Here is a 72089-nt window from a genome sequence, read left to right on the forward strand (position 1 = left end):
TACATAAACAAGGAAAAGAAGTTGAAAAAATAGAGGGAGATGATACATGTAAATGAATGATTTAATATATATTACAATACTTATATTGATTTTTTGAAAATGATTGTGAGGAAACACTTTCTTTAGTAGATTTTAAATCTGATTAATATCATTTTAGTTAGTGGTTGTGTTAATTACGTTCTCAAATTTGCAATATGCTTACGACATCCCTTTTCATAGTTCGAATTGTGAGAAATGACAAGAAACAATTTGAATGATTCAGGACTTATAGTTGTAAGTTTTGAAAGGGTTTAAATAGACACGAATGCTATCTAATGAAAAGTGTATAAGCTTGAGAAGTCTAGTGTAACACCGTAATTTTTTTCAAACAATTTTTCATATTTTTAAAAACATACTTTCATTCATAAATATTATAAAAATATCATTGTATCACATATCAATCCATAGAAACACAACCCAAGATCATAATGTAAAAAAACTCCTCATGTGTGTACTGATCATGCCGGTGCCTTCCTGCGATCCTCACTGGTACCTGAAACACATAACACAACACTATAAGCATAAATGCTTAGTGAGTTCCCCAAAATACCACCAGCTTAGTGACTTCCCCAAAATATTTGCAAGTCTTTTCATCAAACTTTTACAATGACACTAAAGTACTTATGAATTCACTAGCTTAAATGTTGATCTACGCTTTCAAAATAACTTGTATTCTCAAGTCACCACTAGGCAGGTGCGATGAACAGGTTTTGAGAAGACGGAGCATTCAAGACTCATCTTTTATTTTGATTACATATTTTAGTGTCTTATAACTATGAAAAGAACACACGTGTATTAAACTTTACTATTAATGCAATGGATGATGTTGTTGCTTGTTTTACTACTTTTCATTGTGATGATATTATACATGATGTCATCTGCCCCAGAATGTTTCCGCCATTCTTAGTTTTGGGGTGTGACAGCTTAGTGCCTCAAATGTTGCACCTCTAATGGAAACACAAACACCCAATGCAACAAGATGACTTAGGAGAGAGGAGGAGAGAGGAAGAAATCAGCTAGGGCAACTCCAAGAAGCATTGGCCGAATTCTACATGTTAAGGGGTCTATTTATAGTTGAGGATATTAGGGTTTTAAGGTGGAAACCCTAACCTCCTTACTTAGGCCTTAACCAATCTATGGAGCCCATCTAAAAAACCCTTGGGAGAAATCTTCTTTGACTCTCAATAGATTTTGTCCAATCCCTTTCTATTAGAAATCCATAGCCCAACTAGCAACTATAAGATAATTGCAATACCAGTCCCCTCTATTTATTCAGTCTCTTTTGATCACCAATTTAATTACAAATTAATTTCTGATCAATACTAATTAAATAATATGATTTCCCAATAATATATTAATCTTGTAAAATATTAATTAAACCATTTTTTGTACAAATTTATTATTCATATAATAAATTCTACTATCTCTCCTCATGTCATCCTATCAAGTTGCATAAGTGAAGGCAGCCCAAAAGGACCATGCTCATAATCGGGTTAAGTACATACCAGAATAGTTTCTAGCTTAGACACCTAATCCAACAATCTCCCACTTGGATAAGTCTAATAACTATTTTGCAAGTATGACTTTAGAACCTAATTAGCAATCATAGCTCAAAGCCGTTGTCGAACTATGATCTTATCAACAATGTGTCCTTTAGATAAGGTATCATATATTCCTCCATTCTATATATCGTATGAATTGAGACATGGATTTAAATCATACTCTATGTTCATGTGTTGTTTCTCGATTTCCGATTTATGACGACTGACAACAGACTACAATTGAACACATCAACTTATTCCAGGTTTGGCCAAGCGCTTCGGGTATCATCACTAAATCATCGAGGGGCCCACATATATCACTTTTATCCCACCTTGGGTAAAAGGAACAAATAAACTTCGACTCATATGCTTGCTCTATTTACTCATCAAATCACACACAACAATATGTTTTATAACACCATGTTATTGGTGTGTTTACATATTTTCAATGAGCAACCGAATCGTAAACTGTAACTATATGTCTCCGTTTGAAGAATATTATTATCGTCTCACTAATCATTCGTGATAAAATCGATGAAGCGATTCAAGTGAGCGTGAGTTTAATCCAATACTCAAATCTTATTTCAGGAGCACTCATGAACATTGCAGTAGACTTTGTTATGTCTAAAACGCTTCAGACAATCTAGAGTCAATTTCATGACAGTCTTGCCTCAATACCTACTTCCAAAGTATGATGGACTATTGATGGTTTGAATAATCTTATTATTCAGTAAGTCAAAACATGTGAAGTGAAACATAATAATAATCGAATCCAATATGGCCTCAAACTTGTGAGTATAAATAAAACATCTTTTATTTAGTCACCATATTGATTACACATCATTCATTGTATAATGTTTCGGATAATCAACTTATTACTTGAATTATAACAAGAGTTGTCCCACGTTCCAAGCATGAACACTATGTTTACCTATGGTCTAAACTTTGTGAAATATATCAACTGAACACATTTCCAACGATACTCATTTCACAACTCCTAATCCTTATCATAAGTGTAAGAATACCAAATTCTTGCCACTATTAGAATATGTTAGATTCTAACATTCTATGCAAAGATCATTTTGTAATGTTATAGCACCAAAGTCACAAATACTTTGTCAATGAAATTACAAAGTGCTCATTGGAGATTGCTACAAGACAACTCCACAGACATGAAGTCTCACATTCAAAGTACATTCCTTTGAACATCCTTCTTGCATAAAAGTTTCTAATCTAGACATAGATTATTTATATCCAACTCCCATATATGGGAACATTTCCATATTTTCCATATGAAAACTCATTCTTAATAGAGTCTTATCTGTAACAATGATTCCAATATGGTCCATTTGTTACTACACTTCCAAATTCCCACAAGTGACAAATCCTTAGATCATCCTTCACAGTTGTTTAATTATTTAGTCATATTCGGTTCTGGTCCTTTTTCCTTCTTAATGCCCTAGGAATTTGGAAAATTTAGAATGGTCGAATATTACAACATATGTAATTGATCCTATACCATAAGTGTATGGGACATGATTCATGAAAAACGTGATACTTTACTAGTTTCTTGCTATAATATTGCCACATATATAATTCTTTTAAGTTGAACCTTTTCAACATAACATCCATATATGTCCTTTGACTAAATTTATTAAATTTTCTTGATCTAAACTTTTATATTTGAAATGAAGTATAAGTTCCTCTCCCTTAATTATAGCAAAACAATCTTTCAACCCCTGCAACTTTGCAAAGTAAATTTTTTTTGTTTGCTACAATTAATATTGCTAACTTGCAACACTTAAAATAATAATCATGCTCCCAATAACATGATGATTATATCCTTACCAACATAACACTTATGCTTCCACTAGCTTTGACATGTATCCAGAAATCAGTTGAACATCTAGAAAACAATACTTATTGACTTTCATTACCAAAGTTCATATTTCTGATACGATATGCTTTGATAAACCTTTATCTAAGCTTCTCAAACTCATACACCTTTCCTTATATAGCTCATATGTGTATCTAAACAATTTCAGCACTTATAGTAATAAGTCTCAAATGTTTTAAACTAATAGCCAAATCTTACAATTCAAACTATGAAGAGGGATGTCGTAGTCATAATAGAATTTGAGAATTCAAATATCACAATTGCTATCTGCTTAAAATCTTTCTTAGTGAAAGCGTTTCCTCATAATCATTTTCATGAAGAAAAGAAACCTTATGACACTTAGATTTTATGGTGTATGTGTTCATATCCATGTGAATTTGTCATAACCATAATCATAAGACAAGGTTTGTGACAAATCCAAACTCATGTGGACTGAACTTGTTCAATCTTTATTTCTTGCCACCTGGCAGCACAAGGGCCAACCATCTCTTTCAATTAGTCAAGCAGCTTACCCATACAGATCAATGAACTTTCACCAATCAAGGTGCTTTGATTTATGCAATCAACTGAGAACTCGTAGAACTCACATGCATAGTCAACTTCTATTGGAATGGCACAGAAACAAGAATAAGTTAACACGATAGGTTGTAAACCTCAAGTCGTGTGCTAGTGATGAACAACTAGGTTTATTCTTGATTTGTTCTTAAAACTTTTTAGTATCATTAAGACTCCCACTAACCTCTTAACATTTAAGATTCTCTTGTCAAGAAACATTCTTTGACAACCAAATATTCAAGAGTTATTGCGGATTCTTATCAAGAAACACACTTCACACAATTGGTTCCAGTTGGTCTTTTTCATGTCCAAGACATCACAACTTACCAATTTTAATTGTGCAGGAGTAAGAAAATTTTCTACTTCACATTCGATGAGTGTTATAAACCTTCTTAATACTATGCCACTCAATTCACAATCTTGGAGTACGATTCTAAGACTTGATTTTGGAACGAAGTATGACTAACCTTTTGATATAACCATTTCAACAATTATTGATTCCTCATCTTAGCCATACAAATGCACTAAGGTGTCCTTAGAGGATTAATTGTGACATGGTTTCATAATCACTAGGTTAATCATAAAACACGATAATTCAGTACTCTGCCTTCTTCTCAGACTGGAGAAACCTTTTATATTTTTGCCTTATTGATTCTTCTAATTCGTTTTGTCATACATTGATACTTTTCAATGATTCAGAATTACATTTAATCTTGTATTTATAACCATATTTACTAAACTTTTAGCAAATCATGATGAATAGTCTTATCGTTCTTTGTGGTGGACTTGACTAGTGAATAACATTATGTATCAGACCCTCTAGTCCTTCACTTGACTCACATTCTTATATGAACAAGGAGTTGGTCTTAATTTCCCAAATACAAAAGTTTCCATTCATCACACAATACAAGTTGTATGATTCCAAGTTTATGTCTAATTGAGACTTGGGCGATGAAAATCTTTCCTTATTTGGTAAATATTTGACACTACCACAAATAAGATAACTAAGAATCACATCCATTTCAATATTGCTTATAATATAAACAAACAAACATCAATTTTCACAAATAACAATGCAAGGATAAATAAATAAGACAAAACTCAAATTTTCATTTATTTATAAAACGTGGAAAAAACTTGTCCTTACAGTGTAATTCAAACGAAAACTAAGCTATTACATATTCCTAAGCAAACTATCATAACTCTCTAAGTAGCAGTTTAAAAATCCGATCATAGAACCATGCGATTGAAATCCATTTCTTCACGATCAGACTCAGCTAACTTTTCCTTTAAGCTTCCTTTCTTTTCTTCGATCCTACAAAACATCAAAATGTAATCTTATCACATCATATATTTAGAATCTACAAATAGGAACTTAATAGAGTTAGATAGTGGAGTTTACATGAAGCAGAGTCAGACATCTTGACTCTCCCATCCTTGAGATCTCTCGGGTAAACATGGTAGTTTCGCATCCAATGCCCCTTCTATTGGCAGTAGAAACATATGGACTCTTCTGGAATGGTACACGGGACTATCTCAGACTTAGCCTTTCTCTTGCAAGAGAAAACTTTTCTAGACTTCCAATGTTGCCATTGTCTATAGAAGTTTGGGACATTAATTTAGCAGAAAAATTTGCTTGACCAGTCCGCCAAATCATTGTTGATTCAGCAGCAATAAGCAAATAGGTAAGATCAATGAAGTTCACATCGTGGTCCATCATATAGTACTCTCTAATGAACTTACTATATGATTCAGGAAGTGATTCAAGTCTTCTAACACGTGGGTCAGGGAGAACTATTGGAAGAGGTGGAGGAAGTGAATCATGATTTCCATTTTTACGATCCAACAGTGGAACATCATCTTCACGTGGAAAGCTTTTTCCAAAGGATTTGGGAAGACCACAGTTAGAACTAGACATCTACAAAATGGGAGAAAATTCAAGTTAGTTGATTGAGTCCTTGATACAACACCCAAATGAAATATCAAGGCTAGGACCCAACACGATATTCTGCAATTAGGAAGAGTGATGTCGTAATTCAATTGCAAAATATTTGAAGGTAGGTAAATGACGATTTACCAATTTCCACCATGAAAAACAAAAAGAAAATTAGGTTTTAAATGTTTTTGAAACTCCTAGATCTTTTGAGATTCATTGAACTTTTCAATGACATGTTTAATCTCGATTATTCCTTTCAAGATTGTGACTGGGATGTCGAGGATCACAAACAAGGTGTGCATAACCATGCAAATTAGCTTGGTACTCTCGATGTTGATCACCACCCAATCAATTGATAAATGATAATCTTACGAGAAACCCATTGGCATCCTTCATTGGTCCCATATTAGTGTGTTGGTTAACCACACAAGCTCCACTAACGACCAACAAGGTGCAATGTGCAATTTCATGGATTAGCACCAATTCCACATTTTTCCTAAAGTAACTAAGATTTGGGAATTTATAAAAGTGTTTAGTTACTTCGTATTTCATTATACTTATAATGGAGGGTTGTGTCCTATCATACCCGTTTGGCTAACGACCCTCCACTAGTCAAGAGTGTGGTGGGTAAGAGTAGATACCCAATGGCGGTCATTTTACAGGCCGCTTCCTTAAACACCCCTTATAGACCAGCTTCGTGAATGAGGCCTACTAACGATAAGACTGAATCTTTACTCATACATATATAATATTAGACTTTTAATTTTATATAGTTTAAGGATGTATTTTACACTTTTAAATACTAGGTAGTCTACTTTAATAACTTATACTTTTAATTTAATTAAACTTAAACCATATCATTATGGATTAATTAACTCTCTTTTAATTATACACTTAATTAATTTAATAAAAGCATAAGGACGTAATTTGAACTTTTCAAAATACTAGGGTTTTAAAATTTAATATTTCCAAATTAAACTTTTAATCAAAAATTCAAAATTCCAAAACTTGAGGGCAAGTTTTGAAACTTTTCAAAACCTTCTAGATCAAATTACAAATAATTTAATTAATCAAATAATTAGGAATTATCTAAATTTGACCTAAATCAATTTCCTTACAAGATAATTAAAATCAAAAATACAAGTAATTAATCTTTATATTATAAAACAAGTAATTATCTTAATTTTGACAATTATCTACTATTTGGATTAAGATAATCAATATCATAGTGAAAAAATTGGATTTTATCTCTTAAAACATTTTTGGTAATTATCCCAAGCCCAAATAGGTCAAAATCCCAAAAAATCTGGCATCTGACTCTCCGACTCGTCGAGCCAACTTTGGACTCGTCGAGTTGCCAGTGAAATCGGCGAGTTCACATTTGGACTCGGCGAGTCAAGCCACCAGAAAGGATTTTTCGTGATTTTCATCCTTGAATGATCAAACATAGCATCAAATACATTAGATAAACAGCCTAGGCTCTGATACCACTGATGGGTTTTGAGCATTACATCAATCTTATGGTGCACATGCAAACCCTAAAGCTTTGGATCTATTTTATCTAATCGTACATGAAATAATCATCCAAAGCTCACAAACCCTAGATCTAACATACTATTATTGAAATTGACATAAGATTGGGGTTAGAAACATTACATTGATTGTTGTGTAGCAATAACAATCAAAATCCTTGACCTTTGAAAGCTTAGTGCCTCAAATGTTGCACCTCTAATGGAATCATAAACACCCATGCAATTTAGGAGAGACGATGAAATCGGCCAGGGCAACTCCAAGAAGCATTAGCCGAATTGTACATGTTAAGGGTCTATTTATAGTTGAGGATATTAGGGTTTTAAGGTGGAAACCCTAACTTCTTTGCTTAGGCCTTAAGCAATCCATGGAGCCCATCTAAAAAACCCTTAAACAAAATCTTCTTGGACTCTCCATAGATTTCGTCCAATCCCTTTCTATTAGAAATCCATAGCCTAACTAGCAACTATCAGATAATTGCAATATCAGTCCCCTCTATTTTATCAGTCTCTTTTGATCACCAAATTAATTCTAAATTAATTTCTGATCAATACTTATTAAATAATATGATTTCCAAATAATATATTAATCTTGTAAAATATTAATAAAACCATTTTGAGTACGAATTTATTATTCATATAATAAATTCTACTTTCTCTCCTCTTGTTATCCTATCAAGTTTCATGAGTGAAGGCAACCCAAAAGGACCATGCTCATAATCGGGTCAAGTACATACCAGAATAGTTATGGGCTTAGACACCTAATCCAACAATATCATCCTTCAGACCAATGCTCCTAGCATTTTGAATGTGCTTGAACCTACTCAGACCCTTTGTGAGGGGATATGTAGGATTCTCTTCAGACAATACCCTCTTTACGATGAGGTGACCTTCTTCTACTCTATGTCTGATAAAATGGTATTTTTTATCGATGTGTTTTGATCTATCATGATCTCTTGGTTCCATTGTTAAGGCAACCGCCCCTTCATTATCACATAAAATTTTCATTGGCTCCTTGATGGCTGGAACAACTCCAAGGTCTCCAATGAAGTTCTTCAACCAAATAGCCTTCGTTGATGCTTTGCTTGCCTCTATGTACTCTATTTCACAAGTAGAATCATCCACCGTCTCCTATTTGGAACTTTACCATGTTACCAATCCTCCATTAAGGGTAAACACCAGGCCAAATTGAGAATGGAAGTTGTCTCTGTTTGTCTGAAAGTTGTCATAATACCCAGTTACTCTTAAGTTATCACTGCCACCAAGCACAACGACCCAGTCCTTAGTTCTTTGCAAATACTTAAGAATATTCTTAACTGCTATCCAATGAGCTCTACCTAGATTTCCCTGATAATTACTAACCATGCTCAAAGCAAAAGCCACATCATGTCGAGTACATGTCATAGTGTAGATGATAGATCCAACGACAGAAGCATATGGAACTCTACTCATTTATGCGATCTCTGCATCAATACCCGGGCTTTGAGACTTACTTAGTTTGGTATTACTCTGTATAGGCGGTTCTCCTTTCTTGGAATTTTGCATACTAAAAAGCTTTAGTACCTTTTCTAAGTATGTAGATTGGCTAAGTCCAATTAGCCTTTTACTCCTGTCCCTCAAAATCCTTATCCCCAGAATATAAGCACCCTCTCCTAGCTCCTTCATAGTGAAACACTTTCCAATCCAAGACTTAACCTCTTGCAAAGATGGAATTTCGTTTCCTATAAGAAGTATATCATCAACATACAAAACCAGGAAGGATACTATACTCCCACTAGCTTTGCATATACATAAGATTCATCTTCACTTCTAAAGAAACCAAACTCTTTGACTTTCTCGTCAAAACAAATATTCCATCTACGAGAAGCTTGTTTCATTCCATAGATTGATTTCTCAAGATTACACACTCTATTTGGATACTTTTCATCTATAAAAACCTTTGGCCAACACATGTAAACATCCTCAACCAACTTCTCATTAAGGAAAGCGGTTTTGACATTCATCTGCCAAATTTCATAATCATGAAACGTAGTTATGGCTAGCATTACCCTAATAGATTTATCTTAGCTACTGGTGAGAAGCTCTCATCATAGTCAACCCCTAGGGTTTGAGTAAAACCTTTTACAACAAATCGATCCTTGAAGGTGTGTACCTTTCCATCCATGGCGGTCTTCTTCTTGAAGATCCATTTACACCCAAATGTCTTGCGACCTAGTACATTTTCAAAGAAATTCCAAACTTGGTTGTCATACATGGACTTGATCTCACTGTCCATTGCCTCTTTCCATTTTGTTGAATTAGGGCATGTAATGGATTCCTTGAAATTAGTTGGTTCAACCAAATTTACCAGTGTATTATCATTGATAAATGTATCACCATCTGTAGTAATATAGAAACCATAAAACTCAGGTGGAAATTCTAACTCTACTAGAACACCTAAGAAGTAATGACTCATCAATTGATTCAACTGGAATTTCTTCCTCAGGTTGATCCCTAGCATTTTCAGAAGTTCCTTTATCGTTTGACTCTTGAATTTCTTCAAGATCAATGATACTCCGACTTTCCTCTTTGCGTATAAGCTTTCTTTCTTTCTTTCTTTCTTTCTCTCTCTCTCTCTCTCTCTTTGTATATATCTCTCTCTCTTAAAAGACTCCCTTGTATTCTACAAATACGATGTTCTCATTAGGTCTGTAGAACAAATATCCAAAGCACTTATGTGTGTAGCCAATGAAAATACATATCTCACTTTGAGGTTAAAGCTTTTCGTGAGTCTCTCGTCTAACAAAAGCTTCACAGCCCCAAACCTTGATATGTGCTAAATAGGGAACCTTCCTTGTCCACATCTCGTGAGGTGTTTTGGTAACTGTCTTTGTTGGGAAAAGATTAAGAATGTGGATGGCAGACTCTAAGGCATACCCCAAAACGAGATTGGAAGTGAATCTCGACTCATCATGGAACGAACCATCTCTAACAAGGTTTAATTACGCCTATCAGCCACATCATTAAGTTGTGGTGTCTTAGGAGTAGGAGGTGTCAATTGTGAAACTATTCCACATTACTTGATGTAGTCGTGGAACTCGATACTAAGATACCCACTGCCTCTATCGGATCTAAGCATATTTATCTCCCTACCCAATTGATTCTCGACTTCATGTTTAAACACTTTGAAGCTTATTCTTGATTAAGTAGATATAACCATATTTGCTATAATCATCAGCAAAGTCACAAAGAATCGATTTGCATCATTTATGGTAGATCTAAAGGGCCTACACACATCTATGTGTATAAGATCCAACAATTTTTCACCTCTTTCACAAGAACTAGTGAAAGGTGATTTTGTCATCTTTCCTAATAAACAAGACTCGCATGTATCATCAGACCTTAAGCCAAATGATTCCATCACTCCATCCTTTTGGAGTTGGGCCATGCGCTTCTTGTTAACATGTCCAAGATGACAATGCCACAAGCACACTTTGTCTATACCATTAGATGAATCAATTTGAAAAACATTATTTCCTAAATTGTCTACAATTATCATAGTTTCATACACATCATCACAAGGTAAAGCTTCAAAATAAAAAAACAAAAAAAAACACCATTTTTATAAGTAGAAATATAACCATTCTCATCATTAAAAGAATGTCTAAAACCTTGTTTAAATAAAGCATGAAATAAAATGATGTTTCGTGTCATCTCTGACGAGTAGCAACAATTTATTAAATCTAACCCTAACCCACTACTAAGCACTAAGCTATAAACTCCAATCTTGGTAACAAGTGAAGATCGCCTATTCCCCATGATCAAGTTCATCCTTCTATGCTCCACATGGTCGCTTCTTTTTATCCCATGCAAATCAGAACAAATGTGAAACCTACATCCTGTATCAAGGACCCAAGAATGAGAATATGATGATTTATTAGATAAGATAGTATAAATACATGTTGATGTTGGCTTCACCTTGCCATCCTTGATATCTTGCAAGTATTTTGGGCAGTTTTGTTTCTAATCCCCTTTGTCATAGCAATAGAAGCAAGTGGCCTCCTTGGATCAGAAACAGGGGAGCATCAGAACTGGATTTTCCTTTGGGTCCTGTACTTAACGCCCCAACATGGGACTTTCCCTTCCAGATTTTCTTTGGAGGACCTTTCCTCTTTTTCCCTTTTCCTTGACTTATGGCCAGAACAGGTACAATAGCAAGAGTGCAGGCAATACATTTTCCCTTCATTCCTGCTTCAGTTGTTCGCAAGAGGTTGTGCAATTACGACAAAGTAGTTTCATTGTTGTTCAAATGATAGCTCAGTATGAACTGATCATAACAACTTAGCTGAGATTTCAACACTATGTTGATAGCCAACTCTTCATCAAAATTCACGTTGAGCTTGATTAGTCTGTCCACGTATCGTTGCATTCTCTAGACATGGCTACTAACAGAATCACCATCCTTCATCTTGCTAGAAATGAAAGACTTTACCACCTCGTATGTTTCCCGATGAGATTTCTTATGGTATTTCGACATAAGCTCATTGTTCATCTAGTACATCCAGAAATCCTCATAGTGCCTTTGCAATTACGGAATCATTGTCGCCACCAAGATGCACGTAACTTTTGTAGCATCATTATAGTGTTTCTTATAGGCGACCATTTCTTCAGAAGTGGTCTTGTGTTCAGCGATCTCATTCAATGGTCTCTCGAGGACATATTCCTTATCCTCAAAATGAATGGGCCATCTTGATGTTGCGCATCTAATCGTTGTAGTTGGTGCCATCCAAATGTACCTTCGAGCAGATGTTCAATAGGGAGAAGTTGTTGTTGTTGTTGTCGGAGGAGGAACCAGAAGCATCAGTTGGAGTCCACTCTATGGAGTCAATCAACTTAATTATGCAACTATCAATGATTTGCATAACAGTCCCCCAACTACTTAATTAGTCTCTTTTGACCACAAAATTAATTCCAAATTAATTTCTGATCAACACTAATTAAATAATATGATTTCCAAATAATATATTAATCTTGTAATATATTAATAAAACCATTTTAAGTACTAATTTATTATTCATACAATAAATTCTACTCTCTATCCTCTTGTCATCTTATCAAGTTGCATGAGTGAAGGCAACCCAAAAAGACCATACTTATAATCAAATCAAGTACACAAAATAGTTATGGGCTTAGACACCTAATCCAATAGATCGTACACCTCCTCATGTTGTGTCTTGTGATTTTGGGAAAACTCTGATGTTAAACATATTTTGGAAACTACAATGTAAACAATTATGATTTTTGGTTGGTTTGAAAAAGTTTAATTTTTTATAAAATTTTATGAATGTTACAGATGAATTCCATCATTACCTTAAGAGATGATCTTATTTTATGTTGATCTTGGAAACATGAACAAAAGAGCATTTCCATTCGATCAATAAGTGTAGTTGACTTTTCTGAGTAAAACACGAAAAACTAAAACTGACCCATTAATTGATCTATGATAATCAGAGAAATTGGTGTTTAAATTTGCAAATAATGAAATGCAACACACACTTATCGTGTGTACAGTGTGTGTTCATGTATTTGTGTTTTTAATTTAAAGTGGGTTTACTTTGAGTTACACCTAAGTTAGGGAAGAAGACCGTGTGTGTGTGTGTGTGTGTGTATATATATATATATATATATATATATATATATATATATCTTAATTACCTTATAAAGCATTTTTGGTCAAATGCTGAATTTTAAGTCGTACAAACATACAATGCATTTGTACAATCAATTTATGCATTACAAAAAGAGTATAGTACATATGGTCAACAGTTGAAAAGGTCAAATCTCTTATCCCCTATTTTTAGGCTATTTTGACCCGGTTCATTCCTTATCTCTGTATTTCCTCAAATCTCGCAATTTATGTTCACAAATCTTTGATATATATATCGCTGACGTTTCCATTTCTAGGGTTTAAATCATCTTTCAGCATTCAACCACCATTATCACACCCATCGCTTGGCGCGGGAAACAACTAGTATATATATATATATATATATATATATATATATATATATATATAGAGAGAGAGAGAGAGAGAGAGAGAGTGTGTGTGTGTGTGTGTATGTGTGTGTGTGCATGTGGGGTGGGGTGGGTCAAATGCTTTTATTTTTATTGTAATAATTACTTATTAAAAGAAATATGAAAAAAATACAAAATAAAAAAACAATGTACAAAACTATCCTTTTAGGTTTTCAAAGGACCAAAATTGGAGGATTTTTTTAATTTTAAAACAAAAAATACAAAAAGTTCTTGATTTTGGATCATCCACAAAAATTGGAAACTTTTTAGACCTTATAATTTTTTTGCAAACCACAATGAACAAATTTGTTGTTTTGTAAATAAAAGAATATAAGTGCATAAATCTTTAAATCTTTCGTTCTCGTATGCAACTAAAATAGGACATCCAGATTTTCATATGTTTTATTTTTTTTATAATAATTTGTGAACTAGATGATTAAACTCGAAGCATTTGGATATTTAATAGATTGCACAAGTGCGAGTAGTAGGAACCAAACAAAACGTGAAGACTTATAAAGGCTTTTTGCTCCACCAAAAGGAGTACACCACCGATTGGGAATACTCGGTAAATGCTTTAACAAAGCATATGCAATACAAGAAATCCAAACTACAACAAATTAAAATGTTTGGTGATATTTTGTAGGGGTCACGTTTGTAATTTAATGATATTTGTGTGACCAATATGAAATATAAACGGAAGAACGAGTCACACAATGACACAAAAATAGAGACTATTTTACCAAGTAAAACAAGGGATGGCCAAAGCTAATTAGGAAAATTACGTCTACAGGCAGCGGCGAGGCTACCTAGGTCACTTGACCTAACCTTATTTTCTTTTTATTATAATACGTTATATATAATTAAAATTTAAAATCTTGTGACATACCTTAATCATTTTAAGTAAATTGTCTTAATTTTTTTTTAGTAAAAACAAAGAGTATAAATCATATTTTAAGGCCCATATTCTATATATTAATAGTCCAAATTTTTTAAAGGTATAATACAATATACATAACCCAATACAAACTAAATTAAAAAATAAAAAAGAAACAAAAGTGAATCAACCTCATAGCACAAGTTTGGCGCATTGATTCTTCAAAATCATTATTGTACCTATTTGATGTCATATATTAATAATGATACAATTATAAAAATATATCAAAATATAAAACATTATGAAGTGCAATTGTAAGCAATTTAAATCATTTTTTTTATTATATGACCCGATCCGATCCGGAACTACGAGTAGTATTTTTTTTTTTTCATTTTCTACCAGTTCTATTTAAATAGTGAACCATGTGGTTTTACGTTCTAAAGTCGTCACTATCTACAAGGTCTATAATGTTAATGTGTTCTTCTAAATTACAAGCAAAAGTTTTTGAATTTGTTTAAAGTTGGATTTATATTCGATATTTTCGTATGTATATTTCGAAATTATTATATAGAGTTGAATTTGTTTAAGTTTTTATATACTTTTGTAATACAATATTAAAATTTAGGCACAATCTTTTTGTAGCGGGACATGGCGTTTTAAAAGTTGCTACATGCAAAGTCACCAAACATAAGAAATCGTACACTAGAAAATCATACACGTGTTCATATTATTATATGGAATTTTAAGGTGTTTTAAGTTTTTATCAAGGTTCTAAATAAACGTAAGGCATGACTTGGCGGCAATGTCAAGCCTCAAGCTTTTCCGAGCCTTGACGAGCCATGTCGTTTGTAAGGCGTAACTTAAGACGGCAATTTTGTATATAATTAATATTTTCATATGTATTGTCAACTATTATTCTATTTTATACACATATATAAGTTAAGGCGGCGTTTTAGTAAAGCTTGGCGGCAGGTACAAGCCTTGGAGCCATGACGCGCCATGGCGGAGCTGTGTCGAGCTTTTTAGAACCTTGGTTTTTATATACTTTTGTAATACAATACTAAAATTTAAGCACAATCTTTTTGTAGCGGGACATGCTGTTTTAAAAGTTGCTACAGGCAAAGTCACCAAACATGAGAAATCGTACACGGAAAATTAACACATGTTCATACCATTTGCATTTGATACGTTTGGTTTCTTCGCGTTGGATGCAATGAAACTTCTTAATAGAGTATAACGGATCATGCATAACAATGTTATATATTCTAAATCTATGGATGTAGTTTTCACAAAAAATAACTTTACCATACAAAAAAGCTTAGCGGCGCAGCTTGTTGTCCGTTTGTCATCTCACTTATTGTAGATGATAACTAATTTAAAATTATTCTGTTTAATATATATATATATATATATATATATATATATATATATATATATATATATATATATATAACTTTTCCAAAAACAATCGGGTGCATAAAAAATTTCAAATTATAAAGATAGTTTTATTCTTTTGGTTCAGTTTTATTATATATAAAAATTGATTTTACGAATAAAAATTAAAAAGTTAAAATAGATATTTATATCGTTTTACGAAGAAAAATTAAAAAGTTAAAATAGATATTTATATCGGTTTGATCCGTTTATATATATTTTTGTTAATTTTTAATTTCATATATAATATATAAATAGTATATTAAGATTATGGTTACAAAAGTTATTAGTAAAAGAATCATATCCTTTTAATTAAAAAAAAAAATATGAGATATATATGCTTATATTATAAGCCTCTTTAGATGGCGTTAATCTACTAGAACTTGAAGGCAAAAAAGACGAAGTATAATAATTGAGGGACCAAAGATGTGACATATGTAAAGTAAAGCATTAATAAAGAAAGTAGTAATAAAAGAAGGTTTAAACTCTAAAAGTAACCTGAGCGAGTAGGCGAAGCTGGTACTCCATCCTCATCTATCTCCTATTTTTCCTCTTTATTTGCCATCTCTCTCTCTCTCTCTCCCTCTCTCTCTCTTCATTCCAACATTGCTTCTTCTCATAGCCCTTTACGCCTCTCTCTCTCTCTCTCTCTCTCTCTCTCTCTCTCTCTCTCTCCCATTTTTTTTATTTTTTATTTTGAATCCCAAATGTTGATGAAATCTGTATATATGTGTATGTATAAGTGTAATCCTTGAAAAATTCTATGATTGGATCCTCGGTCTTTTTCTTTACTGATCACGGCTAGGGTCTGAGAAACGAATTAATCCTTTATCCCTTTCCTCAAACCATTCACTTTGACATTGGAGTTCCTCTTGTTCTTCTTCTTATTTTTTTTCTTTTTTTTTTTTTATTTTTGATTTTCGATTGTCCCATTCCGTTTGCTTTTGATTTCAACTAGATCTGCGTATGGGTCTATTATTAGGAGATATATAGATTCTTTTTACGGTATTTTAGCTACTACCGGATTTGAAATCAGCAATCAAGTGTTGGAATTGAGGATTTTAGTTCGATATAGAATTCATCGTAATTCCAGCGAAGTTTGTGGCTTTAGCTGTTAGTTGCGTTTCTTTTTTTCTTTTTTTTTTGCTTATTAGATTGAATTCAATTTACAGTTTCTATCAGTGTGTCAACCATTTATTGTTTGTCCAATGACGAGGAATTGATATTTTCTTCAGCAATCTAGCGTTCTTCGTTAAGGTAAAACCCTCGCTTGCCTTCCAATTTCAGATTTTTTTTTTTCTTTCTTATGGATGTAAAACTGTGCGAGTGAGTTTATTCACTTATAGTAAGCTCGATTCTTCCTGTCTTTATTTATTTATTATGATATTAAATATCAGGAAGCGTATTAATGGAGACTAAGCAAAGTTATTATTAAAATTATTCATGTAGGTTTGATAGAGTAGTTTAATGCTTTATATGGTAAATTGGAAGTGATTATTCATGCTAGAAAAATGAATCTGTATGCTACTGTTTTTTGTGGGATTTGGGGTGAGGTGAAGAGCCTCTACATGATAGGTGATAGGTCCATTTCTTACTTGATGCTGGATTATTTCTTGCCAATTTTTATTCAGTTTTCAGAGGCAATTGTGGGTTTTAGATATTGTTTTACAGAAATCTGTTGAGTATTCAAATCCTGGCATGATGAATTCATATTCTACTACAATAGTTCCTTAGTATTAGAGGCTGTTTGGATGTGCTTTTTGAAAGTGCTTATTTAACTTCAATCGACAATGATGAGTTTCTAGTTTCATACCATTTAGCAAGTATCAGCAACAAAATTAATCATCAAATCAAAGGGTAGAGAAAAATTACTTATATACCCTCATTCTATCCATTACTTTGTTACTAATCAAGATTTTCCATGAAAAGTGATTATTATAACTTGCAGAAGAAGTTCTAAAATCACACCTTTTAAAAGTTTGTTAGTATTTGGAAAGATTTGTTCCACTCTGCTGATAGATAGCTATATGTTTGATTGTGTGTGTTATGAAGGAAGATGAGCAACATGACAAGTGAAAGTGAGGAGAGAATAATGTCCACAGATTGCATAAATTCACCAAATGATGAAGCCAGCAGTGAAAGAAACATGATAGGGAATGGGACACTGAAGAAAGGTCCATGGACATCTGCTGAAGATGCAATTTTGGTGGATTATGTGAACAAAAATGGGGAGGGGAATTGGAATGCTGTCCAGAAGCACTCTGGGCTTTCTCGTTGTGGTAAAAGCTGTCGTTTAAGGTGGGCAAATCACTTAAGACCTGATCTCAAAAAAGGTGCCTTTACACCAGAGGAGGAACGCAGGATCATTGAACTCCATGCTAAAATGGGGAACAAATGGGCACGCATGGCTATTGAGGTGCGTGCCTCTATTATAGTCCTCTACTTTGCTTCCCAATTACATTTTTTTTTTTTTTTTTAATTCCAGTCCTTCCTTACCTGCTATATCCAAGCAAGTTGCATACATTGATATTCTTTTGTGAATGTAAATTGATATTGTGATCATAAGTTTATGTTTATACATACATATATATATATATATATATATATATATATATATATGTGTGTGTGTGTGTGTGTGTGTGTGTGTGTGTGTTTGCATGTCCAAACTTATTCCTTGCTTTCTTTTGAATTATCTTCACAATAAGTCCACATTTGTAAGTATACATGCATACATACACACATTTAATATCATATCAGATACATACAAAGACATCCTACTAAGCATATGTCTTCAGCACTTGAGAAAAAGATTCTAAGAAAATCTGAGAAATAAGTTTGGCAATAGTAACTCTCATGTTTGATGGTTGATGTTTTGTTTTAGTTTTATTTCTTTCCACCATACAGATTCTGACCTGTTCCATGAGCTGAATGATTATATATGTATGTGCATACTTGGTGCATAATTTCAAGTGTTCCCCTTGAGTTAGTTTTGCTATATGATAAATCAAGGTTAATGGAAAACAGATTATGCATGGTTAGAACTTTGTTCTATGCTTCTTGATATTGCCATCTTTTCTTGGATATATTTTTTTTATTGTGTCTGACAATTGTTGAATTGTTCTAACTTATAGTGGAGTTGATTAGATGCTTATGAGTTATGACCTATGTTATATTATGCAAAGGTAAAATACCTAAGGAGATTCCATAAGTAAATTTTCTTCAAGGAGATCCTTGCACATACCCACATGGGGGGAAATCCGATAGAATTAGCAAAACGTATGTTGGAACTTTTACTTTTATGAGAAAGCAAAAGTGATGCTTTTGTTATATCATATTTGCTTTTATCAGTATGCTCTATTGTCTTGTATACAATAATGTCTAGGGATTTTAAGATCACTTATCATTATTTATATAAAGAAAGTATTGAAGTATTTTTATAAATTAATAATTTCTTTGTTGGTTACCAAGTAGACAATCATTTTTCATTGAGCAGTAATGCTGACTATTTATATTTTATGATAAAACATTTGTTCATTAAGCAGTTCCTCCAGAAAGAAGTAATTTATTTTGACAAACACTTCCTGTAGACAATTAGTGAAGTAGTAGGAGCAAATGAGTTTGTAAAACCTTGAAGGAAGTTAGTTGTAGATTGATAGAAACTTTATGAGGAAAAACTTGGAGAAAAAGGAAAAGATTAAGAAGAAGCTAGTATTTGGGCATGTTTAAAGCTAATTATGGATGGTGATAAAGACTTAAGTAGTTGCTGAACATTTAAATGAAAGCATGTTGCTATTTCTTGCATTAGGGGGACAAAAAAATGAAAGCAAGTTGTGTATATTTGTAGTTGAAGTGAAATTATGTAAGTTAATTCATAAATAATTATAGTAATAAAATGGTGATTGGTTTTTGTTATCAGTTACCCGGACGTACAGATAATGAAATCAAGAATTTCTGGAACACAAGAACCAAGAGACGACAGCGTGCAGGTTTACCGATTTACCCTCCAGACGTATGCCTCCAAACACTAAACGACAACACACAATCCCAAAACATGGGCACATTTGATACATCATCATCACACCCCGAAATCTTGCCAAATAACAACTTCCAAATCCCAGCAGTGGAGTTCAAGAATTTAGGATTATTAGGCCACGAGTTATTTGCCCCAAGCCTCCTGGATAATTTTCTTGATATTCCCGGAAATACCCTCCTCGGATCCAATTTCCTATTCCCGATTTCACATCCTCCCAAAAGAATCAGAAGATCCGATCCATCATATCCCATCTATGATGGTGATGGTGGTTTGAATGATATCTTTCTATATGAAGATTCGTCCTTTTCAGGCAGCCATGCCTTTTTAAATGGCAACACTTCTTCTTCTGATCCCATTTCATGGGCCACGAAGATGGAGCTCCCTTCACTCCAATATTCTTCTACCCAAATGGGTAGCTGTGGTTTTGCACCTTCTTCCCCGCTGCCTTCCCTTGAATCTGTTGATACTTTGATCCAATCTGCTCTGATTGGTCATCAAAACTCGGATAATAGGAACAGCGGTTTGTTGGAAGCGGTGCTTTACGAGTCACAAACTTTGAAAACCTCAAATTCAAAGAATTCCAATTCCAATTCAAATTCCAATTCCAATGATGCTGATGCTGCTGCTGCTGCCTGTTCCTCTGATGATCATCATCATGATGACTGGGAAGCTTATGGGGACCCCATGTCACCCTTGGGTCATTCTGCTGCATCTGTCTTCAGTGAATATACTCCTCATACCTCACTTGATGAACATCATGATCAATCCCTTGAGGCCATTTCAGGTGATATATTACCATCCTACCTTCATTTCTTTCTATATTACTACCTAGTTTTACCATATTCTACTTTCAGGACATTATAATTTGGTGGATTTTATCAAGTACAGTGAAAAAAAATGAAAGTATAATGGACAAATGAGGGAATATAGGTTGTATTTAGCCCTTTTTTGTGCAACACTTTGAAATAATTATATCGTTTAGAATAACAAATCAATATGGAATCGTTCAAGTCTAGCCTTATTCTTTTGATGAAATCCCCTTTTATTTATTTTTGCATCTGTGATGTGAAAGTAGGATGCTATATATAAATGGAAAGTAGGTTGCTATTTCTTGCATTTAGCCGATTTACGCCACTCAATAAGATACGAGTTAGTTATAATTAATATGATTGTTTGGTTGAGTTGGTTTGGTTTGGTTTGATGAAATTTGTTTTGTGTGTTGTGTTTTATGTGGTGTGAAGTGAAGCAGGAAGCAGCAGCAGCAGCAGCAGCAGCAGATGAATCTGGTGGTAAGCAATTGGAGCGAGAAGACAATGACAATGACAATGACATGATGATGAAGTATTGCAGGCCAGATTTGCTTCTGGATTCTCCCTGGTTCGGTGGTGGTGGTGGTGGTGGTGGTTCCACTTCCACTTCAAACAAAGACCATTGTGGGCTGCTAATCGACCCTCTCGGTGCACTTTTTCCTGATGATTTTTGCAATGCCTCCAACCACATGTCTATGCCTGGGCCTTCTTCACCCTTTGATGTTTGATGAAAGCTGTTAAATACTTTGAAAATTTTCTGGTATGGATTCATTGTGAGGATCTTATTTGGTTAAATGTTGATTAGACCTCAGATCCTTTCCTTTCCTTTGTTGTTTCTACTACTTTGGAGTTTCGACCTTTGATTTGACTTTCTCATGTTATAGACTTGTTTTGGCTATATTTCCCACTAAAAATGTTCATCAATAATGTGTTCCCTAACAATTTTACAACTGGATATTGGAAATATATTGTATTCACATCTACTTTAACATTGTGCTAACCAATCTTTATCATTGTGAGGAAAAGGAGTGAAATATCATCTTACTATCTTTATTTAGATTTTTGAATTGTAATTTTTTTTTTTTTTTTTTTTTTTTTATGTTCTGGAGTTGGAGATTAAAAAGAAAAAAAAATAGTTATTTGAAAATGTGGTCGATGGTTCTAAGGCTTGTGGTGGTTGATAAAGGTTTGTACTTAACTACTAATATAGTATAATTTAAAGAGTGTGCATGCAAATACATTTATTTGTTATGACATTTTATTTTCATTTCTTTCTATTGTAGGATTGTATTTTATTTTTAAAATAATTTTACTTTGAAAAATATGTCCATTATAACATCGTACCTTTTAATTTGTTATTATTTGAAAAAATCTAAGCAATATAATAGCAATAATTTCTTATTTGATTGGATGATATTGTTATAACTGGATAGAATGAAAAAGAATAAAAGTAAGTATTGGCTTCTTCATATGGGAGGTTCATTGTTCCAAGTCCAAGTTTCAATTAGAAGTTGGGAAGGAGACATTGGTCTTAGCATTTAAAAATACGATTTACTGGATCGGGGTTAAAGTGATAAGGAATTCACTCTTTCTGAAGAGTAGAAAAAGGAGAAAAAACAAATATATATATATAAAAATGGTAAACAGCACCCCAATTACCAACTCTAACATTAGAAAGGTAAATGACAATGTTGTAAAACAAAAAAGGTGAGAGTGAGACACTTATAAATTCCGAACTTCTTACCTTTGGAACAAACAACATACAGGTACAGGTACAGCTTACAAGAAAGAAAGGGGGAAAAAAATGTAAAAATATTCCTTACCAGAATACCAGTAAAAATTAAAATGAATAAAACAGAACATAACAAGAACAAAAATGTTGGTAAAAGATATAACAGCAATCAGATGCTGGCTTGATTCTTGAAAGGGGTGTAGTATTCTTATCAGTAGACCAAACACAGTACAATTCCTTCTATCCTATGTATGTAATTGCCATACATAATAAACAGAGCCCAAGTGTAGAGGATTTAGCAAATAGCATGCAAAACTCAACTAAACTAATAATCCCAAGTATTATAATCCCTTTTTCCAAAATTACTGGAATTCCCAAATCTTGATGCTGAATACCTGTGGCTGTGGGTGTGTTGATGATGATAAGATCCATTGGAAGTTTCATAATGAAGTTTTCGTCCATGACTGTTGCTGTTGCTATTGCTATGATAGCCTGAATTATAATCACTACCATTATTATTATAGGTATGGGATCTATCAGTCGACTTGTACCTATCTTGAAACTTAGGAGGTGTTCCCCATTCACCGGGGTCTTCAGTTGTCCAGCCACCCCTACTATTACTACTACTCCTTCGCTTGTTATTAACTTGAGAATGAGAATGAGATGAAGTTGATTGCCCAAATTGTGTTTTATTCTTTTTACGAGGATTACCTAAATCGTTAGAAACAGACCAGGCTCCTACATGGTTATCCCTCGACTGAGATCGACTCTTCCTAGGACTTGAGTATTCGTTTTTCCTCTTTTCCTTCTGAAAAAAAAAAAAACAACAACACGTAAATAAAGCAATTTCATGTTTGTTGCAACAAAACTATATTAATCCAAGAATCCAATCCAATGCAAAATATAGAGATTCGGATTATCTGAAAACTTAATTTAATACGTATTCATTTTATTATAATTAATTATACAGACGCAATGGAACAGTCGCAGACACTTTTTGAGTGTAAAAAGGATAACTTATTAAGATGTAACTTACTTATCCAAAATTGTCGAATGTTGGAAACTTGGCATCCGGTATTAAAATTAGAAAATTCAAATATCAAAATCCACTATCTTAAAACTTGGGATATCTGGTTTTGAACACACCTAAAAAATGGATAAGAAAAAAACAAATACCTTAGTAGAAGTAGTAGTGCATTTACGTGCCAAATGGCCTTCCTGACCGCACTTGTAGCAAGAACTAGGAGTCCCAGTCCCAGTCCCATTACTGGTTGTTTCTGCATGAACTCTTGCACATTCCTGTACAAATATTAATTACATGATGCAATGCAAGATTATATACAAAATTTTCAAGAAAACTTTGTTTTTACAAAAGTATTCTCAAGGACTTACCCAACCGTTATGGCCCAACTGACCACATCTATAACAAGAAACCTCTCTTGGCCCAGCATTTGTATTCTTCACACAACAAAGATGCCCAAAGCACTTGCAAACATAGCATTGTATTTCCTGATACAAACAACAGTGTCAAGAGAATATATATATATACACATAGTATGAAACATAACTGACCTTGAGGTCATCTGGAGAATATGCACTCCTGCATGAGAACATTTCATGCCCTGAATCACCACATTTCAAACATATTTTAGCATTTTGATATCCCCCAATGGATTTCTCAGGGCAATCTTTCGCACGGTGGCCACCTTTCTTGCAAATGAAGCAATCTTTTCCCTGAGAAAAAGAAAATAATAAGACCCAAATACAACATCATACACTTTAATTTAACTACACATCCTAACCTTGTTGCACTGCTTCACATTGTGGTCAAAACTCCCACAAACAAAACAAGGCTTCTTGCGTCTAGCTGATGTACAGTTTGCACTTATATGACCACCTTCACCACAATTATAGCAATTTCCCCAGTTGTTATCTGGAGGATCAAAATACCTTGGTCCCCTCTGAATATATATAAACAAATTATTAAAAAATATCAGAGCTTACAGTCATAATTGCAACAGAATTATTTGACTTTTTTTTAATGTATTCATTAGACCTACAAGAAGCTTTCGCAGCACGATATTATCAGATTTCTCTGCAGGGTTTGTCTCCAATGTTACATCACTATCTTTTGGTTCTTCCTCGTCTTCAACCTGTTACAATCAAAAATATGTTATAAAATTTCGACAACCACAATGGACATGAAATTTGTACAATTTTGCCTACTTTATCCGGTGAAGAAAAAAAAAATCATAATATTCAATTCAATTTAAACTGCTTACAGCATTGTCTTTCATCTTCTCCTTCTTTCTCTTCTTCCTCTTTTTCTTCGTTTCTGTGAGATTTTCTTCGGGCTTTGAAGAAGATGCTGAAGGATTAGTATTGGTTTCATTACTTAACATTGCTTTTTCAATGGCTTTCAAGCTTAGGTCATTATTGGCATCATCATTGCTGCTGAGGAATATTGGGGGAGAATCAGACTTTGGGTCTTCAACCTAATTACAATCAAAAGAAAGATTCAAATTTACATTGAGGCCACCACCATGCAGCTTTGTGAACAAACAAAAACTTTCAACTATGCTATCCACACTTGCCCAGTTGCTCCAGTGTAAATAACTAATTATTACTCAAAAAAAAGATACTTCCTACTATTAATAATCTTTAAGGCGGTGTCTGGAGACATCAATTCGTGTAAATTTTCAATTGGAATCGAGGCAGATGTTAGTTGAAACAAACCCATCATTCAAATCTCTTCGCTTCATGAAAGGAAACAAACAAAGTGGATTCCAAATGATCGAAATAAAGGAAGTCCGGCATTAAATTTATGCACAATAACATGTACATCGTTGCCTTTTCGCAAATTTATGGATGCTTTGACACAAATAGACGGCGAAAGCAAAATGGAAAAATAGCGAACACAGAAAAGCTCAAATTTTCAATTGAATTCGAACTGCTTACAGCATTGTCTCGCGACCTCATCTTCTCTTTCCTCTTCCTTATTCTTTTCTTCACTTCTGTGGTAATTTCTTCAGGCTTTGAAGAAGACGAAGGATTAGTATTGGTTTCATTACCACAGGCTCGTAACATTGCTTTTTCTACGATTTTCAAGCTTAGGTCATCATCGGCCTCGTCGTCGCTGCTGAGAATAACCGAGGCAGGATCAGACTTTGGTTGTTCATCGGCTTTAGGGTTTGCTTTTGGCAGTCTTGGCTTCTTCCTTGGCGATTTACCCATGGTTTAGAAGGCGAGTTAGAAGGTATGCTGCGATTGGAATTTTAGTGAAACCCTAACCCTCGTTGCCGCCTCGTATTCGTAGGTTTTGAACGTTCCTACCGAGTTTCTATACCATTTAAATTATCTGTATTTATATTTACGGAAAAAATAGTAGGGTGTATTGAATTTGGAATTATTAAAAATATATTTTTGATATAATTTCTTAAACTTTTTTGTATAGGGAATATTTAAATTTGTTATTAGATGGGGTAATTTTTTTTAGTTTTGTGAAATATAGGGATAATTTTTGTAGTTTTGATTTTTGCATGGATTATTTCTATAATTTTGTGAAAAATAAAGAGCATTTTTATATTTTGTGAAACATATGGATCATTTATGTAAATTTTCTAACAAACATGATGTGAATACGAATCGCAACCTTTCGCAGTCTAAATCAATTGTTGGATGCGACCGGAAGAGTCATTGCGAATGCGAAATTTGGGAAGGTGACTGCGAACTGTTAGTCTTGGTGTGTGGATGCGAAAATTCATAATGCAAAAAGTCACGTGTGCATGGAGTTTGCATGGTCTCATACGTCGGTTAGATGGAAGGTTCTACGGGTATGTTTGGTTTTTTTTAGTCTGAATAAGCCTTTCAAAGGTAGTTTCTTTTTATTTTTGAAGTTTTCTTTATTTTATAGTTGCCTTATTTTATTACATTTGTAAGGCTATATAAAGCCCTTAGTTGAACCTTTTCATAGATGTCTTTACGTACTGATTATTGAAATAAAGAACATTCTTCTTTGAGGTGCTTACTTGTCTTTATCAATTCTATATCGCATTTTCTAGGTTGATATGAACTCAAATCAATAGGTCTTGATTTGTTTTCATCGATACTGAATCTATAAGTATAGATTGTTTATCACTTCTATCTTTTCTTGATTTCTTATTGTGCAAGTTCTTTAATATTCTCGTGTTCTTGGTTTTAATCTTAGATATTCGGTTGCATTCTAAATTATTGAAATTATCCCTCCATACACGCATCATGAGTGGTATCAGAGCGTCAATTTTCGATTTTCTTGACGTGTGTGTTCGGTTGATAGATCTTGTTGTTGGTGTTTGGAAGTCGTTTCAAGAAACCATGAACGTTGATGATCCAAATTTCATTAACGCCTTGTGTGGTTTGCAAGAGGGTGGAGAAAGGTGGCAACTGTCACACCCCAAAACCATGAACAGCGGAAACGTTCTGGGGCGGAGGACGTCATGTACAGTATCACAACAATGAATAGTAGTAAACAAGCAACAACATCATCCATTGCATTAATAATATAATTTCATACAATTGTGTTCAGTCAAGTTATATAGACACCAAAATATACATATCAAAATAAAAGACGAGTCATGAACGAACTCCATCTTCTCAAAACCTGGCACCTGTACCTGTCTACTGGTGACCTGAGAATACAAGTTATTTTGAAAGGGAGTATCAGCTTAAAGCTGGTGAGATCATAAATATATTAGTATCTATGTTTGTATGAAAGCATTTGTAAAATGTTTGTATGATGTTTTGTAAGATGTTCTGTACTCTCCTAGAAAACCTTATGTTTCCTACTAATTGTAGTTTTTTACCAAGGCATCTAGTGTCTGTGCGTGTGTCTCTTGTAAGAGTGTGTGTTTTCCCAATTATGACTATCATTAACCAAAAATATAGTTTTTACATTACCGTGCATCGTGTGAATATTCACGAAGTGAATGTAATAGGAAAATACATAGTACTGTAGTATTTGTAATAAGTGACTACTATTGTACTAACTACCTTAAAACAACTGATATTTAAAGTAACATGTGATCGACCTGTATCCTGCTAGTGACTCTAGTAAAACGACGATGTAAGACGCCGTAAAAAATGACATTTAGCACCCGTAGACTTGCAAGTCCCACTTGTAACACCCTGTTTATAAAATAAATAAATAAATAAATACACACAAGCCCTAAAATCAATAATAGTTAAGCAAGGCGTTAGTTTCGAGGGTTAATTGTTACAATTTTAGAGGGTGGGGGTTAAAATTGTAAGTTCTGGATTTAATTTGGAAAGGATTTCAGAAGTCAGGGTGCGGTTGGTAGTTAATGGACTTAAATTGAAAAGATTTGAAGGTTTAAGGGGGCTGGTTGGTAATGTTGGGACTTATTATGAAAAGAAATTATGGGACCAAGGGCTAAAGGGTAATTTCTATACTTTAAGTTGAAAAGATTTCGAAGGGGAGGGGCTATTAGTGTCAAAAATGCATTAAGATTGGATGGGCACGGTATTAATCAGTGCCATCCTTTTTCCTCCCGTTGGAGCATCTAAACCCTAGACCGAGCAACGACTTCAGCCGCCATCGTTAAGAGCTTCCTCAATTGCCGCTTTCATCGCCAAGCCAGTGCACCGTCCCTGATGCCTCGCCATTTGTAGCGCCACCACCAGAAACTGTTGTCGGAGTCGATGTGTGCAATTGGAAGATCATCGAGATCGATGGAAGGAATTCGTAAGGCTGTGAACGGCGGGAAGGCCCTCGGTAAGGTTAACTGTGACTTATCTCTCCCCTCCTTCGTTCGTATTGCCAATTTGACGCTATGTGCGATGACTGTGGGTACCGGTGGCCCTTGCACCGCCATTTCTACTCGTTCCAGCAACCTTGGCCTTCTAGTCGGTGGCTAGGGATCCTTGGTCCTGTGTTGTTTATACGCTTGGGTTGCTGCCACGAGTTGAATGCACAAATATGGGTGTTATTTGACTAGAAACCCACCGCCACCACCTCATGGTGGTGGTTTCCATCGTTTTCTTCCGCCACAACCGTCGTGAAGGGTGGTTGTGTATGTGTTTGGGTGTATTGTGAGCCTAGTTGTGAGTTTAATGTGGTTTGGATATTCTTGGACAGGGGAAACAAAGAGAATTCGTCACTGCCGCCTTATGCCACCAGGTGGGTGGCTGGACTTCCTTCATGAATAGAAGGCGAGTGTGGATGTGTTATTTTATTGGCCGGAAACGCCACCACCACCGTAGGGTGGTGGCTGTCGCCAAGCACCGCTGCGCGGCCACCATGGTGTGGCTGTGTGTGTTAGTATGTGTGTGTGTGTTTATGTTTAGATTAAACATTGTAATTGTACTTAGCTTTGGTTAATAATAAAAATAATGATAACCACCACCGTAAAGTGGTGGCCACCGCCATAGACCACCACTACCCGAGGTGGTAGTGGATGGTGCCCCATTAGCGAACCCTAATGTGCTTAGAGATTGGTGTTGGGCCTATTGGGCCATGTTTGGGTGGAAGACCCTAATTGTTAGCATTTGGGCCCTGGACCTATTTGGACCTACTTTTGGGCCATTGGGATTGGATTGTGAATTAAGCTCAAACTATTCCATGCCATTTATCTAGTAAAGTAAAGGACTTAATGGACTAAGTCCTTAATGGGTAATTGAGAAAATCCTAATATTTGAGAAATTATCAGTACACACACGAGAACTATTTAATAAGTGAAATATCAAACTATTTCAGCACTTGAGAAAAAGATTCTAAGAAAATCTGAGAAATAAGTTTGGCAATAGTAACTCTCATGTTTGATGTTTGATGTTTTGTTTTAGTTTTATTTCTTTCCACCATACAGATTCTGACATGTTCCATGAGCTGAATGATTATATATGTATGTGCGTACTTGGTGCATAATTTCAAGTGTTCCCCTTGAGTTAGTTTTGCTATATGATAACTCAAGGTTAATGGAAAACAGATTATGCATAGTTAGAACTTTGTTCTATGCTTCTTGATGTTGCCATCTTTTCTTGGATATATTTTTTTTATTGACTTATAGTGGAGTTGATTAGATGCTTATGAGTTATGACCTATGTTATAATATGCAAAGGTAAAATACCTAAGGAGATTCCATAAGTAAATTTTCTTCAAGGAGATTCTTGCACATACCCACATGGGGGGAAATCCAATAGAATTAGCAAAATGTATGTTGGCACTTTTACTTTTATGAGAAAACAAAAGTGATGCTTTTGTTATATCATATTTGCTTTTATGCTTAGGAGCAGGTGCACAATGAAATATGTTACCTTTGCATATGAAGGTTCAATGCCCTTAACATATCAGTTCAAAAGACATGCTTGGAAATGAAAGGGAACAAGGAGAAGCAATTAGAGACCAAAGAATGAAGAATGAGGGACAAAAGCATGGCTACTTGGCGAGTTCTCGAGCTTACTCGGTGAGTACCCACGAATATTCCAGAAGATAAGTCAAGACTCCTGGTATAAGACGGATAACAAGCATCTACTCGACGAGTGGGGTCTGCTACTCGCCGAGTACACCCTCTTTTGTGATAATTATAAATATCAAACCATTATCCGAAGGAAATAGACTTCTGGCATTTTTGGAGCTGCACCTGCGATCGAAGAACCCTTGGAGGAGCTAAGGAACCCTAACCTTCAATCCTTTGAAGAATCAAGGCAATTAGGTTATTCATTCCACTTAGCTTTAGGAATTAAGTATGTTTAGCTTAGTTGAATTTGCTTTTGAGTTTGTTTCTGCTATGACTATGAACTAAATTCATTTTGTTTCTGTCGGGGAAGACCAAGTTACTCCTATGGTTTAATTATACTTTTTGATTGATTGTTATTTGGTGATTTTATTAAATTAAGTTTGTTAAAGAACCTTATGCATTAATGACAACTATTTTCTGTTAATTGGAAGACAATTAAGCTGCATGAACATCTCTTAGTTGTTAACCTCATATGTTATGTGAACACTTTATCATATGCCTAGGAATAATGAATATGAAACTAGGATTAATTAGAGAATGGGTAAATTAATGTATGAGCTTGTTTGAGAAACCAACAAACAAGAGGTTAATTGAAACACCAACTTGATTAACCAATTACCAATCTTATTTAATCCAAATAATTAAACTAGGGAATTAATTAGTTTAAACAATTGGTCACTGCTTGAATTGATTAATTGTCTAAGGGTTAGGAGTAATGAACATGAACCTAACCACTATAGTTGGTAACCAATAATAATTGATCTATCATTTAAATAACCATAGGAGTGAATTGGTTGAACCTAAACAGAAACCCTTATTTAAATTTGGTTAGTTTGTCATTTGCTTTAATTGTTTAGTTAGTTAAATGTTTAAGTGTTGTGTTTAAGTTTCTAGTCTTGTAAAACTAGAGAAAAACCCTTTTACTTTTATTACTTGCTTAGTTAAAATTAGTTATTAGATTAATTTCCGTTCCCTGAGTTCGACACCCTACTTATCCAACTATACCACTAAAAGATAGGTTCATTGCCTTTGTGTGCTTAATTTATTAACTAAAAGTAGGATTAAAACTAGCTCATTTGACACACATCAAGTTTTTGGCGCCGTTGTCGGGGAACGGTACTAAATAGTTAATCTAATTCCTAATTTTTTCGATCCTTTGTGTGAGTTTACCGGCACAAAGTTAATTTATTGCAGTTTTGTAGTTAGTAATTAGGTTTTAGCATCTGTTTTAGTTTATTATTAAGCTTAATTTTCTTTCAAAATTTCACAGCTACTCGCCGAGTGCATTCGCACCTACTCGGCGAGTACAACAGTATTTCGCAGTTAATTTTCGTTTTTTTAGTTGCATTTTTTTGTTCTTTTTACGTTTTTATCTTGTTTTATTTCAGTACTTTCATGACTAGGGGATCAAACACCCCGCTGGTACCCTCGTTTGAAGATCCCGAATCCGCATTGAAAAGGAACAAAGGAAAGGACGTGGAGAGCTCGAATACACCTAAGAAGTCACCTTTGTCTAATTTGAAGACTGTTTTTGGGAAGAAAAAGAGCAGCAAAGCAGGTGCATCCAACACATCTTTAGCAAGTGAAGAACCGATCAAGGAAGACACTGAGTACAACACCGAGGAGGAAGAAGAACTTACATACGGGCACGACTCCGATTCCAACGACGAGTTAGCTCTTACCATGGCTAACATTGATGAAATCCCCATGGGGGAATGGAAGAAGCGGATGCGCGACGACACTGGCCCGGGACTTGTGCAACCCGCAATTCCTGCAACTGCTACTTTTGAGCTCAAGGGTCATATCCTAGCTTTACTTAAAGAAATTCCTTTCTATGGAAAAGACCATGAAGATGCCTACAAGAATTTGGATGAAGTCAATGATGTAGCTGATTACTTTAATGTTCCAAATGTGCCTCGCGAGACTCAGCTACTTCGCATGCTTCCAGTAACATTCAAAGGTGCTGCAAAAGACTGGCTCAAGTCACTTCCCCCCGGATCAGTCACCACATGGGCCAAGATGAAAGAAGAATCCATTGATCACTTTTGCCCACCTTCTAAGATAGCCAAGTTGAAGAAGGCCATTGCTAACTTTGAACAACAAGCTGGAGAGTCGCTATATGAAGCTTGGGAGAGGTACAAGAGTTTGCTAAGAAATTGCCCACACCATGACCTCAATAGCCAGCAAGAAGTCTCCATCTTCTATGATGGAGTCAATGTCACAACCAGGCAGTTACTAGACTCGCAAGGCCCACTCACAAAGAAGCCACCCCCGGTGATCAAGGAATTGATTGAAGAATTCTCTAAACACTCTAGAGAATACCACAACCCAAGAAATGATGTTACTAGGGGAGCCGCATATGCAGCTACTGAAGACTTGTTCGCGATCATGGCTATGCTAAAAACCATGGATAGGAGGATGGATAAAATGGATCAAACGATCCATGCTATTCGGGTGGGTTGTGAAAACTGCAATGGGCCTCATCTTACTAGAGATTGCGACTTGGATGAAAATGGAAACAAGAAGGTGCAAGTTTGTTACTCAAATGGAGACCGATATGATGAAGATTGGCGAAAAACAAAGAAAGAGTGGCTCCCTTATGAAGAGTACAAGAAGGCTAAGGAGGAGAAGTTCAGGCAAAAAGGAAGAGGTTTTTACCAAAAGGAGGAGCCGACACAAGAAAGAAAACCAAGTTTGGAAGAAATGCTTACCAAATTTGTAGCTGCTTCGGAAAAGAGACATAGTGATCATGATGTTGCAATTCAAGAAACAAGGACCATGCTCAGAAACCAGCAAGCATCTATCCACAACATAGAAACGCAGCTAGGGCAACTTGCTCAACAAATAAACCAAAGATCACCGGGAGAACTTCCTAGTAAAACCGAAAATAACCCACGAGGCGCGTACATAAATATAGTTACAACAAGAAGTGGGAAAATAATCACTCCTATGGCCCCTATTCAGAATGAAGCACCCAAAGAATCACAGAAGGAGGGAGCAGAAAATCAAAATCTTCAATCTGACAACTCTACTCGCCGAGTACAAAATATGGACTCAGCGAGTCCACTGCCAAATCTGAAGGATCAGACCCCTGAAAAGCTTTACCAGCCTCCATTACCATACCCAGCCCGAGCTAAAAAAGAGAAGCAGGAAGAGGAGTACCACAAGTTTCTAGATTATATCAAGGCTCTTCAAATCAACATACCCTTCATCGAAGTTATCGTACAAATGCCCAAATATGCAAAGTTCCTAAAGGAACTTCTCACTAATAGAAGGAAGATGGAGGAAGTGAAGAAGGTAGTCCTCAATGAAAATTGCTCAGCTGTTATGCTAAATAAGCTACCAAAGAAGAAGGGTGACCCGGGGAGCTTAACTTTACCTTGCCAATTTGGCAACTTGGCTACCATTCATGCTTTGGCCGATTCGGGAGCAAGCGTAAACCTCATGCCATATTCATTTTTCAAGAATCTTGATCTCCCGGAACCAAGAACAATTCACATGGCGATTTACTTAGCAAACAAGACAGTCACTTTTCCAAGAGGCATATGCGAAGACTTATTGGTCAAAGTGGACAAGTTTGTATTTCTCGCTGATTTCATCATTCTAGACATGGAGGCAGATCCTCAAGTACCAATCATCCTTGGAAGACCCTTCCTCAACACGGCAAGTGCTATAATAGACATGAAGGACTCGAAGCTCACTTTGCGGGTAAGAGAAGATTCAGTCACGTTTGGGGTAGATCAAGCTATGAAGTATGCACGGAACAGTGACGACACGACATTCTCACTTGACATGCTTGATGAATTATTGGAGGAATGCATAAGTGAAGATTCCAACAAGTTCACAATTTTTGATGAAGAATTTGATGCAGAAAAAGACTTAATAGAGATCAAAAGGCTGCTGGAAGAAGCTAAGTTTGAAGAATTGGTGAAGCAATCTGACAGCTCTACTCGCCGAGTAGGGCCGAGCTACTCGCCGAGTTCATCCTTAGAAAAATCAGAATTCGTGAATGCAACTACCAACTCGACGAGTTCCTTACCTGCGCTCCGCGAGTACAACAATCAGAACCCACAAACTGAGCTCAAAAAGTTACCAGAACATTTGGAGTATGCCTTCCTTGAAGATGGCCATCAAAAGCCAGTCATTATAGCCTCTGACCTTTCAAAATCTGAAAAGGAAGAACTAGTGCAAGTTTTGAAGAAGCGAAAGCGGGCCATAGAATGGAGCATCACCGACATCAAGGGAATAAGCCCCTCTTATTGCTCTCAACAAGATTAATCTGGAAGAAGGAGCAAAGTCGGTTGTGCAGCATCAAAGAAGACTAAACCCAAATATGCAAGAGGTGGTCAAGAAAGAAATGGTCAAACTTTTAGATGCGGGGATTATATATTCCATTTCCGATAGTCCATGGGTGAGTTCGGTCCAAGTGGTGCCCAAGAAAGGAGGGATGACGGTCATAACCAATGATAAGAATGAGCTTATTCTGACACGAACGGTAACCGGTTGGAGAGTGTGCATCGATTATCGAAAGCTAAACGATGCCACTCGTAAAAACCATTTTCCCTTACCTTTTATTGATCAAATGTTAGAAAGATTATCTGACCATAGTTATTATTGCTTTCTAGATGGATTCTCGGATTATTTTCAAATACCCATAGACCCAATGGACCAAGAAAAGACCACATTTACTTGCCCAAGTGGGACTTTTGCTTATAGACGCATGCCCTTTAGGCTATGCAATGCACCCGCGACTTTTCAAAGGTGTATGACAACCATATTCCACGATATGGTGGAAAAATTCATGGAAATTTTTATGGATGATTTTTCTGTTTTTGGATCTTCCTTCCATGATTGTCTCACAAATCTTGACCTAATGCTTGCTAGGTGGGAAAAGATCGACTTAGTCCTTAACTGGAAGAAATGTCACTTTATGGTCAAGGAGGGTATAGTTTTGGGCCACAAAGTTTCCAAATTGGGAATTGAGGTGGATAGGGCAAAGATTGACACCATTGCCAAATTACCCCCACCAACTAATGTGAAGGGCATTAGAAGTTTTCTAGGTCACGCGGGTTTTTACCGGCGTTTTATAAAATATTTTTTTAAAACAACTAGACCTCTAACACAATTACTCTTAAAAGATGCACCATTTAATTTAACTAAAGAGTGTTTAGAGGCATTTGAATTTCTAAAGGAAAAATCAACTAATGCCCCGATCATTATTGCACGAAATTGGAATTTACCATTTGAAATCATGTGTGATGCTAGTGACTTTGCATTAGGAGTTGTCCTTGGTCAAAGGGTTGATAAGCACTTTCGACCCATATATTATGCTAGCAAGACTTTAAATCCAGCCCAAGAAAATTATACTACCACGGAAAAGGAATTATTAGCTGTGGTGTACGCTTTTGATAAATTCCGCCCTTATTTAGTTTTATCTAAAACAACAGTTTGTAATGACCACTCTGCTACCAAGTATTTATTTGCCAAACAGGATGCCAAGCCAAGATTGATACGATGGGTGCTACTTCTTCAAGAGTTTGACATAGAGATGCGAGATAAAAAGGAATGGAGAATGTAGCAGCTGACCACTTGTCAAGGCTTGAAAACCCGTGATTGCAAGAAGAAAGAGTTGGAGATGATTTTCCGGACGAGTACATTATGGTGACTGTGGGAGAAGAACCATGGTTTGCAAATATAGCTAATTACTTAGCTAGCAAATACATCCCAAAAGATCTCACAAGTCAACAAAAGAAGAAATTCTTTTCCAAGATAAAGTATTACTTTTAGGATGAACCATATCTTTTCTGAAGCTGCACGGATGGAATCATACGAAGATGCGTGTTCGGGAATGAAAGTCGGAAAATATTGGAGCATTGTCATAGTGGGCCCACGGGTGGACATCATGGAGCACATTACACTGCAAAAAAGATCTTTGACATTGGGTTTTACTGGCTCACGGTTTTTAAAGATGCAGCCCAATTTATCAAAGAGTGTGATGCATGTCAAAGAATGGGAAACATTTCATCTCAAAATGAAATGCCACAACATAGTATCCAAGTGTGCGAAGTATTTGATGTGTGGGGGATCGATTTCATGGGACCATTTCCCATGTCCAAAGATAACAAATACATATTGGTGGTTGTGGATTACGTATCCAAGTGGGCGGAGGCACAATCTTTGCCAACTAATGATGGTCGGGTGGTGGTGCGGTTTTTAAAGAAGTTATTTTCAAGATTTAGGGTCCCGAAAGCTCTCATAAGTGACTGAGGCACTCATTTTGCCAATGATCAACTAGAGAAGGTGTTAAGGAAATATGGGGTAACCCATAAATTTTCTACATCCTACCATCCACAAACTAGTGGACAAACCGAAGTGACAAATCGAGCTTTAAAGAAAATTTTGGAGAAATCGGTGGGGAGCAATCGAAAAGAATGGTCGGATAAGCTAGACGATGCACTTTGGGCTTCCGTACAGCTTTCAAAACACCTATTGGTACTACGCCATATAGGTTAGTTTATGGAAAGAAATGTCATTTACCGGTGGAGATAGAGCATAAAGCTTTTTGGGCTTTAAAGATGTGCAACTTTAACATGGAGGAGCTCAAGGATAACCGGTTAATGCAAATGAATGCTCTTGAGGAACTTAGAAATCATGCGTACACTAGTTCTTTAATCTATAAAGAGAAAACTAAGAATTGGCATGACAAGATAATCAAGGAAAATAAAGAATTTCATGAAGGCCAAAAGGTGTTGCTCTTTAATTCAAGGCTAAAACTCTTCTCGGGAAAACTCAAGTCAAGATGGGATGGTCCTTTTCTGGTAAAGACAGTGTTTCCACATGGTGCTATAGAGCTATTGTCAAAAGATGGAACACCTTTCAAGGTCAATGGACATAGGGTCAAAAAGTATGAAGAAGGAGTCCCAAGGAATGAAGGCATGGAAGAGTTGATGTTGCTGGAAGGGATTGCAGCCACGTAGAGGGGGAGGAGTCCAGCTAATGACTCCTTAAAAAGAAGCGCTTCCGGGAGGCAAACCGAGTTTAGAGTTTGCATTTTCTTTCCTTTACATTCTTTTTAATTATTTTAGGATCTTTTTTTTTTCATTCGTCTTCTTCTGCAAATATAATTGCTTGAGGGCAAGCAATGCCTAGAATCTGGGGTGGAGGGTTAAAAATGAGAAAAAATTCAATTTTTTTTTTTTCAAATTGCAAGGTTTACTCGCCGAGTAGGTACGAGTACTCGGCGAGTACTTGCCAAAATAACCCATAAAACGCGTAAATGCAGTTCTACTCGGCGAGTAGATCCTTTCTACTCAGCGAGTAGCCAACTTACACAAACGATATATAATCTAAGAAATAAGGGTTTTCACCCATTTTACCCACACACTCACCGTGCACAGCCTCCTTCAAGCGATTTCTGTGATTTCTTCGATTTTTGGCTTAATCCTCGACTTTCAAGGGAAAAGGTATGATCTTTACACTTAAAACTCATCAAAGGTTCAAGCTTTATCGCTGATTTGCCCCTATTTTGTCTAAATTCGGATTTGGGGGTTTCCTCAAATTCTAGGGTTTTAATTTTACCATGAATTAGGAGATGTTAGGAGAAATTTCTTTTGGATTAGTGGTTATTGGACTTAGTACAACAAACCCCTATGTAAAATTAGGTGTTTTTGACAACCCATATGTGTTCGACAGATTCTGGTCCCGATGTTCATCCTACTCGCTGAGTAGGACATGAACTCGGCAAGTAGGAGGCTATATAGATCTGCTTAATTCGATTTTAATTGATGGGTGTTGTTTGTTTGTGCTTTCTTAATGTTGTTATGCAGGTACCATGTCCAAAAGGGGTCAGTCTTCAAGAGGGGGAAGCTAAGGGGACATTCCGTGGCTCTCGTTCCGCCAAATCACATCCAAATCGTCTCAAGCCCATGCAAAAAACAAGTTGAAGGCTTTGAAACAGAAGGATATTCATTTACCCAATGCAGTGGATTGGGATTGGTTGGGTAAAGTTGGTTTGGAAGAAGAGTTGACACCATATTTGGTGAAAGAATGCACTTTGGGGGATTCAACTATCATATGTGATGGTTGGTTACAACTATTCAAAATTCAAGAACCGGTCTATGCTGAATTATGTTGGGAGTTTTTTGCTACCATCTCATTCCGAGGTGGTAGTGAGTACTACAATCCCAATGTAATTTCTTTTTCTCTGGGTGGGGAGTTGCGACAATGCAGCATGGCAGAATTTTCACGAAGGCTTGGAATCTATGAGCAAAGCACCATGTTGAATGAAGATTTTGAAGCTTTTTTAGAAAATTGCCACAAAGATCTTCTCGAGGAAGTGGTTGCTTCTACCTGGTGGAATACTATTTCTAACTGGGTGTACATCCCATCTACCGCACAGTAGGGTCATATACGTTCACCGGTCCACCATCTCATTCATCGGTTCGTTGCAAGCACGATCAATATGAGTAAGGACTGTGACAAGGTTCCGACCCTTGACATCTTTTATCTTTGGAGTATTATTACTCTCGATGTTTTCCAGCAACCTTCCCTATTGCATATCCAAGTATCTTGCAGAAGGGACTGTGAAGGAGAAGGTGAACTCCAAGATCAATGGAGGGATGTTTGTGACGAGGCTTGCTAGGTCATTTGGGGTATTAGATTTGCAAGAGTCAAGGGCGTTAACGGTCATTTATCCCCCTCCGTTCAACACCACATTATATAGAAGGGCAAGGATTATGGAAAAGTTTGGTGATTCTTTTTCTATTCCTCATGCGGATGAGCCGGCTATCCCCGAGGAGCCGGGAAGGCGAGTGAGACAAAGAAGCAAGCGGGTACGAGAAGACCCACCAGTTATTCCGATGGAAGAAAAGAATGATGGATGGAATCAACTTGAGTACCGACGCTACTTGGATGATATTAGAAGAGGGGTCAACTATAATAATCAATCTTTTGAATACCTCTTCCAACAAATGAACATCGCACCGAGACCCGGACCCGGCTATCGCCACATTATGAGTTGGGATGAAAGGATGAGGAGACGAAATGAAGGCGGAGGAAGTGGAGCTGGAGGAGCCGACATGGATGATGAAGAATGAAGAATGTTTCTTTTGTGTTTTAATTTATTTTCATGGTGTTTGATTTGGATAACTTGTTAAAACTTGGATGATTTTATTTCTTGTTAGGACTTTTGTTTGGTTGCTTTCACTTTTGTCTGCAATTTTTTTTCAAGATTGAAAGGTTAGGAAGCATATTAAAGTGTTAAGGGTCAAGGTTGAAATAGGAAAGTGAGGAACGTTCAAGTAAGAGTGTGAAGTTTTGTCCTTAGGATTGAGTCCGTTAGAGTTGAGACTAATGGAAGGTGTTGTTGTTGAAAGGTTTAGAGAAAGGGTCAATGAATTATTCAAATTCAAAACCTGAATCAAGAAGAACACAAGTTGGATCGATTTTGGCAATACAACGCCTACTCGCCGAGTGCACAACTTCTACTCGGCAAGTACATGGGTCATTACACGTAATAATTGCAAGTAAGAGATACTCCCCGAGTACACGGTACTACTCGCCGAGTAGATTGACATTTTTTCGAGTTCCAGAGCTGTGTTGAGTATTTTCACTGCAGTACTTGTCCATTTTTCGTGAAGAATTGTTACTGTAGATTTCTATGAAGCTTTTTCCTTGGTATTTTCGAGCTGTCAAACCACACGAGACGAATGACACCCAAGACATGGATGAGCGGTTCGCATGTCTAAAGTCAATTGAAGTTGGAGCTGAAGAAAAGAGTTATCAACCTATCGACTGCTACCCCAGGGGAGTTTGTTCCAATTCTCTCTATAGTTTGCATTTTTATTTTTTGTATGAAACCTTTGTCCAATAACTCCTGAAGTTGCATCATTAGCTCCTTCATCTCTGTGGTTTCTGATAGACAAGTGGAGTTCAGAATTGACTTGTTACCACGAACCACGCCAATAGCAAAAGCACCTTACCGACTAGCATCGACAGAGATGAAGGAGCTAATGATGCAACTTCAGGAGTTATTGGACAAAGGTTTCATTAGACCTAGTTCATCACCCTGGGGAGCTCCGGTGTTATTTGTGAAGAAGAAAGATGGAAGTATGACAATGTGCATCGATTACAGAGAGCTGAACAAGGCAACAATAAAGAATAGATATCCGTTGCCGAGGATTAATGACTTGTTTGATCAATTGCAAGGTTTGAGATATTTCTCGAAGATCGATCTAAGGTCAGGATATCATCAGCTAAAAGTAAGAGAGCAAGATATCGAGAAGACTGCATTCAGAACTAGATATGAACACTACGAGTTCTTGGTTATGTCGTTTGGACCAACCAATGCTCCAGCAGCATTCATGGATTTAATGAATAGGGTTTGTAACCCTTTCCTTGATAAATCCGTGATAGTGTTCATAGATGACATTCTGATTTATTCGAAGAGCCAAGAGGAGCATGACAAACACTTGCAAGAAGTGTTAGAAGTTTTGAAGAAGGAGAAGTTGTATACAAAGTTCTCCCATATTTTCTTATGTAAAGTTAGTTTAGTTATCACTTGTTACCAATTCATTTATGTGTTGTATTTTACCTTAGGAAAATCCCATATTTTCATAAATGTAAAACCGGTTGAATATTACAGAGTATAGTTTAATATATAAAACTATATATATTGAGGATCATGGGATTACTATCCCGCACTAGATGTGAATTAGTTTGAAATGTACGATCTATAGATAGAGAATAGTTTGAAAACCATGGGACTCACATCCCGTACTAAGTACAAGACAGTTTGATATACATGAAAATATAAATTGAAAACCATGGGACTACTGTCCCGTACTAGATACGATATAGTTTGATATTCATGGAAACATGGATTGAAAACCATGGGACTACCGTCCCGTACTAGATACAGTATAGTTTAATATTCATGGAAATATAGATTGGAAACCATGGGACTACCGTCCCGTACTAGATATAGATTCAAAACCATGAGATTATCATCTCGTATTAGATATAGTTTCAAAACAATGGGACTACAATCCCGTACAAGATATAGGTTGAAATCATGGGATTACTATCCTGTACTAGATATAAGTTAAAGACCATGGGACTACCATCCCGCAGAATATATATAACCGATAGACTGGAAACCATGGGACTATCATCCCGTACCGGACATGGAAACTATAGATAGAAAGTAGATATGGAATCGAAACAAATTCAAATCAAACCCCAAAGCAATAATGTGAATAACCTTATATTAATACGTATTGTGAGTCGGGTAACCATGCTGATACGACAATAAGACCTCCTTGACGTTTGTCAGACGTCGAACGATATCCAGAAATTTGTCACCCCAGGCGTGCCCGCCTAACTGTAGCTAGCAGTTAAGGTGTGGGATTTTCAGTCCCGAATAGATCTATTCACAAATTCCTCGCTCTCCCTCCAGCAGACTTTGGTTACACTTCAGGGGAGGATTTACTGATCATCCATAAAGGGTAGTGACGAACTCACAAGGTAGTACTAAACTATTCATAGGGTTCTCATATGATATCAAACATACAAAAGATTATGAAACATAATACAGTGAATACAACTATATACAATGAAATCATCTGGCAATACACTCAAAATGAAACGGAGATAAACTGAACCGGACATAGTTTATCTAATAACTTTGTATACATATCGGTACGTGATGAAACAAGAACTCAAGAACCCCAAATTATTCCCATAATAATTTGATTAGTTTGGTTATTTCCTTAACTGAAATTCATATAGTTGTAGTTGATAAATCATCCCTTATGCTCATCATAATACATAAGGGGTAAAGGTATTTATAGGTTTGCCAGATATTATTTGAAATACATCAATGTTATGTATTGAAAACGTTTGTAATTTGCTTGTATTCCCCCTGAAAACATTGAAAAACCATTGAAAAAGGGTAGGGGTATGAACTCACCGGACGAGAAATGTGATGATTTTGGATGCTAAACATTGGTTCGGGGCTTGCAAACGTATGAGATTCCTATGTATAATGAAAAGATACACATTTGTATCTAGCTTGGACTTAGTTTATTTATTTGTTAGTGACAAACACTTCTAGTTGCGGAAACACCTCATTTCAAGTGTTTGGAAGGACCCGGGCGACATCTACGGACGTGTAATGGCACTAGGGACTTGGAATTTGAGTTTACTCCCCAAGAGCAAACTCATACAAGAGTTTTCGGCCCATAACACCCATTCCCCATGAGTTTACGGCCGTAAACTCATGGTGGGGTGGTTTATGATGCAAAATGGCTTCCAACACTTGGGGATAATTGCTAGACTTGGGTTTTTGACTTTGGAATGGATTATAACACACATAGGGACCATTTATTGGAGTTTACGGCTGTAAACATGGAGTTTACGGCTGTAAACTCCCCCATACATAGAATCCTTAATGTTTTGGTCCTTAAACAATCACATGTGATTCCCATGATTTTTCCCAAGTCTTGTATGGATTTTTAGGGGACTTTTGACATAGTTTTAGGAGTTTACGGCCCATGAACCCCCTCATGGCCATGAACTCCTTAGATGGGGAAAATAATGTGTTTTAAGGTCCAATACTTGTTTGTAAACACTTCTAGAATTTATCCCAAGGCTTTAGGTGTGTTAAAGTGGCATTTTAACACCTTTAAAGGAGTTTACTCCCCAAGAACATTGAGTTTACAGCCCAATCATGTGCCTTGGCTATAAACTCCCATTTACCCCTCAAAATTTATGTTCAAGGTGTTCCAAGGCCAAAACCATAATTCTACAAGTCGTATCTAAGCCTCATTGGTGTTTTGGAAGAGTTTAAGGGCATAAAAACCCCATTTATATGTGTTTACGGCCTAGCACTGTTCTAGGGACGTAAACACATGAACAAGGCTCTAAGTCATGGTTTAAGGCATTGTAGGTCCATTCCATAAAGTCATCTAGCCATATCTAAGGTCGAATTGTGGTTTGGAAGGGTTTTGTTGCTCCAAAAACCCCATTTAGATGAGTTTATGGCCTAGGACTGTTCTAGGGCTGTAAACTCATGATAATGGTCCTAATCCATGGTTTAAACTCGAATTTGAAGGCTAGAGAGGTTGCTTAACAAGTTAGGGAAGGTACCTTAAAGATTTGGAGCCTTAAATTGATGATTTGGACCCTTAAACTTGGATTTAGGAGAGAGGTTAGAGAGAGAGAGTAGAGAGAGGAAGCAAAAGCTTCAAATGGATGTTTAAACATGTTTAAATAGGTCCTAAAACTTGAACATGGTGGAATTCTACCCGATACCGGTATTAAACGGGGCTTTAGGTCGCACCCGATTAAGTTTCCGTAACCCAGCGGGGACGTTTCTAACTTTTTGAAATAAACATTTTTGGGCTAATTTCATGAGTTCCAAAGGGGTTTGGACACTCATTAGATTATAATAAACATATAAGTTTAAATAATTTAACCCAAAACGGAAACAAAATGAATTGATTAACGACGAATTTTTACGGGTAGAATGGGTTTTCGACGATGGAAAACTTCGGGTTGTTACAAAAATCGAGCAGAACTTCAACTGGAGTAAGATGATTTCTCGGGATTCTTGGGAATCTCGGGAGCGTACAACTTCCTTCAGAACTTGGATATGAAAACTGGGGCTTCGGGATGGCTTCGAGGGGTTAAATGCAGAGCAAAAGCATGAGAAAGAGAAGAAGTGAGCAACTAAACTCGGACCCCCCTTGAGTTCTATTTATAGTCCATATTTTTAGGACTCGCGGCGTGAGAATATAGTTGCTCACGTCGTGAGGTTGATCCTTACCCTCTTCCATGGACAAGATGTCTGCTGCTGGTTCTGGAATCCATCAGTCATAGGCTCACATCGTGAGCTTCTGGCTCACGTTGTGAGCTGTCTAGAAGCTTCATTTTTCATGTCTCGAACTTTAGAAATTCATATATCTCGAAGCCTGCTGCAGCACACAATTCCAATAATCATAACCTGACACTGCAACCTCGGATCTCTACTGACCAGATCCTTCCAAACACCTATATCATCCCAAAAATGATCCAACTCCTTGCTAACTGATTTATATCAATTGTCTCAAGCCGACCACCGGCTCTTTCCTCAGATAGAGACACTTATCACTCTTGATCTCCATATAGACTTGCCTCTCGCAAGACTAGATAATACCTTGAACCATCGAGTTCTGACCGGGTATTCACTGCTACCAAATGGTATCCTTTGCCTCGATTAATACAACCTTATCGGGTTCACTGCTGGAACTTATCCCTCTTCCTTTCTGAATTCGACTCTACTCCTTTCATGCTGACAGGAGGATACATCCTTCAGCTCTTGAACAACTCTCCTGAGCTCTCCTCTGCAATCGCATACACATGCTGAGCCTGCTCTACATCCTCGGGTTGGAAAAACCCGACATACTGACGACACCATCAGACATCCCCAGGACGAATTACCACTATATACATAACCTCCTAATCACAACCATACTTAAATCCAAGGCTCTATCCTTGCATTTATTCCGAACTCCTCTGGTTCTAAATCACCGGAGATTCTTCCGCAACCTCAACATACACCCAACTCGGATGCGCTTCCATACCACTGGCACAGATACAGTGTTCAACCACCATACTCTTAATCATCCATTCTCACTACTGCTTTCACTTCCATGAAACAACACTTCTCCCGGAGTTACCTACCTTTCTCTTTCCTTACCCAAGGAAATCTACTTGTCAACCCTGCCGCTTCAGACAAGTGCCACGGTGCTCACACCCCACTCTACACTATCCCTAGTAGAGTAACCGCTACTCCATGTATCGCACATGCTTTGAATCTGCTCGCAAGGACTCTCGGGTCTATGCACCACCTCTTCCCAGCAAATGGGGGTCCGACACCTCCTCATATACAACAGCTCAAAGGGTGGCATACCAATGCTCGAATGATGGCTGTTGTATAGGAAAACTCATCCAATAGCAAAATGCGTGTCCCAACTCCCTCCGAAATCTAATACACATGCCTGAAGCATCTCCTCGAGCGTCCGAATCATTCGATCACCCTGAAGTGTCCTTAGACATCACCATGATAAACTCTAGCTCATTTCTCATATCCCACTTCGATATTGAGCACCAGGTTAGCTTTTGACTCCACAGCTGAACCTCCCAAGATCACCTATAACATGATCCAAAATATCTCACAAGCTTCCTCCTCGTGACCACTATCCCGGCTCAGTGACTCACAAGTCACGAAATTCTCTTTTCCTCATACGAAAAACACAATCCAAACGAGGATCGACTCCACTCTGACCTCCAGTTCCGCCCTTGGTTCAACCACTAGGCTCCAAAAAAAACTCTATGCTAAGGCTACTCAAGCATAAAACTCTTCTGCATCATACCCTGATCGGGGAACATTCCAACATCACACTCTCTTGCCGTCTAGTGAGTATTACGGCTCCCCACAATAATACGACAGCCTCTGACAAGTGAGTACTACAGCTTCCCATAGTACCACGACTCCCTCTCTCTGACTTGTGAGTACCACGGCTCCCCGTAGCATCATAACACCCTCTCACTAGTGAATACTATGGCTCCCCGTAGCTTCACCCCTACTCTCATTCTTATCCCAACGACACACTACGCCCACTAACTCATGCTACGTAGACTATCATAGATAGCTATACACACTTGCCCCACATATGCATCACAGACTCTAGCGGCAACCGCCATAACAAAATACCTACCTCTATGGAGATCCACTTTCTTAAATAATACCTCTTGATGCTAATACCTGAAGGGCTCCCACTAGAACTGAAAACACATGATACACCACTAGTCGTCCCAACTCAAGATTATAAATAACTCCGAAATCGGAATGTTAAACCCGGTCACCATGGAACACCGTTACAGAACATCGCGATGTCCTGCCTTAACCACTGATATCCTACTCCCAGCACAATATAAATACAATAACACATTTCCTCTGAACTCCATAAATAATTCCTCATTTTACCCAATGCGCAACTTCAGTGTATTCAAACACTCAACTGGAATACAAAGAAGGCGCTAACGCTTCAGAACACGCTGATGATCCTCCGAAACCCTTTCCCCTACTACTCAAAATCCAAGCAAGTATACACATATCGACCCAAGAGTTGGCTGCTTGATAATATTCTATCCACCCTAAAGAGGGCATAAATAATCCATACTTCGACCCATAAGTTCTCAACTGCCCATACCATCGTTACGAGTCTTCCTTTTGAAACGGCCCTGGCCACCACCGGATTCCTGACCATTGGCCAACTGCCGAGGAGACACCCCTCCTTTCTTAGACACATACCACATGAATTATCTCGCTTTGCACCTTTCCTTGATCACCAATGACCCTAGCATCACGAATTCGAGCCGCAGATTTCTGTATCCAACCCCTAACCTCTCTTACACCAATCTCTGGTTCCCTCAATAAAATACCCGGTTCTCCCCCACTTAGGGTTCGAACCATCACCAATTGACGCACACACCATCCCACAGACTCTTTCCACTAGCAATATCGCACCTGCCCTTGGAAGGTGCTACGCAACGCCCGATAATCTCCTTTAAAGAGATCACGCAACCTCAAATACCCTAAATCTCAAAAGAAATCCTTAGGAACTTCTCATCACGACTGACTCTAGTCGTTCAAAGTCTCATACCATCCTAATACCGAACATGTCAACTGTCCAGTAATATCACTGACTCTTAGACTGGAACAATAAATCATCACAAGAACAGGGTCTCCACTCCCATACTCAATATCCATCATAGACAAAAGAGTTGTCGCCCTAATATACTCGACTGGATTACCCGCTGATACCGCCACCACACGCCCTACGATACTCAATTAGGGTGTAATGTGGTCCTTGACCATCTTAGTCCCCAGTGACTACCTGCTCATGGTAGATCATTTCCACGCGGCGGACATGCTGCTTGATACTCTGGTGGAAAAATCGATATCAATGTCAACCCGCAGGGTTTTACTCCGATACTCCAAAACTGAAACTTCACGTTTCTCCTGTTTCCCATAGAAACATAAATAGCACCCATCAGGTTACAGAAGGTGACATCTCCTCCATTGACTGATCACTCACTCAGGCCGCAATCCCCCATAAATGCCTTCTCTACAAATCCCTGAGTCTTGCGACTACATCTGACATCTTACCAATAATACTATGAAATGCTCCCGACCTCCCTCTCAAGGGATGCCTCTACGGACTCAATCATGGCCCTCAGGACTAAAACCCCATCGCATCCAAACTCCACTAATCAATCCTGATTGGAAAACCGAAGAATCACAAGCATCAATTGCTAAGAACCATGGTACTCAACCCCTGACATCTCTTCTCAATCTGCTACAATGTATGGTACTCGAACCATGACATCACTCCTCAATCTGCTACGATGTATGGTACTCGAACCATGACATCACTCCTCAATATGCTATGATGTATGGTACTCGAACCATGACATCACTCCTCAATCTGCTATGATGTATGGTACTCGAACCATGACATCACTCCTTAATATGCTACTTAGAACCTTCAAATACTCCCTGTATCGAGTATGGGTCCTCTGCTTTCGGTAGTACGGGCCCATACTACCTGCCACATCTACCCATACTTTCCACACGGACCATTCCAGAGCTCCTAAGTAGCTGCTCAACCTTCTCGTTCACTAATTCCGTCATGTGTACTCGCTCCTCAGCGAAATGCTCCACTCCACCAGCGTACTCATCTGGCTAAGGTCACTCCCACTTCTCTGCCATCAGCTACTGAAGAGCTCCTAATGATGCCAGTCATCTACCTCCTGAATATCGTCATATTCACTTGGTAGCTGACTCCCATCATCGAGAGTTCCACAAAGCACGAAGCAAGCAGCATTCGGGCATCGAAGAATACATAGAGCTCACTCTTGATGATAACTCCGCTTGCTCTGCTCATTCTCAAGGTAATACCAAACTTTGCAACTCTGCCCCTCGCGGGTTCTAACTATTCTTCGATAAACACCACAATAGTCATCTAGGTGTCTCTCCTACATTACTCCTCTACTCAAATTCCCTAAAAGGATTCCAACTGAATACTCTCACTCATACTCAAAAGCACATCACATATAACAGCAACTCCTAGACTAAGGCATCACAAATTAGGCCAATCTTGTCCTAATATATGGAATACCTAGCCTGTCTCTAGCATGCATAATATCTTATAAAATGTATCATAAATATCTCATAACACAAAAATAAGAGTATTTTGGGAAATCACCGTTCGGGCTCTGGCTGATTGTACACACTGCTCTTTTTGCTTTCTCTTTGAAACTCTTATTCTCTTTATAAAAACACATTTCTTTTTGAAAAATTGTCTTAAATCCTCAGTTTGAGTCCAGATTTACCCGAAGGTGCATCCGAATCCCTCAAACCAAGGCTCTGATACCAACTTGTAACATCGAAAATTTTCAAACAAATTTTTGAAAATTAAAATAGTTTATCTCTTTAACGCTTTTCATAAAAATCTCATTTGTTTAAGTTACAATACATAACTCTTTTGTTTAATCAATTAATAAACCAGGATCCTCAAACAAACATTTCCCCCGGTGTGTACAATCGAGCTAGTGTCGTCCCATGAACCTGAGAAACCTGAAACACATAACACAAAACACTGTAAGCACGAAGCTTAGTGAGTTCCCCAAAATACCACTCTAACACATATTAGCCACTCGAGGCTATAACTCTGTGGGTCCGTGCACCCAAACTCTGTGAACCCTCAGGTTCTAACTCTATGGACCCAAAGGTCCTAACTCTAAAAACTCAAAATCATGCATATCACATACCACAATAAATCTCAGAAAATAAATAGCATACAATTACATTGGCACATAACTCTAAACCTAACTCTGTAGACTCTCTGGTCCTAGCTCTGTGGACCTTGCGGTCCTAACTCTGATATACACACAACATAAATCACATAGAAATAATGCAGTGCCACACATCGCATAGATATCATACGATAAATCTGTCACATAACTATATTACCACTCTAGGTAAAGTATAGTGAGAAGACTCACCTGTTACTGCCGACTGAAGAATAAGATCACGCTGCTCCGACCACCATCACGAACTCCACCACTGAATCACCGAAACCAATAAATACCAATAACAACCAAAACTCCCCTGGAAGTAAACTGGTCAACTCTTGGTCAAAGTCAAAGTCCTCAGTCAAAGCCAACCCTCCTGCCTGACTCTACTCGTCGAGTCAACCCGTTGACTCGTCGAGTCCCCATGCTCTGAAACTCCCATAACACGACTTAACTCGTCGAGTCTCCCCAAGACTCACTGAGTCTCACAACTCTGAGTCAAACCGTACTTAACTCACTGAGTCATCCCTCGACTCACCGATTCTTAGTTTAACCAGAAAAGGTTAGGACCTCAAGAACAGACTCGTTGAGTCCAAGAACAGACTCGCCGAGTTCAAGGCTATCTTCAACCAACTCGCCGAGTTGTTCTTCCAACATGTCGAGTTTCTTCCTATCTTCATGTAACTCGTCGAGTACACCCATGTGACTCACCGAGTACCACTAGCTCTTAACCCTTACAGAGTCTTTCCAAGCCATGCAGGGTCTCCAATCCATAGATCTACTCTTATACAAGCCATCTATCACGTAAAGTGGCAAACTTTACGTGAATCCAAGGAGATCAAAGCATAATACACTCTTGGGCTAAGGTTTGGGGCTAAAAGACTTCATCAACAACTCTTGAACAAGGACTTTATGCTCTTTTGGATCATCACTATTCTAGATCTGAGGTAGCAACCTCATATCTAACCTCCAAACTCAAGATAGCATTAGATATACACCCAAAAATCCCACAAATGATAGATCTAGATGGATAAAAGCTCAAGAACAGTTCTCTTACCTCCAATGCAAGCTCTTAGTGGAGAATGAACCAAATTTCAGTAAAGCCCCTTGCTCAAAATCCTCTTGATCTTTAATTCCCCTCCAAGATGTCCTCCTCCAAGGCTCTAATCACTCACAAAGGAAAGTTCACACGAAACTAGGGCCTCTGGAACTCAAAAGGAAGGTAAAGAGGCTAGGGAGTGGGTATTATGTTCTTTATATAGGGCTCAACCCCCGGGATTAAGGTTTTCTCCATACAGCACCAACTCGCCGAGCCCACCCATGCAACTCGCCGAGTTGGTCACTTATCACGCGACCTGAAACGCGACTCGACTCGCCGAGTCTATCCATAAAATCGCCGAGTCAACCTTCTTATTTACACTTTTAGCCCATCAACTTTACTTCTGAATTTCCTGGATGTTACATTGAAAAGTATTTTGTTGAAATTTCTCGTTTTCTGCTTAACAGTGTTTTACCGGATTTGCTACGGATCTTAAATTGGTAATAACTTCTTCGTTATAACTCAGATTTTAGTGTTCTTTATACTTTTGGAAACCTTATTACAATATCAACCACTTAGTACACTCAAACTGAGATTTTTGAACATTTCATTTTTGATGTTATTTTTATTAATTCAAAAAGGGATTACCATATTTGACTTTTACTCATTACATTGACCTAAAATATTGGGTTGCTACATCATCCCCCCGTTAGAGGGAATTTCATCCCGAAATTAATTACAAAGCAAAAGTTTATGAACTAGGGAAAAGATGTGGGTACTTTTGTTGCATCTGATCTTCTCGCTCCCAAGTGAATTCAGGTCCTCGCTTAGCATTCCAGCAAACCTTCACTATTCGTATGCGACTCTGCTTAGTTCGTTTGATTTCCCTATCCATGATTTTGATGGGTTCTTCCACAAAGTTAAGATTTTCATGTAGTTCGATTTCCTCGAGTGGAATTACAAGAGTCACGTCGGATAGACACTTTTTCAAGTTAGACACGTGAAACACTTGATGCACTATGTTAAGTTCGATTGGAAGTTGAAGTCTATAAGCTACTGGACCAATCCTTGCAGTAATTTCAAAGGGTCCAATGTACCTTGGGTTTAGCTTTCCACACTTCCCGAAGCGTATCATGCCCTTCCAGGGTGGGACCTTCAGTAGAACGTGGTCACCAACTTGAAATTCCAAGGGTTTTCGTATTTTATCTGCATAGCTCTTTTGTCTATCTCTTGAGGCTTTCAGTCGTTTCCCTTATGATTTTCGGACCAGTGAGAGTGCTATCAGGGACTAGACCTTTTGCCAACTGCGTGTCGCCCACTTCCGCCCAACACATAGGTGATATGCACTTACGGCCGTAAAGGGCTTCGAATGGAGCAGTCTTGATGCTAGTGTGATAATTGTTGTTATAAGAGAACTAAACCAATGGCAAGTAGATGTCCCATGCTTTACCAAAGTCGATTACACATGCTCGCAACATGTATTCTAGGGTTTGGATCGTTCTCTCACTCTGCCCATCAGTTTGTAGGTGATAGGTTGTACTCATATCTAGCTTAGTACCTAAGGCCTTCTATAGCGTTTGCCAGAACCTTAAAGTGAATCTACTATATCGGTCCGAGATGATAGATATCGGCAGTCCATGAAGTCGTATGATGTCTCGGATGTAGGTTCTTGTTAGTTTCTTCATCTTATCGGTCTCTTTGATTAACAAGAATTAGGTAGATATGGTTAACCTATCGACGATCACCCAAATGGTATCGTGACCACCCTGTGTCTTGGGTAGTTTGGTTATGAAATCTATGGAAATTTGTTCCCACTTCCACTCAGGTATTTCGGGCTGATGGAGTAGACCTGAGGGCTTTTGATGTTCTACTTTGATCTTGGCGCAAGTCAAGTACTTGTCTACATAGGTAGCAATTTCTGCTTTCATGTTTGGCCACCAGTAGAGTTGCTTGAGATCCAGATACATCTTATCTGAACCTGGGTGCACGGAGTATGAGGTCTTGTGTGCTTCGTTCATAACCATTTCTCTGAACCCACCGAACTTCGGTGTCCATATTCGGTTCATGAGGTAACAAACTCCGTCATTCTTGATTTCAAGATTCTTGTCCATCCCTCTAAGTGCTTCACCTTCCATGTTTTTGGGTTTCAATGCTTCAAATTAAGTTTCCTTGATTTGTGTTGATAGGTGTGAATGGATTGTCAGGGTTAATGATTTCACTCTTCGACCAGAGTACTCCTTACGACTAAGAGCATCTGCCACCACACTGGCGTTGCCTGGATGATAATGCATCTCACACTCATAGTCGTTTAGTAGTTCGACCCAATGTCGTTGTCTCATATTTAATTATTTTTGATCAAATATGTGTTGAAGGCTTTTATGGTATGTGAATATGGTGCACTTTGTACCGTATATGTACTACTCCTGCTCCCCCCATCTCCATTAGAGTTTTTTTGGGATATCGCAGATGCTACTGCTGCTGTGATGGCAGCCTGTACCATAGGGGGATCGTAAGTTGTTGGTGGTGGTGGTGGTGTTGGTGTCGTATTTCGGCGTGTTGACCTACGAGGAGGCATCGTGCTGTCAAAGAAATAATGAAAGACAATAAGTCTCAAATGATTGAAAGTCGTGTGTTAATGAGTTAACTATTTTCAACATTTCATGAATTAGGTTCGACCTAAACAAGGTTTTCGAGTTTGATTCATAATAAGAGTTTATAGATAAACTTATGAATTCGAGTGGTATGCAAGGAATTAACACACAAAAGAAATACTTCATTATATTAAACATATATTGAGTTACATTCTAGAGTCAGGAAAATTTGACCTTTCTAACGGTCTCCGATTACAAAAGTTAGAGAAAAGTAAGAATTTTAGCCGAGATCCTATTCTATAACAAAATTTGGGGAGTCGGGCAAGTACTACTTGCGATGCGGGTTGCGCTTGGAGCTAGACTTCGCATCTGATTGATTGGTTCTTATTAGACGCGTTTCAAAGGTGGCTTGCTGCTCCCTCATTTCTCTTACCTTGGTGAGGGCTGTACTCATTTGATCCTGGAGTGTTGTAACGCCCGTAGATCCGGGCTAGTCAATTTAGAGACGATAAGCGTCAAAAATCACTTTTTGATGGAAGATTATTTAGAAAGAGTAATCTTAACTAAGTTGTAGTATATGTTACAAGGATTTCATACATATAAAGAACGCCGAAATCCGAGTTATAACGAAGAAGTTATGACCTGTCGAAGTTTCGCGATAGAATCGGCACGACATAGCGCAGCGTAAATTGTGAATTTACGTTAGAGCGATATTTGGCCTTAGTGATCTAAATTAAAGTCGTAGAATACATTAAACCGAGAGTGTGCATAAAAAGAACGTCCAAATCTGACTTCGTATGAGGAAGTTATGATTTTTCGAAGTTTTGACTTAGCGGTATGCAGCCCAAAGTTCGAATATGAGATCGAGTGGTTTCTAGCCGAAACGATCTAAACGAGAATTAAATATCTCATTGATAGTAGTCCAACGGTAAAAAGACAGACGAAAATGGAGTTAAGATGAAAGAGTTATGAATTTCTAGCGGAGTTCTCGGCCTACTAAAAATAATATAATAAAAATAAAATCAAAATTAGCCGACGGAGTCTAAATGAAAGTTGTAGATCTTGTTTTTACCTACGCGTCGATATAAAGAACGTCGAAAACGGAGTTCGTATGCGAAAGTTATGAACTTCTGAAGTTCGGGGCGCGAAACCCCAAAACTATCAGAGACCACGACGTGAAAACAGTGTCCATGACGTGGACTGGCTGCTGACGCCTGGCAGAGCAAGTAGACGATGACGCATGCAACGACCTTCAAGCCCACGATGTGAAAACACTATTCACGACGTGAAAAATCGAAAAATCAGCCCTATAAATAGAATCGAAAGGAAGTCGGGTTTTGGTTGCTAATTCCTTCACTCTCTCACTCCCGATACCATCTCTAGTTGTATTGAAGTACCCCAGAAGCCTCGGTATCATTACTGAGACTCGAAGCAAGTCCCGAAGCCCGAAGATCCCGAGAAGAAAAGAGTTTCTGAGCCGAAGCTCTACCTGCGAGAAGCCCGGTGTGTGAATATCTACTAGTTTCACCGAAGAAATATTACTTCTACAAGCAGTAGTGTTGTCCGATCATCTTCTGATCAAGTGAGTGTACAGTCCCTTTCATAAACACGATTTTAATAGAAGTATTGGTTGAATGTATTACATCTATGTTATGAGTGAGTGTATAGTTACTTTCTTTTAACACATAAGTATTAAGTATTTGCTACGAAATACGTGTTATGTGTTTATATATTGTTGTTTATTTGAGATAAACATGGAATGGATGTTTTACATAGGTTTTAAATGAGTTAAAATGTATATGTATGTTATATCTACAAATATGTTGGGTAGAACGTGGGTAGACGAATTACTTGGTGTGTGATGACGGATGAGTTTGAGGATTAGACGAAAGACAAACCTTGGTAGCTATGGATTTAGTACCGTATAGATGAACGTTGGTAGCTATGGATTTAGTACTGTTAGATAGACGATGGTAGCTATGGATTTAGTACCCAATGAATGAACCATAGTAGCTATGGAATTAGTGCTTTACGAAAGAACCTTGGTAACTATTGTCTTAGTGCCTAACAAAGAACCCTGGCAGCTATTGTCTTAGTGCCTAACAAAGAACCTTGGTAGCTATGGATTTAGTACCGTATAGATAAACCTTGGTGACTATGGATTTAGCGCCTATTGTATAAACCTTGGTGACTATGGAGTTAGCGCCTATTATATAAACCTTGGTGACTATGGAGTTAGCGCTTGTTAAGTGAACCTTGGTGACTATGGAGTTAGCTCCTGATAACTATGGACTTAGTACCTGAAAGATAAACTTTGGCTGCAATGGACTTCATGCCAATCCCTTAGGTTAATCCTTAGGAATGAATGAATGAAAGATAGTTGATTCTTAGGATAAAACCTTAAGAGTAAAGAAGATAATGGGGATGGGTAATTTGGTTGATTGTTTGATAATGGAATATAATAATTATATTATTGTGGGTTGAAAACCCTATATGCTCACCAAGCTCCCAAGCCTGACCCTCTCAGTTTTTTTTTTTTTGTATTACAGGTTATGGCACGAGAGCATAAGTTGGCTGACATAACGAGAGATTTTGGATTATAGGCCAGTAGTTATAAATAACTGTTGTAAGGTCTATTTTATATTGTTTATGCTTTTGGTTTGTATCGAGTGATTTCTAGCCAAAACGATCTAAATGAGAATTGAAGATCTCGTCGATAGTAGTCCAACGGTAAAAAGACAGACAAAAACGAAGTTCAGATGAAACAATTATGAATTTCTAGCGGAGTTTTCTTGTCTCGGCCTACTAAAAATAATATAAAAATAATATAATAAAAATAAAGTCAAAATTAGCCAACGGAGTCTAAATAAAAGTTGTATATCTTATTTTTACCTACTCATCGATATAAAGAACGTTGAAAACGGAGTTCGTATGCGAAAGTTATGAATTTTTGAAGTTCGGGGCGCGAAACCCCAAAACTGTCAGAGACCACAACGTGAAAACAGTGTTCAGGACGTGGACTGGCTTCTGACACCTTCTGGAGCATGACAGAGCAAGTGGACGATGACCTATGCAATGACGTTCAAGCCCACGATGTTAAAACACTGTTCACGATGTGAAAAATCGAAAAATCAGCCCTATAAATAGAATCGAAGGGCGGTCGGGTTTTGGTTGCTAATTCCTTCACTCTCTCACTCCTGATACCCTCTCTAGCTGTCTTGAAGTACCCCTGAAGCCCCGGTATCATTCTCACTCAGAGTTTTTTTGCCCAGTTGTATTTATAGTTGTATATCAAAAATGGTTTTGACATACTTAGTTCTCTATAAACAAAGCTCTAAAACCAATTTGTCACACCCCTAAACCAGAACGGCGGAAACATTGGGGGGCAGAGGACGTCATGTACAATATCATAACAATTAAATAGTAAAGAAAGTACACACCACCATAGTATAAATATATTTGAAAATTTTACATGATTGTATGTGTTACATGTTTGGATATCAAATACTATATGGTGATCTAAAATATGTTTCTAACGCCAGCGCGTTAGTCTTCAAAAGTAGTTGCTACCTGGTTTAGCGTTTTCCTGAGAACATAAGTTATTTCAAAGAAAAAGTGTCAACAATAAATTTGGTGAGTTCATAAGTAGTGTTTTGAGAAAATGTATGCCATTCGAAAGTTCACGTTCGTTTTCCAGAAAATCCGATATTTTCTTATGAGTGTATGAAACGAGTATGAATGATTGTTGTATAAATTGTATGTATTTGAACCAGGAAATCCTATATTTTCCTAAAAGTGAAATGCAGTCTCAAATGACCAAGATCGTAACCTGTAAGAAACTATGACATGCTCAAAATAATGATGTATATATAGTCTTATTATAAAACAAAACTATAAGAAGATTTGTATTTGAATGTGAAACGAACTGTATTTGTTACTTTTCCCGTGAAAACGTAATACCATAATAATTGTCTATCCAGTGAGTTTTTATAACCGTACTATCATAATTTGCCTGTAGTGACGTTCTTCATGCGTCGAAATGAGATGACACTTGCCACCTGGGGACTGTAGCTAACAGTCAGGGCGCGGGATCATTAGTCCCATATAGATCTATACACACTTGTCACGTTCTTCGGACGGGAGATTCTGGTTATAAACAGGACTTCTAGTGGTCCCTTAAAAGGTATATTGAAGATGAATTACTCACGAATTCTCAATTAAGTCTCGTATTAAAATGAATGCACTTATTTCTGAAATGATTATCCTTTTCAATGATATTAACAAAGGCATAATAGATATTGATATGTATTTGTGAAATTACAATGTGGTAGTTGAAATGTTTACTCTATAATATGCAAACTTATAAACAAAACCTATTTCATTCATAAAGCATGTTGTTTTTCCCAAGAGAGTAAAGTTGTGTTATGAGATATTTTGCATGAAGATAACTTCAGAAGATAGTTAAAACAACAGTATGAAAAGTGTATCCAAGATTGATGTTTCACACGGTTTTAGCCGTGTGTTTACTTGTATTCCCCCCCCTCCTAAAAGCATTTAAAAAGGTATTTAAAAAAATGTAGTGATAGGGGTATGAACTCACCTGGTAGTTTGAAGAATGTGAGACAAAAATCGAGCACGACTTCGACTAGAGAAAGCTGATTTCTCAGGATTCTCAGGAATCTCGGGAGCATAAAACTTCCTTCAGAACTTGGATATGAAAACTGGGGCTTCGGAATGGTTTCGAGGGGTTAAACGCAGAGCAAAAGCACGTGAAAGAGAAGAAGTGAGCAACTAAACCCGGAACCCCCTTGAGTTCTATTTATAGTTCATCTGTTTGGGTCTCACGACGTGAGAATAGAGTTGCTCACGTCGTGAGGTCGATCCTTACCCTCCTCAATGGATGAGACGTCTGCTGCTGTTTCTGGAACCCATCAGTCACAGGCTCATGTCGTAAGCTTCTGGCTCACGTTGTGAGCTGTCTGACAGCTTCGTTTTTCGTGTCTCGAAATTCAAAAATTCATATCTCTCGCATACGAGCTCCGATTTTTACGTTCTTTATATGCACGCATAGGTGAGATTATGATCTATAACTCTCGTTTAGACTTCGTTGGCTAATTTGGACTTTATTTTTAATATTACATTTTTAACAGGCTGGGACAGGAAAAATCCGTTTAAAATCTATAACTTCTTCATCTAATGTCAGTTTTTGTCAGTCTTTTTGTCGTTGTACTACTATTGTTGAGATCTTCGGTTCTCGTTTAGGTTGTGTTGGCTAAAAGTCGCTCGATCTCTATTTCGAGTTTTTAGCTGTCTACTGCTATGATTGAAACTTCAAAAAATCGTAACTTCTTCATACGAAGTCAGATTTGGGTGTTCTTTTTGTGTAAGCTTATGATTTAATGATATTTACAACTTTCATTTAGACACCTAAGGTTGAAAAGTATTTTGTTGAAATTTATGGTTTCTGCTTAACAGTGATTTACCGGATTTGCTACGGATCTTAAATTGGTCATAACTTCTTCGTTATAACTCAGATTTTAGTGTTCTTTATACTTTTGGAAACCCTATTACGATATCAACCACTTAATACACTCAAACTGAGATTTTTGAACATTTCATTTTTTATGGTATTTTTATTAATTCAAAAAGGGATTACCATATTTGACTTTTAGTCATTACATTGACCTGAAATATCAGGTTGTTACAACACAACATGCTAAGTGGGTGGACTTTTTGCAATCTTTTCACTTTTTGTCCAAGTATAAAGATAGTAAAAGCAATGTGGTGGTTGATGCACCGTCGAGGCGATATTCTTTATTAGTGACTTTGGATGCTCGATTCTTGGGGTTCGAGGCATTGAAAAGTTATTATGCAACTGGCACATATTTTGGAGATTTGGTTTTAAAATGTGCAGGTGGACGTGAAGGTGAATTCATTTTGCAAGAAGGTTTTCTTTTCAAAGGCAATATACTTTGCGTCGTAAAGCATGTGATTCATGAGTTGTTGGTGCGAAAAGATCGTGGTGGATGGATAGTTGGACACTTCGGTATTACAAAGACTTTTGAGATACTAAAGGAACATTTTTATTAGCCAAAGATGTTAAGGTACATGACCAATATTGTGAACAAGTGTGTGACGTGCCAAATGTCCAAGACTTCATTCAAGTCGGGGTTGTACTCTCCTTTTTCAGTTCCTAATCATCCTAAGGAAGATGTATCTATGGATTTTTTGGTTGCTTTATCTCGTACGCAAAAGGGTAAGGATGCAATTATGGTGGTGGTGGATCGTTTTTCCAAGATGTCTCATTTTGTTGCTTGCAACAAAATTGATGATGCTAGTAGCGTGACTGATTTATACTTCAAGGAGATTGTTCGTTTGCATGGCATTCCAAATACTATTATTCTGGATCGAGATTCGAAAATTTTTGAGTATTTTTTGGAATATTCTATGGAGGAAAGTGGGTACGAAACTACTGTTTAGTATTTTGCATCACGCACAGACAGATGGATAGGCAAAGGTTACAAATAGGACCTTGGGAACATTGTTTTGAGGGTTTGTAAGTAAAACTCAGAAAGGTTGGGATGTAAAGCTGGCACATGATGAGTTCACGTATAATCGATCTCTTATGTTCGCAACTGGATACTCTCCATTCGAGGTTGTCTACGGTGTTAATCTATATCATCCATTAGATCTAATTCTATTGCCAAAAGAAGAATTAGTTCATAAGGATGTTGAAGCAAAGTTGAAGTCAATGATGAAATTGCATGGGAAGATTTATAATCACATTGAAACTGTGAATGGGAACTATAAGCAGAATTTGAATGAGAACAATAAGCCTCGAGTATTTGTTGATGGATACTTAGTGTGGGAACACTTGAGGAAGGAACGTTTTCCAAGTAAAAGAAAGAACTAGTTGATGCCAAGAGTTGAGGGTCTTTACAAGGTAATGAGATGAGTTAATGATAATGCCTACAAAGTTGAGCTTCCGGGTTGAAAGATCTTGTATGTTCAAGAATCATATTAAAGTGATATTGCTAATTAACATATGACACTAATGGGCCACACTAACAACTACTTGATATAATTGATTATTTATTAAAAATTGGTTTTAATAAATATTTAACAAACTCTTATAATTAAATTGAAAATTATTTATTTCTAGGAAATAATAATTTTCATTAGCAAGTAACATTATATATAATTCATATGGTATGGATTAATAAGTCACGCACAACATTTTGGACTAGATAAATTCTTTTGTCTTTTACCAAATAGTTAAAGTTTATATTTCATAAACTTGGTTTATAAAATATAAAGCTTTTGTCTTCTTCCTTTTATTATTTTCATAAAATAAGAGTCAAAAGACAAGAGTATGGTTTTCATGTTAATTTATTCAAAAGTAATAGGTATGGGAGAAAGCATGGGGGACAAGCCTGTCTAAAGGGATTAATGGTTAAGGACCTTTAGATTGAGTCTTCACTATAACTAGCTTAGAGGCTTTCATGTTGTGTGTCCCTTTTTACATGCAAATTTCGAAATTCCTAAGTTCTCCCTCATTCTCTCTTGTTTTGTTAAGAACACTTGAATATTACTTGCATCTTTTGCTCTCTTTATGTTCATATTTTGATGAGAACATAAAGCTTAAGAGTCTTAACAGTTTTATACAAAAGAACTAGCATTCTACATCAAGTTGAGTCATTGTTGGTGCCTCAAAGGTTCCACATTTTTCATCAACTTCCAAGCTTCCCAAGAGGACACAAAGAACAACAAAGGTTGTTATTTCTTCATCCTTTCTATGGTTGGTGTTTAAACATTCTATAACTTGCAAGATGATCCTTGGTGGGTATAAAATGTTTATGTTATGTTCTAAAATAAAGTCTTCCGTTTGCCAATCTTGCAGTTTTTGAAACTAAGTTTGAACTAAAACCCAACACAGGTGACTATGGAGTTCATAACACATTCAACGTTGGAGACCTTTTTCCTTATCTTGATGATGATGGATTAGAAGAATCGAGGACAATTCCTTTGAAAGGGGGAGGAGACGATGCGGATGTGAATCGCAACCTTTCGCAGTCGAAGTCACTTGTTGGATGCGACCGAAGAGTCATTGCGAATGCGAAGTTTAGGAAGGTGACTGTGAAAGGCTAGTCTTGGTGTGTGGATGCGAAATTTCAAAATGCGAAAAGTAACGTGTGCATAGAGTTTGCATGGTCTCATACGTCGGTTTACTCGAAAGGTTCTAGGGCATGTTTGGTTTGTTTTTAGCATGCATAAGCCTTTGCAAGGCAGTTTCTTTTTATTTTTGAAGTTTTTCTTTATTTTATAGTTACCTTATTTTAATACGTTTGTAAGGCTATATAAAACCATTAGTTGAACCTTTTCATAGATGTCTTTGCTTACTGATTATCGAAACAAAGGACCTTGTCTTTTGAGTTTCTTACTCATCTTTGTCAATTCTAGATCGTGTTTTCTAGGTTGATACGAACTCAAATCAATAGGTCTTGATTTGTTTTCACTGATACTTAATATATAGGTCTAGATTGTTTATCACTTCTATCTTTTGTTGATTTCTTGTTGCGTAAGTTATTTAATATTCTCGTGTTCTTGGTTTTAATCTTAGATATTCCGCTTCATTCTACTTTATTGAAATTAATCCCTCCATGCACGCATCATAAGTAGTATTGGAGTGTCAAATTTCAATTTTTCTGATGTGTGTGTTCGGTTTTTGTTTGATTGATAGATCTTGCTATTTGTGTTTGGTAGTCTCTTCAAGAAACCATGAATGTTGATGATCCAAATTTCATTAATGACTTGCGTGGTTTGCAAGAGGGTGGAGAAAGGTGGCAACCTAGGCATGAAATGTTTAGGGTGGGTGAATAATACAAGGTGAATAAGTTGCATGAGTTCGTTGGTGGTGTTGATCCCGAAGTTTACTTGGATTGGGAAAGGAAGATCGATCGGATCTTTGAGTTTAAGGAGTTGGATGATGATAAGTGTTGTAAGTATGTGGTTCTTAAGTTGAGTGGAGGAGCATCACTATGGTATAAAGGCTTGAAGAATAGAAGAGATCTTGAGGGTAAAGAAAAATCACTTCTTGGGAATATTTGAAGCAGAAACTTCGAAAAAGATTTGTTGTTACTCATCATAGATCGACCACCTATAAGAAGATGATGTATTTAAAGCAAGGAAGGCTAAGCGTGGGCGAATACATCAATGAGTTCAAGAAGTCGACATTGTTGGGGGATGTTGAGGAGTCTGAAGAGCAAAAGATAGCATGCTTTACTAGTGGGTTGAATTACAACATAGCAGGTGTTGTGGAACTTTATCCTTGTTTTGATTTTGACGCGCTTTTAGTCTTAATTTGAAGGCAGAATTGCAAGGGAATACAAAGTTTGTTAGAAGTTCTAGTGGAGTGACGGATAAAACCAGACCTTGGGTGAAGTCAAAAGCGAATGCGAAAGCAATATCTAGTCCTACTGTTGTGAACAACCCCATTATGAATCTAAAAACAAGCAATGGGAATAAAGAAACAAGTATGTCTAGGGTTCGTTACGTTAAGTATCAAGGGTTTGAGCACTACAAGAACGTGTGTCCAGACAGAAGGATAGTGACGCTTAGAGAGGCTATTGTGATCCGGGATGAGTTATTGGAAGAAGAATCAGTTTTGGATGACACTTTTGTTTCTGAGGAAGTTTGTGAAGGAGAAGAGGAAGAAGAGAAGTATGAAGCCCCAAAGTGCGATACGATGTTGGTACTTAGGGATTTAAAAACTCAAGTGGTACATGTTAATAGAGATTAGAGGGATCAACTTTTTCATACTAAATGTCATGTGAATGATCGATGGTGTAGCTTGATCATCGATGGTGGTAGTTGTACAAACGTGGCTTCAAGTGAGATAGTTGCGAAGTTGGGTTTATTTACAACAACCCATCCCAAACCATACTCACTTCATTGGCTAGACGATGGGAATAAGTAAAGGTGACAAAACAAGTTTGATTTGGTTTAACAATGGGATCATACAAGGATGAGATTTTATTTGATGTTATTCCAATGGATGCTTGCCATATTCTGTTGGGATGTACGTGACAGTTTGATAAGGATATGGTGCATAAAGGGAGGAGTAATGAGTGTGATCTGAAAGACAATAGCAAGAATATCATGATATCACCTATGTCCTCAACTGAAGTGCGATCAATGAATAATAAGAAACCAAGTTTTACTATGTTGGCTAGCGAAAAGGAGGTAAAAAAGGTTCTCAACAAGGGGAAGGAGATTTACATCCTTTTTGGGAAAGAAGACCCAAAGATAGAGGTTGGGAATGAAGACCAAAAAGAGGAAGTGAATGCGAAAGTAGAAGGCCCGATCACATAATTGCTCGTGGAGTTTTGTGATGTTTTCCCGACTGATTTACCACCAGGTTGGCCACCAATCCACGGTATTGAACGTCATATCGACCTCGTTCTAGGTGTTTCTTTACCAAATAAGGAGACTTATCATTGCGATATGAAGGAAACAGAGTATTTGAAAAAGCAAATCAATGAATTAATGAACAAAGGCTATGTTCATGATAGCCTTAGTCCATGTGTTATTCCGGTCTTACTCGTGCCTAAAAAGGATGGAACATGGCGAATGTGTGTGGATAGCAAAGCAATGAATAATATAATGATCAAGTATAGGTTTCCCATTCCTATAGTTGACGATATGTTGGATGAATTGCATGGGTTGGTGGTGTTTTCGAAGATTGACTTGCGAAGTGGTTATCATTAGATTCACATGAGAAAAGGTGATGAATGGAAGAACCTTTCAAGACCAAGCATAGGTTGTACGAATAGATGGTGATGCTATTTGGTCTTACAAATGCTCCTAGTACTTTTATTAGGTTGATAAACGAAGTATCACAGTCTTTTCTTGGGAGATTTGTAGTTGTATATCTTGATGGTGTCTTGGTATATAACAAAAGCAAATAAGATCATATGGTGCATTTACAAATGGTGTTTGAGACTCTTAGAACACAAAATATTTATGAGAAAAGGGAAAAATGTTCATTCCTGGTGGAAAAGGTGATTTTCTTGGGTTATGTTGTTTCCAAAGACAACATTTCGGTAGATCAATCCAAGATCGAAGCAATAAAGTCATGGCCTACTCCTACTATTATTTAAGAACTCTAATCATTTCATGGGCTTGTTTCGTTTTATAGGAGGTTCATTCACGACTTTAGCACCATTATGAGTCCGAACAAAGGTTATTTGAAGAAGGAAACTTTCACATAGGAGAGGATGCTCAAAAGACCTTTGCAAAAGTGAAGGAGTTATTGTGTGATGATTCGATTTTAGCACTTCTGGACTTTTCACAACCATTTGAGGTAGAGTGTGATGTGAGTGGCATTGGAATATGAGTTGTTCTCATTCAAGGTAAGCGAGTTATCGCTTATTTTTTGGAAAATCTTGGAGGTGCTCGATTAAATTATTGTACGTATGATAAGGAGTTTTACACCATTATTCGAGTGTTGGATCATTGGAGCCATTACTTACGTGCAAATCATTTTATTTTGCACCCGGATCATGAGTCGTTGAGGTATATTAATGGTCAACATAATTTGAGTACACGCCATGATAAGTAGGTGGAGTCTTTGCAATCTTCTCACTTTTCGTCCAAGTATAAAGATAGAAAAGGCAATGTGGTCGTTGATGCATTGTTGAGGCGATATTCTTTGCTAGTAACTTTGGATGCTCGATTCTTGGGGTTCGAGGCCTTGAAAAGTTATTATGTAACCGACATAGGTTGTTGAGATTTGTTTTTAAAATCTACAAGTGGACCTGAAGGTGAATTCGTTTTACAAGAAGGTTTTATTTTCAAATGCAATAGACTTTGCATTCCAAAGCATGAAATTCGTGAGATGTTGGTGCGAGAAGCTCATGGTGGAGGGATGGCTGGACACTTTGATGTTACCAAGACTTTGGATATATTAAAGGAACATTTTTATTGTCCAAATATGTTAGGAGACGTGACCAATGTCGTGAACAAGTATGTGACGTGTCAAATGTCCATGAGTTCGTTCAAGTCGGGGTTGTACTCTCCTTTTTCGGTTCCTAATCATCCTTGGGAAGATGTATATATGGATTTTGTGGTTGCTTTGCCTTGTACTCAAAGGGATAAGGATGAAATTTTGGTGGTGGTGGATCATTTTTCCAAGATGGCTCATTTTTTTGCTTGCAACAAAACTGATGATGCTAGTAGCATGGCTGATTTATACTTCAAGGAGATTGTTCATTTGCATGGCATTCCAAAGACTATTGTTTCAGATTGAGATTCAAAAAATTTTAGTTATTTTTAGAATACTCTATGGAGGAAAGTGGGTACGAAACCTCTTTTTAGTACTTCGCATCACCCACAGACGGATGGACAGACAAAGGTTACGAATAGGACATTGGGAACATTGTTGTGAGGGTTAGTGAGTAAAACTCAGAAAGATTGGGATGTGAAGCCAAAACATGTTGAGTTCGCTTATAATCGATCTCCTACATTCGCAAATGGATACCCGTCATTCAAGGTTGTCTATCGTGTTAATCCATATCTCCCCTTAGATCTAATTCCATTGCCAAAAGAAGAATTAGTTCATAAGGATGTTGAAGCGACGTCTCTTCATAATCTATTTCTTCTTATTGGTAGTAACTTTTGACCATAAGTTGTGCTATATTTCGAGCCACATTCCTTATCCATCTTATTCTGAAAAACCCACTTAATACCAACAACTGAAGCATATTTCAGAGTTGGAATTAATCTCCAAACTTTGTTTCTCTCAAATTCGTGCAACTTGTCTTGCGTTGCTTTTACCCAATCTGCATGATCAAGAGCAATCTCAACAGTTTTGGGTTCAATTTTAGAAATAAAAGAATTGAATATGCAAAATTGTAATTTTGTTTTAAATAAAGCAGCTTGTTTTTCTTTTTGTTGTGCACGAGTTAAGACTCTTGAGAAAGTATCTCCTATGACTTGAGTGTTCGGATGATCTTTTGTCCATTTTGTCAAGAGTAAATTTCACGAATGGTCCCTATGGTTTGCAGTAATTTGCGAGTTTGGTCCCTAATTTTTTTTTTTAACTCGGAAGGTCCATACTATTAGTTTTTGTTATGCGCTTGGTCCCTAATGTTTATTTTTATTACGCGTTTGGTCCCGATCTTACCTACAAAAACTATTATTTAAATAAGGAAAAATTATGGGGTAGGTAAGGTAAGGTGAAGAGAGTAAGGTTGGGTGTGTTTATTTAAATAAAGAGTAAATTACACGAATGGTCCTTATGATTTAGGGTAATTTGCGCATTTGGTCCCTAACTTATTTTTTTTAACTCAGAAGGTCCCTAATGTTTGTTTTTGTTACACGCTTGGTCCCTGTTTTACCTAAAAAATCTATTTTGCCCTTGATTTTTTAATTTATTTAAATAAACACAACACCAACCTCATCTCCCTCACCTTACCTTACTTACCCCACCATTTTTCTCTATTTAAATAATACTATTTTTAGGTAAGATAGGGACCAAGCGCGTAACAAAAACAAATAGTAGGGACCAACGACGTAACAAAAACAAATAATAGCAACTTTCCGAGTTAAAAAAATAAGTTAGGGACCAAACGCACAAATTACCCCAAACCATAGGGACCATGCATGTAATTTACTCTTAAATAAATTAAAAAAATCAAGGGAAAAATAATATTTTTAAGTAAGATAGGGACCAAGCGCGTAACAAAAACAAACAGTAGGGACCTTCCGAGTTAAAAAAATAAGTTAGGGACCAAATATGCAAATTACCTTAACTATAGGGACCAAACGTGCAAATTATCTTTTGTCAAAGCTGGATAATTCAGATCATATTCATGATCTATTTCAACATTTATTTCTTTAAATTCCAATTGCTCATCAGTGCCATCATTTAAAGAACTCTGCCCCTGGACATTTGCATTCGGATTTGAACTCTCCCCTAGAAACAGTCATGATTATTTAAATTCTTCTCCCTGTATAAGATCATCATTATGTAAATCAGAATCAGAATTAGAAATTGAAGTAACAAATTCTTCATTCAAAATTGGAACAAAATTTTCTCCATTATCCCCCTCAAAAGTACAATTCTTATTTTCTTCATGAATTTCAATGTTTTCAATTGCATTGTAGACTAGTTTAACCAACTCATTTTCTTTGTTGTCTTTAGCTTTCTCTTCGGAAGAGATTGCTTTTTCTGGCTCATCAAAAAGTCTTAAAAAATCTTTATAAAGAGTAATGAGAGGACATGATTTAGAGTTTAATGAAGGAAAAGTCTCGTCAATCTGAACATATGGATTTTGTTGCAAATTCTTAACGAATTTATCATCGAAAGAGAGACATAATAGCTTTCTTCAATTTATTGTTAAGAACACGAAAAGCTTTAGACGTCAAAGAATATCCCAGAAAAATTCATTCATCAGCTTTAACATCAAACTTGTTGCAATGTTCCTTGGAATTGTAAATAAAGCACCTAGAACCAAAAATATGAAAGAATTTAACGTTAGGTTTCCGATTATTCAAAATTTTATATGCAGTAACTGAATATATTTTATGGATAAATGAACTATTTTGAGTAAAACATGCAACTCCAATTGCTTCAGCCCATAAATATAAAGGAAGATTGACAAAAGATAACATTGTCCTAACAGTTTCATATAATGAACAATTTCGTCTTTCAACTACACCATTCTTATGTGGAGTATAAGGAGATGAAAAGTCATGACTTATCCCTTTGTTTATCAAGAATTCTTCAAATACATGATTTTTGAATTCCGATCAATTATCACTTCTGATCCTCCAAACTGGTTTTCGCAATTGTAACTCAATTTGCTTCATGAAATTGATCATTCTTTGTGTAGTTTCATATTTCTGTTTAAGAAAGAAAATCCATGTAAATCGTGAAAAATCATCAACAGTTACAAGAATATATTTTTTACCCCCAATACTTTCAATTGATGAAGGACCACACTTTGACCGGCTTAATAATTTTAGTATTTATGATTGAAGAAAGACTTTTTTCTGCTTTGTTTTGCCATTTTGCAAGTTGTACACAAATGTTCTTTTTTAAATTTGAGAAGTGGAAGACCTCGCACATGATCACCAATAACAAGTTTGTTAATGTCTTTGAAATTGAGATGTGATAGCCTCCTGTGTCATAACCAACTATCATTTGAACATGATTTCGTAAGCAAAAAATTGAAGGTTTTCCTTAAATAGGTTTTAAATTGAGTGGATACATTTCTCCTTTTCTTTTTGATTTCAGAATAACTTTCTTTGATTCTCTATGAATGATTTCAGATCCTTCTTCATCAAACGAGACTTTAAGACCAGAACCTACAACAAGTTGAGAAATACTTATTATATTGTGTTGCAATCCTTCAACATAAGCTACCTTATGAATCGTGAATTCGCCATTTGTAATCATACCATATCATTTGATTTCTATGGTTGCATTGTTTCCATATATCACTCTCCCACCATCTTTCAAACTTCTGAACTCTTTTAATTCCGATTTCCTTTCTAGTCATATGACGAGAACAACCACTATCAATATACCATTCCGAATCAAACTATTCGTCACATATAACCTGCAAAATTAAACCAATTTAGGAACCCAAACCATCTTGACCCTTGTGAGATTTTAGATTTTGAGTTTGAGATAAGAAATTTTTTGGTTTTATCAGTCCACAATGATTTCTTAATCAAAATATTATTCATTCCCTTTTACATTTTGAAAACTTAAGTTTTAATATCACAAATATTAACTTCAACAAATGAAGTTTTTTGATTAATAAAACCCTTTCTTTGTTGTGCCATCTTTTCTAAAAATTCTTCTGCTTCTTGTTTAATTTGGCTCCATATGCTTTTATAGTAGTATTTTGTTCCAAAGTATTTTCTTTGAAATTTGTTCATATCTTGAATTCACCAAATTGGGTTTTCTTCATTTTGAGTAATAAGATTTTGGTGAATATTTTGATATTGTTTTTGGAAAAAGTGATTAATGAATATTTTGATTAAAAGGCCTTGATGTATCAACAAACTTTTGATTTGAATTTTGAGAATTAGAATCAACTTTCTGATCATTAGTCATATTTTTCTTTTTCTTCCAAAATTGTTTCCTTTCATTTAAATTCTTTTTATATCTAGCATTCATTGCTCTTTTCTTTGCTTTGATTTCTTCAATTGATTTTTGATTATTTGTATTTGTTTTTCCTTTGGAATTATTTTTTACAACCTCGTTCTTTGTAACACCAATTGGAACATGTTTAGTGCAAAGATTCAGTAACATATTTCCCTTTTGACTTCTAAGAAGTCTTTTCTGAAAGACCTTTTGTCTCATCACCATTATCAGTTGGTGCAGACCAAAAATAATCTTCACAACCCTTGGCGTTATCATCATTCACGACTCATGTTAATTCCGATGTATCATTAATTATTGTTAAACCTTTTTTTCACAAAAACTTGATTAGGTGTTTTCTGAGCTTTTAGAAAAACAAATGCTTCTTCTTTCAGATTTTCAAAACCATTATTCACAACATGATTTTCAAATTCAATTGAATCTTCAAAAATTAAATTCTTTTTCGGTTCCTCAATATTTTTCATAAAAGAACAATCAACTCTGTCTTGAACAAAAGTCTCAATATTATATTCTTCTTCTTTCAGATTTTCAAAACCATTATTCACAACATGATTTTCAAATTCATTGAATTTTGTTTGACTTGTTGTTTATCTTCTTCGGTTAGAATTTTGTTCAACATCAATTTCTTTTCTTTGGATTTAATTAATTCCTCAATATTTTCAAGTCCAATTCTGTATGAATCATGCAAAGATTCATCTGAAGATATCACAGATTTACATTTATAACAATATACATCAATTTCCTCGCAACTGAAAGAGTTTTTGCTAAGACTATCACTAAGATCATAATTCTTAATACGAGATCATTTAAGACATCCACCAAAATTAGAAACCGTGTCACGCAATTAAGTTAGCTTGGAATCATAACGAGAAAAAATAATATTAATGGATTTAAGAATGGAATGTACCTTGTTGATCACCTTCTCTTTAGCATACTCCTTTATGCTCTTTGTAGATAAACAAACATCTGATTTCGTACCTTCATTTGTAAAGTATTCTTGGATTTCTGAATTTGTGCTACTAACCATCAAACATTTTCCTTCATAATTCTTCTTCTCTTCTTTCATAACCAGACATTCTCCATGAGTAGGTCTCTTCACTTCCTCATCTCACGAATCAGTTGACCATACATCAACCTGCCCATCACTATCATCTGTAGCAACAATCAGTGCTTGTCTAGAACTCTTAGATTTTAGAAGCTCTTCTATATTATAAGTGTTGTAATCTTCATCTTTTGTCTTCTCCTTATTTTCATTCATTTTTCTTAACATACACTCCTTTGTGAAATGATTTTTGCCATGACAATAATTGCAATCATAACCTGAATCACCAAGTAACTTTTTCTCTTCTTTTTCCTCATCTTTCTGAAACTTTCTGTAGCCTTCTCCTTTTTCTTTCTCTGAAATAGAGTTTTGATTAATGAAACTTCCTTCTTTATTGTTTCCTTTATTGAACCCGTTTCCTTTGAATTTTAAGTAGTTTTTCTTGAAAAACTTTTTGGGATTGCTAACCATAAGTGCCTTGATTTCGGTTGTAAACTCTTCATTTGTTCCATCTGAATCAGAATCATCTTGAATTTTCTTGGATGATTTCCTTATGATCCTTTTTTTTTGTGCCACAATTGCTAATGGTCTAGCATTCGAGACATTTTTTTCTTCTTTCAGATTTTCTTTCTCATGAGATTTGAGATTTCAGACCATTTTAGCAAGTGAATAGTTTGTAAATTGTTCATGATCTTTAATGGTTGAAACAATGAGTTTACATTCAGGTCTTAGGCAATATAGAAACATAACCTTCTCCTCAATTACTTTCCTTCTCAAATCATGCTTAAGAATTCTGCTTAACAAATGGTTAAAATGAGTAACGGTTTGATCAATGGTCTCATTTGATTTTTGTTCAAAAGAACCAAATTCAAATAAGAGAGTTGTTTAAATTGAATGAGTCATCATCACTAGAGTTCTTTCAATCTTACCCAAATTACATTAGTTGTAAGAAGAGAGCTTACCAAATGAAAAGTATATAAAGGAAGAGCAAACCTCAAACTCGTTGATTCTTTTAATTTGTTCATGAACAATTCTTTTTCTTCAGAATTAACATCTTTATTAGCAACAAGATTATCCAGCTCCTTTTGAGTATACACAATCTCATTTGTCTTAGTTGCCTTGAATGGTCATTCTTTGATGACTTTCCAAATACTTGAACCATGAGTTTCGATACCAAGCACATAGTCTTCGAAATGAAGTGCCCAGACTTCATAATCTTCAGGAATTGGAATTCTGTTTGTAGAACCAATAGAACCATGAAGATTAAATAAAATTGAATGAGAATCTTATTCTAACATTTTGAACAAATTTCAACAAAACAAAATTTAAAATCAAATATGTAAATAAAAATTGCAAATCGAACTTAGAATTTTGGATCAAATTGCCACAAAACAAATTTCAAATCAACAAAGTGAAAACCGAACTTAAAATTTTGGATCAAATTGCAAACAAGAATTGCAAAATGCGAAATCGATAAAAAATGAAAAGTCAAAATCGAAAGAACACAAAGAACTTTACACACAATTTGATTTGAAAACAATTTACAAAATCTCCCGCTCTGATACCACTTGTGAAGAATTATAGGAATGAAAGATTCTAAAATGTAAACATCATAATAAGATTTGACATAAATGTATGAACACGAAGAGGTAAATGAGATTTGTTTACATTAATGGATAAAAAGAACAAGTCGTTACAAGAAGTTGTGCGGAACTATTCTGTGCCAAAAGCTATCTATTCTTCCGACCAATACTCCTATATATAGTCGTTAAAGGAGCACTAGAAAGGAAATTCTAAGTTGATAGTTAAGAACTGAAAACCTAAGATTAAATACATTTCAAAATCTGAACAATACATTTCGTAATTAAGAAAAGACACTAGATATTACAAACTCATTACGAACAACTCATACAACTAGACACAATACAATTTTTCCGAAATCTGAATAGTACATTTCGAAATTAAGAAAAGACACTAGACATTACAAAATCATTACGAACACCTCATACAACCAGACACAATATAATTTCTAAACCCTAAGAGGGCGGTCAAACTTTATGCTGAAAGCCAAGAGGCAGTTAAGTTTTTTGCTGAAGGCCAAGGGACAGACCAATATTCTGTTGAAGGTCATTACTTGTATGCATAATATATATGTTGTTGTATATGATATTTTGAGGAACTCACTAAGCTTCATACTTACAAACGTTGATTAAATGTTTTTCAGGTAATGCCTCTGATTGCAGGAAGGCTCTAACGTGACCGTATTCACATTGGAGAAATGATCACGTTTTAAGACTTACGCTAAAACTTTGTATTATGTTTTCATGATGTTTAAAATGAATGTATGACTATGATTTTTTAATAAAAAAAGGGTTTTCAGTTGTTCTATTTATGTTTTA

General features: G+C 36.5%; 2 protein-coding genes and 1 non-coding gene across 4 annotated transcripts; 1 reads left to right on the plus strand and 2 right to left on the minus strand.

The window, feature by feature from the left end:
• Positions 1–16357: 16357 nt before the first annotated feature.
• On the plus strand, positions 16358–21601 carry LOC145031104 (transcription factor GAMYB-like). Of its 2 annotated transcripts, none has more exons than XM_078979601.1 (4): positions 16358–17116; positions 17912–18275; positions 19776–20676; positions 21134–21601. In XM_078979601.1, the coding sequence occupies exons 2-4, from the start codon at positions 17916–17918 to the stop codon at positions 21427–21429; spliced, it is 1557 nt and encodes a 518-aa protein (XP_078835727.1). In that variant the 5' UTR covers positions 16358–17116; positions 17912–17915; the 3' UTR covers positions 21430–21601. The 2 variants fall into 2 exon arrangements, with proteins under 2 accessions (XP_078835727.1, XP_078835728.1); XM_078979602.1 differs by having other exon boundaries at positions 17916–18275.
• A 979-nt stretch (positions 21602–22580) lies between these two features.
• LOC145031103 (uncharacterized) lies at positions 22581–25769 on the minus strand. Its single transcript, XM_078979600.1, has 8 exons — positions 25392–25769; positions 24716–24928; positions 24494–24586; positions 24236–24394; positions 24006–24167; positions 23826–23942; positions 23610–23732; positions 22581–23241 (listed from the first exon to the last, which is right to left on the minus strand). The coding sequence occupies exons 1-8, from the start codon at positions 25665–25667 to the stop codon at positions 22759–22761; spliced, it is 1626 nt and encodes a 541-aa protein (XP_078835726.1). The 5' UTR covers positions 25668–25769; the 3' UTR covers positions 22581–22758.
• Positions 25770–32011: 6242 nt separating this feature from the next.
• On the minus strand, positions 32012–32118 carry LOC145033146 (small nucleolar RNA R71). Its single transcript, XR_013677385.1, has one exon. It is a non-coding gene; the product is annotated as a small nucleolar RNA R71 (small nucleolar RNA).
• Positions 32119–72089: the final 39971 nt, after the last annotated feature.

The sequence above is a fragment of the Lactuca saligna genome, chromosome 2, assembly GCF_052625555.1.
Source record: "Lactuca saligna cultivar CGN05327 chromosome 2, ASM5262555v1, whole genome shotgun sequence".
NCBI lineage: Eukaryota > Viridiplantae > Streptophyta > Magnoliopsida > Asterales > Asteraceae > Lactuca > Lactuca saligna.

What these genes read in the sequence shown, in the direction of transcription:
- LOC145031104 (XM_078979601.1), top strand. Translation starts at nt 17,916, where the DNA reads ATGAGCAACATGACAAGTGAAAGTGAGGAGAGAATAATGTCCACAGAT. An exon ending in GGGCACGCATGGCTATTGAG is followed by an intron (nt 18,276 to 19,775) that starts GTGCGTGCCTCT and finishes TTTTGTTATCAG; the next exon opens with TTACCCGGACGTACAGATAA. An exon ending in ATCCCTTGAGGCCATTTCAG is followed by an intron (nt 20,677 to 21,133) that starts GTGATATATTAC and finishes TGTGGTGTGAAG; the next exon opens with TGAAGCAGGAAGCAGCAGCA.
- LOC145031103 (XM_078979600.1), bottom strand. Translation starts at nt 25,667, where the DNA reads ATGGGTAAATCGCCAAGGAAGAAGCCAAGACTGCCAAAAGCAAACCCT. An exon ending in TGAGGTCGCGAGACAATGCT is followed by an intron (nt 24,929 to 25,391) that starts GTAAGCAGTTCG and finishes GATTGTAATTAG; the next exon opens with GTTGAAGACCCAAAGTCTGA. An exon ending in AGTTGGGCCATAACGGTTGG is followed by an intron (nt 23,733 to 23,825) that starts GTAAGTCCTTGA and finishes ATATTTGTACAG; the next exon opens with GAATGTGCAAGAGTTCATGC.